Here is a 72,089-nt window from a genome sequence, read left to right on the forward strand (position 1 = left end):
CCCTCCCATCCATCTCAGTGATTCCTTTTCCCAATCCTTTGCCTCTCTAGTTTCAGTCAACTGTGATCCCAAAAGATATTTAGGAAGCATGAAAGCACATTCATGTAAGCTTTATTACAGGATGTTGTTGTTATCATCCTGCTTTGTCATGGTTTATTGTTAGTAATGCTGTGCTGGGCCTAATTTAGAAATTAAGTGTGTTGTTGTCACAGGTAAGTACGGAGACAATAAAACAATACATCCAGGGTTCATTATAACCCACAGTACCCAGCATCCACTAGGATAGCTTTAATCTTCTCAAAGCATACTTTTTAATGATGGTTCTTAAATGCTTTCACCTCTCTTCTAGCCAACTACCCACCAGAGTTAGTGGAAAAGAAAGGATACAGAGTAAGTGGGCCTGTTTAGAAATTGTTCTTTAGAACAAATCCCATCTGTGATGTCAGGAAATCAGCAATCCAGTCCACAGGTCAGCAGCAGAAGCTTGACCCACTCATAAATACTTCACAGATAGAACAGCAGTTCAGTTTGGTAGAGCTAGGATATCAAGCATGAATCAGCAGTGGTGGCACAACCTAGGAGAGACAGCCAGGCCTCAGCCATCTAGGCACAAGTCAGCAGGAGGGACCAGGGCCAACAGGGACACCAGGAGAAATTCTCAGCTGTTCCTCTCTCAGTGAATCAAAGATCAGCAAAGACACAAGACCAACAAGCATTGCACAGCTAGTTCCACCAGCAAGCCTTTCTCATAGTCCGTTGAGTCTTATTTATAATCCCTCCAAACATCATGTGTCCTCCGTGGGTCTTGCCTCAGCACATGAGTCTGACTTAGCAAAATTCCTCGTGAGTCTGTCTCAGCTGACATCACTCTGCCAATCAGCCTGAGTCCACGGAAGCAGCAAGAAGCTATAGCCAGTTTATTGATCTATTTCTCTCTGTGGAGACCTGACAAGTGCAGCTCAACTGTGCAATGTAGGGCAAACCAATACATACATGTTGTTAGCAAAGACTCTATCATGCATCCTTTCACGTGCTTGCTTTAGCAGAACACGCTTTCCCCCGTGTCTGCTTCAGTGAGATGTTTCTTCATGAGTCTGCCTTAGACTTTCACCTGTGTCCACTTCAGCAAAACGTTCCTTCATGTGTCTGCTTTAGCAAAACATCCTTTCACTTGTGTCTGCTTCAGGAAAATATTCCTTCATGTGTTTGCCCCAGCAAAACACTATTCAATAAATTGACTTTCCAAAAATCCCTTGAGTCCTTCATTACTTTCTCAATCATTTTTCAGAAGTAAACCCGAAATAATAAAAAGCAAATATATGATACTAGTTAAGTAACATTACTGTTATGTTTATTAACAAAAAATTTTACATTGATATGTTTAATAAAGTATTTTTTGAAGTATATAAGGATAGTATTTTAATTCTTTTTTTTTTTTTTTTTTTGAGACAGGTTGCTCTGAAACTATCTTTATAGACCAGGCTGGCCTTGAAATTACAGAGATCCACACCATCCTCATCTGTTAAAAATTTAAAAATTTTTTAATTGGTTAAGCTTGAGAGGGAAGAAGCAGGATACGTTTTGATATTTGTCTATGAGGCTTTATAAAGTCCCTGACTGTTGAAAAACCTGTAGAAATTTTGAACATGTTAGTTGCTCTTATACTTAACAGTCAACTCTGGTAAAGTGTTAGTGGGGGAGATGGGAAATAAATTATTTGCTGACATTGACTAATTTAATTACTTACTTAGTCTTTGTTGGGGAATTATGAGTATGACTGTAGTGGTAAACAAAAGAGATATGATCTGCACTATCACTGATCATAGAGATAAAGGTCCCTTCCATATATGTCCTTGAAGAGGATTGTGGGATACTAGGCTTTTGCTCTTTCTCTCTTCATGCCTTGGTGAATCAGTTCCTTGAGCCATGTGCTTCTGCCACAGGCCCAGAGCGATGTGGGCCATCCATAGAGAACTAACCCTCTAGAACAGTGTGTTCTCAACTTGTGGGTCGAGATCCCTTTGGGACTCAAACAACCCTTTCACAGGGGTCACCTAAGACCATCAGAAAACACAGATATTTACATTGGTATTCATAGCAGTATCAAAATTACAATTGTGAAGTAGCAGTGAAATAATTTGATGATTAGGGGTCACCACAACATGAGGAGCTGTATTAAATAAAGGGTCACAACATTAAGAAGGTTGAGAACCACAGCTCTAGAACTATGAGTCAACACAAATCCCTCATTGTTTTCAGTTGATTATCTCAGGTATTTTGTTACCTTAATGGAAAACTGACTAACATACCTTTCATGCCACATGTTTGATGGTGAAAGCACAACAGAGTGTGTAAATATTATGGCTCTTTGACAGGTTAGATGTCTGAGGACTTCATTTCAAACCTAGCTCAATGTGTCCAAAACAATTTACTTGGTGCACAGTCCTTAAATGGAGGGAGGAGCCTATTACTTGTCTATCAGCTCCAGTTCCTATTACTATCAATCACCCCTCACTGAAATAGTCATATAGAAATATAACACATCCTTAGTGGATATTCAGAGAAGTGACCACCCCTAAAAATTTACCTCTTAACAATCATGCAGTGGTCAAGTCTGTTTGTGCACATGGGATTCTCCCCAGTTATGGGAAAGTTACCTCTTTAAGGCTTTAGGATTGGAGAGAGGTGGGTTGACAGCTTGACTTTTCCCTACATACAGTAGCTATGTGATCTTGAGCATGCTAGTTAATTTCTCCAAGCTTGATTTGCATCTGTCCTAAAATGAAAAGAGTAGTGCTTTTATTTTAGGACTGTTGTAAGAGTTCAACGAGAAAATATATTCAAAGCTCCCAGGATAGGGCGTTATACACAGTGTTGAAGAAATCACATGAATATGTATGTATGTATGTATGTATGTAAATATGAAGATCTAGTCCACTTGGTAACAAATGTTTGTGTGTTCATTTTGTGGCTTCAACCTTTCCTTTGCAATGGCAGAGTTAGTAATGATCTGTTTCCTGGGACTGAGTCAGATCTGTTTCCTCACATCCCATGCAGTGTCCTCCACGATTAAACCCCCATGCACTCCACCCATACTCTGCCTCTTAATTGCCTCTCACCCATCCTTCCTGGACGTGACTTTCCCTTTCTCCCACTCCAAATGATTATGCAACAGTTAGGATGCTCTTTATTCTGGAGCCCTTATCAGAGCAACTTGAGGATAAATAATGATTTTAAGTAGAGAAGTGAGGGAACTTGTCTCTCACTTCATCCATGAGTAATGAAATTTATTGGTCATGAGTTTCGATACCATCTTCTTTACTGATCTAGAATTAATCTGATAAGTTATTCACTCTTGGTTTTAGATTTTCTTTTTTGATAAATGATTAGGAAAGAATCGGGTTGGCCTGCACATGCTGGCTGATGGGAACATAATGGTGACAGGTACTGGAAGGGTAGGAAGATCATTGTCAGAGCAATTCAGCAGTCTGGAATTTTAATGTCTCTACTAAGGTAATTTCAGGTTAGAGACTGTGACAAAAATTATGGAAAAAAAAAAAAAACGAGTCCTCAAACACTCTTCTTACTCAAGCCACTTGACCTTGGCAATGCTCCCTCTTTTTTTTTTTTTTTTTTTGTTTTTGTTTGTTTGTTTCTTTTAAGTAGGGTGGAAGGAATGAGAGGAAACAAAGACCTGGAAGATAGGGCATTATAATCTTGCAACTACTCCTAGAGACTCAAGGCTAAACCAAATAGCTTGTATGGATCTGAGCTGGGTCCTCTGAGTATATGGTATGGTTGTGTAGCTTAGTGTTTTTGTGGAGACTCCTAACAGTGGGAGTAGGGACTGTGTCTGACTCTTTTGCCTGTTCTTGGGATCCTTTTCCTCCTACTGGGTCGCTTCACTTAGCCTTGAGATGAGAGGGTCTGTCTCTAGTCTTTTTGCATTTTGTTAACTTATGTTTGGTTCATAACCCTGGGAGGTCTGCTCTGTTCTGAAAGAAAATGGAGGAAGAGTGGATCTGGAACAAAGGAGAGGAAGTGGTAGCGGGGTTGGGAGGAGAGGAAGGTGAGGAGACTGTGGTTGGGATGTCATATGAGAGAAGAAAACAAAACAAAACAAAACAAAACAAAACAAAACAACAACAATCAGGTTGGGGTTGAGACCATCAGAAGCAGCATCAGTTGTACCCAAGGACTGAGCTAACATGATGCCAAACAGACACTGCTTTCTTTTTTTCTGTTCCAGAAAGAACAATTTTTAAAACTTAGGAGTAAACTTTATATTTAATGATTCATTCCATCTATTGCACAATAGTTTTTTGATCTAAAACTTCTGGAATGTATTCATGTTTTAAGCCAAATATCAGATTTTTATGTGTGTGTGTGTTTATTTTTAAGTGAAAAAGGTTATACTTTCTTAGAAGTTACAAAGAAGAATGGAAGTCTCCAAGAAGGGTCTCTTTTCCCCATCCATCCTTCCTTCCCATGTACATTTACCTTAAATCAGTCACCACAATCACCTTTGGTATGAAAACTCTTACTACCTTTACGGTCAGTACAGGAAATGTGAACGTGTTGGAGTGATTGGAGAAGACAGCATGTTCCATAGAGTCATGCACCTTCTTGTTCTAGATTGTTCTGCAGACATCAAGCCACAGTGCCAGCATCCCAGATGTGCCGTCACCCCACTCCCAGACAAGCTCTTACCTGACACAATCCCTGTGATGGCTTAACTTCAGCTATGGAAACCAGAGACAGGGATTTATTACCATTGTTAAAAATAAAGGTGGTTTCTTCAGAACTTAGTGTTTTTTTTTTTTTTTTTTTCAAACGGTGCTGATGGAACAAGAGTGATGCTGTTGGCAGGGATGTGGGAGGGGTGGTAGAGAATGACAGGAAGGCAGAGATGCTACGTTCAATGTGCAGGGCATGCTTCTTTCCAGGGAAGTAATGCCTGAGGAGAAATGAGAAGACTCGTAATTACATCCTGAGCCATAATGATTAGTAACGGATGAGCAATTAATTAAATTCTAGCCATTCATATACATTCATCTGGTGTTCTGGCTACTGAGTTCTAGGGTCTAAAAGTCGCTACTGCTATGGTCTCAGCTTATTACGTCAGGATGAGAGTAGAATGCTATACCAGTAGCTAAAGAGAGGGCTGAGTCTGGAGGGAGGTAAGAGATTGGCCAGTCTAGTGTAGTAAGTTACAGTTAGACAGCAGTGAGAAATTGTGGTGTACTCTGAACAGTAAGCTGACTACAGATAATAATGCATATGTGTAGATATAAACATAGCCTGCTGGGTCTGTTTAGGGATCTTGATGTGTACATGTGTTTAGGGCTGATGGTTTGGGACTGTGTAACCTCTTGGGCGGGGCCTCTCCCTGAGAAAACTAATTCTCTCACTTAGCAGCCAGGAATTGCCTACAACTCTTTATCTAGGGGTCAGGCCTTGTGATATTTCATCCACCCACACTGGCATGTCAATCAGTATTGTGCTTTTGCAGGTCTTGTTTAGGCAACCATGTCGTTAAGATTCAGGGTTGTAGATTCTATCATATACAGAAGACACAACCTCACAGGAGATGTCTGGTTTCCTGGCTCTTGCTACTCCTTCTTCTATGATGTTCACTGAATCTTAAGTGTAGAGGCTGGGCTAGGCATACCATGGTCAATCCTTTTCTGTGGCCAGCTCTGGAGCTGTGATATTGCTACTCTTTCCAGTATTCGGGTTTGAATACGTCAACAGGTTGAGTAATATAGTCCAAATCAGGTCTACTGATCACAGCAGCAGACAATTTTAAGTGTACCATTTTCCTGATCTTAAGACTTTGGAGAAAGTGAATTTTTTTTCTTAAAACATCTTTGAGCAATTTGAACAACCAATTTTCTCTAATAGTAAAATTTAAACGGTGATAGGGGAAAGTCTTTCATACAAAGACAGACCTGGTCTAGATGAACATTCCTTTCCTTTCTTGTTTATAGCCTTTGCTGCCTTCTTCCTCTTCTTTTCTCTTCTTCCTCTTTTCTTTTTTCTCTTCCTCCTCTCCCTTACCTTCTTCTCTTTCTCTTTCTCCTTTTTACTCTTCCTCCTCTTTTTTTTTTTTTTTTTTTAGACAGAGTCTCATTCTACATATGTTCAGGAGGCTATGCCCTCCTTGGATAGCATGCCTCAGGTTAGATTGACCCTTTTAGTATGCTGAGCCATTGTTTGGAGAGAAAAACTTTCTCCATCCTGATATATTAGTGCATTAAGAAGTTGACTCCTAGATTCAATCAAGGTCTCAGGTTCAACCAAGAGAAAAGTCCCTACTGCATAAGCTAAGATAAAACTCTTCGTTAGTATCTAAGTACTGAGCGGGATCCGGTGGTTCACGTTTAGATTTCTAGGAAATTTCCACACTTACAACTAGGAGAAGCTACAGAGAACATGTATGCCCCCACACTTTCTCTCCTAACACCCCTTCACAGGCACAGTGATCAATATTCCCCAATATCAACATCCCTCATCAACATGGTACACTTGTTACAAATGATGAACCTACATAGAACAATGTAACTGCCCCAAGTCTATAGCTTACATTTGAGTTCACTTGCTGTTAAACATAGGCTTGGATAAATATATAACAACATTAATGTGCCAAATAGCATCAGACAGAGTTTTCATTGCAAATATACTCATCTGAGGTCTGTGTAATTATTTTTCTCTCCCTTAGTCCTTATAAAACCACCGACTTATTTATTTAATCCTATTAAATAATTTCGTCTTTTCCAGAATGACATCACATTGGAATCATATGGGACGCACCCTTTCATGTTGGTTTCTTTCACTTTATCACTATGCATTTAATGCATCCATGTTTTTTTTTTCCAGTGTTTTGTTTTTGTAGCCTTAGGAAGCGGAACCTAAGCCTTCGATATGCTAGGCAAGAACTCTCCCACTGAACTGCATTCTAAGCTTGGTATTGGCTCATTTTTTTTTTAAAACAACTGAGTAAATCCCCACTCTATGTATCAGAATTTATCTATTCACTGATGAGGGACTGCATCTAAGCTTTGTTCCACTGAGTGTGGAACATTCATACTCAGGTTCCTGCATGAACACACGTTTTCAACTCCATTTACTGAGCACCAAAGAGTGACTGGTGTATCATACAGTTTGTGTTTTGCACGAAGCTGCCAAACTGTCTTCTACCATGATGGTACTATTTTGTATTGTCCCAACAATAAATGAGTTCTTGTGGTCCACACTTTTGTAGCAATTTATAGTTGTCAGTGTGTTGGGGTTTGGCCATTCTCACTGTTGCTTCAATTTTCATTACATTGGCGTCAGTAAATACACGGCATGTGTGGAGATTAATATTTACAAATGCTGCAATGAGGAATGGAGAATCCAGTTAGCAGAGTGCTAGCCTTGGCAAGCATGAGAACTTGAGTTCAGCTTCCTGGCACCCACGTATAAAGCTGGGTAAATAGATTGTGACTGTGATCAGAGTGCCAGGAACCAGCGACTAGGATGGGAAGAGGAAGGGACCTGGAACTTTTGGGTTCCAAATCATGGAGCCCCAAGATTGGTGAGAGATCTTGTTTCAAAAGTATGGCGTAAAACAGAGGTTCTTGACCTATGGATTGCAACCCCCTTTAGAGTCTAATGACCCTTTCATGGGGGTCACATATCAGATACCCTGCATGTCACATATATACATTATGATTCATAAGAGTAGCAAAATTACAATGTCCATCTCTAGCCTCCGTGGGTATACACACACACACACACACACACACACACACACACACAAACACACACACACACACACACACACATACACACACACAAACTGCCATAGTCATTAGGCATTGAAATTGCATTGTTATTTCTATGTAGAAACAAAGACCTGAATATTCATAGAATGATAAGTATTATTGTAGCCCTAAATCATTCCGTTCTTCTTTAATCGAAAAGCAAAACAAACAAACAAAACCAAAGCAGAAATCCTTGAGATGAACTCAGTACTGAGATAGTAACATGTCAAAAAGAAGGGACTAATGAGATTAGTGAGGATTGTTTTAGTTGAGTAATTAATAAGAAGGAGTGGGGGAAAAAAGCCTATCTTCAGTCGTAGCACTCAGGGCTGGTTCTTTGATCCAGAAATGGATGGGAGTAAGTAAAAAGGGATGTTCCCTCGGTAGCTTGATGATTTTGGCAACAGTCCAACCAGTGTTGCAAGAAAGGAAGCGGCCTCAAGATGAAAATCTCTTACAGGCTGGCATCTGCCCAAAGCTGAGATGTTGACAGAGAAGTGCAGGCACACCCCAAAACATCCTGATTAACTCGCAGGTGTTGTGCAAAACCCAGTGGGAAGAGGAAGACCATACTGCACCCTAGGCTGACTCTGCTGGTGGCCCTACTGGTGTGAAGAGTGCTCGATAGGCTAGAAACCCTAGGATGGTTCGGTGTTTCTGTTGTAGACTGGAGCCTTTCTCAGAGACGCATAATCTTGTTGATCTAGAAAGGATTTCGCAGAACAACTTTCCCAGTGGAATTTAGTTGTCCAGAAATTCCCTTCAAAAAATATCTCATAACACTACGCTGTATTCGGGTAGAAGGTATGTTAGCAGTAGAAGTAACTTCATGAGTTCAGTTTCAACAAATTCACTCATCACAAAGCCGATAAACCGAACGAACCAATGCTGTAATCAGAAGACGTGAAATGAGACCCGCTGGGACATGATTTGTATGGAGTATTTATCATCTTATTTGTTTTTGTATTATTTTCGTCTCTTTATACATCATGAAACAAATTGTGATCAGCATGAGATGTATTTGCGAATGGGAGGTCTCAGCAATCACCTTGTTGTCTTGTGGGTACCCTGGCTGTAGGAGAAATCTTCCTCCTGAGATCAACTGAAACCTGAGTCAAGTTGGAAATGCCAAGTCAATGCACCCAGCACTAGCTAGCATAAAGCTCTGCTGAGGTTTTGTTTATTAAACATTATGATAGTATTGTGATAGCATGCTAGCGAAAAAGTATTATTTAAAAGGTTAAAATGGCAGCCTTGGCTACCACGTTGTGTTTAAACCTCAGCTTGTTTAAATCTCATCTGGAAAGCTCTCCCATGGAACCTTAGAGAACGCTGCAGGCCGTTGGAGGAGCTGTGGTCATTATTTCTCAAGAACTAGAGTGGGCAATCCGACAAAACAAACAAGCTCAGTGCTGTTAAAGAAAATGATTTACGTTCCTTTCAGGACATGTCACAATGAGGACTGCACTATGGACTTCTCGAGCGCTTTTCTGTTTGATTTTCACGCAGAACGAATGGAACACAATGTGTAATGTTCACTAATTGCCAGTTTTATTCTGTTAGCATCTTCCTTAGGATGTGCCTAGGGGCCCAGCGATCTATTTTATTCATATGTCTTTCACCAGTTAGGTTTAAAGTCCCTTCCTAAAGTGGCCAAGCTCCTGTGTTTTCCTATTGCTGTGAGCATTAAGTAGGGAATTAATTTGCACACAGTAGGGAACTGGTTACTTACTGATTCTGCATTTAAGCTGTCTGTGAACTTATTCTCAAGCAAGCATTTACTATTGTAATGTGTGTGGTGTGGGGTATTATGCTAATGAATATTGTCAGTACATAGACTGACTCATCTATAATTTTGTGTAAAATATCATAAAACCATTTTTTATGGACTATTAACTAAAGGAGCAGGTGTTGAGTATTCACTGTTGTTCGTGTTCAGCGCTGATTCTTTAGAAGGTTGGCCTTTTGGGCAGTTAGTATACAGAAATATAAGAAACAACCTTATCAGAGATAGCTATTGGTACTGTTCTTCATTAAAATAGGCTTTTGATGGTTACTATAATTCCTTTGTAAATTGACTGTTCCTTTGCCTAATTTATCAATGCCATTCTGGTCAATAAACCTAATAATGTAATTTTTACCATCAGTGTTGTAAATAAAAAAAAAAACAATGATAATTTGTGTTTGGTTGAAAGAATGAGTCAACAAGTCGTGTTTATATATTCATACCATAAGGACAGCATTCACAGACTGAATGGTATGCTCATTTTAGCTTTACATTTTTTTTGACATTTCTTAAGGTTCCTAATTTCTTCAATTTACATTGTCATCTTTTAAAAATGTTTTCAATTACAAAGTGTCAACTTTAATTTCTCTTTGCATCTCTTGGGTGCCTCTTTGCTCCATCTGGACTGGCTGTTCTTTTGAACACTTAGCAGTTTTCATTTCGAGACTGATAATTTTATTATCCTGAAGCCATTTCTTGGCTTGAAAAAATTTGTTTGGGGCGGTTGGTTTCCTGCCTCCTTTTCCCAGAAATGATTTGTGAAGTGTGTTCCCAACTGCATGGATGTATAGGAAGTCAACGTTGTGAGTCTTTTGATATCCTTATGTGAATAATTGCAGTCTCTTTAACATTTAAAATACAATTAGTCCTCTATGTAAATATTAACAGGGGCAGAAAGCTTCATTTATTGTCTAATTTCATCTGATCACGTAACCCCAAGCTTTTTGCCAAAATGATGAATCGTCTTCGGATGCATTCAGGAACATTGTGTAATCTCTGTAAGATTATCATGGATGCCTGTGAAAGGATCAGTGTGCTCCCTGCTGCCAAAGTGAATCCCATGCTTTTATGTCCTCAGAGTCTCTACCATGGCATCACGTTGGAGATGTCTTTGCAGGTTCCTGTTATTTTGTTCCTCTTTCTTGGTTTACTCTCTCCATTAGTTACAGAGGAAGGGACCGTGGGTGACACAACTTTTTTTGAGGTCTTCTGTGTTTGAAATCTTTTTCTTTTCTTTTTACTCTTAAAAAAAAAAAAAAACCAAAAACAAACAAACAAACAAAAAAACACCTGAGTGCCGGACCAGGGATCGTGCAACCAAGGAAGAAACAGCATTGTGGTGACACCCAGCGCGTACACCTGTGGCGCATCCGAGCCCAGCAGGGGATACTTCCTGGAGGAATCTCTGGAGGGTCCAGTTCACTGTGGCTGAACAAAGCCTGTTCCTGCGCCCAGTCCGCGGGGGACTCTTGAACAATAGAGACCCCAAGACCACCGAGCTGATGGCATCTTCCACTCCTTCGCCTGCAACCTCCTTGAACGCTGCGGGAGCAGATCCTAATACTACCAACCTGCTCCCTACAACATATGATACTTGGTGTGGATGCATCAGAAAACTGGGCCTGAAGATCTGTGGCTTCTTGCAAAGGACCAATAGCCTGGAAGAGAAGAATTGTCTTGTGAGCGCCTTCAGGGAGAGACAGTCCCCCAAGAACCTGCTTTCCTGTGAAAACGGTGACCCGGGTACCCGCTTCCAGCGCACAAAGACCAACTTCTCCAATTTGTTTGCTCAAGATCTGCTTCCAGCGAAGAACGGGGAGGAGCAAACTGTGCAATTCTTGCTGGAGGTGGTGGGCATTCTCCTTAACTATGTCCTCAAGACATTCGATCGCTCCACCAAGGTTTTGGATTTCCACCACCCACACCAGTTGCTGTAAGGCATGGAAGGCTTTAATTTGGAGCTGTCTGATCACCCCGAGTCTCTGGAGCAGATCCTGGTTGACTGTAGAGACACCCTGAAGTATGGGGTTCGTACAGGTCACCCTCGATTTTTCAACCAGCTCTCTACTGGTTTGGATATCATTGGTTTAGCTGGTGAATGGCTGACATCAACTGCTAATACCAATATGTTTACATATGAAATTGCACCCGTGTTTGTTCTCATGGAACAGATCACACTTAAGAAGATGAGAGAGATCATTGGATGGTCAAATAAAGATGGTGATGGGATATTTTCTCCCGGGGGAGCCATATCCAATATGTACAGCATCATGGCAGCTCGTTACAAGTACTTTCCGGAAGTCAAGACAAAAGGCATGGCGGGTGTGCCCAAACTGGTCCTCTTCACCTCAGAACACAGTCACTACTCCATAAAGAAAGCCGGGGCTGCTCTTGGCTTTGGAACAGACAATGTGATTTTGATAGAGTGCAATGAAAGGGGGAAGATAATTCCGGCTGATTTAGAGGCAAAAATTCTTGATGCCAAACAAAAGGGATACGTTCCCTTTTATGTCAATGCAACCGCAGGCACGACTGTTTACGGAGCTTTTGATCCAATACAGGAGATTGCGGACGTATGTGAGAAATACAACCTTTGGCTGCACGTGGATGCTGCCTGGGGTGGTGGGCTGCTCATGTCCCAGAAGCACCGCCACAAACTCAGTGGCATAGAAAGGGCCGATTCAGTCACCTGGAACCCTCACAAGATAATGGGCGTACCGCTCCAGTGCTCTGCCATTCTGGTCAAGGAAAAGGGTATGCTCCAAGGATGCAGCCAGATGTGTGCAGGCTACCTCTTCCAGCCAGATAAGCAGTATGACGTCTCCTACGATACCGGGGACAAGGCGATTCAGTGTGGCCGCCACGTGGACATCTTCAAGTTCTGGCTGATGTGGAAAGCAAAGGGCACTGTGGGATTTGAAAATCAGATTAACGAGTGCCTGGAGTTGGCTGAATACCTCTACGCCAAGATTAAAAACAGAGAGGAGTTTGAGATGGTTTTCGATGGTGAGCCTGAGCACACAAATGTCTGTTTCTGGTACATTCCACAAAGCCTTCGAGGGGTTCCAGATAGCCCTGAGCGACGAGAAAAACTACACAGGGTGGCTCCCAAGATCAAAGCCCTGATGATGGACTCAGGAACAACCATGGTGGGCTACCAGCCTCAAGGGGACAAGGTGAACTTCTTCCGGATGGTCATCTCCAACCCAGCCGCCACCCAGTCTGACATGGATTTCCTCATTGAGGAAATAGTGAGGTTGGGTCAGGATCTGTAATCCCACTTTGCAGAACCAGAATGGCCGGCCATGTTCTTGCCCCTCTGGCAAACCTAGAACACAGCTCTGTCAATAGTTGACACACCTAGGCCATTTCACTGAAGGAAATTATAATCTCTTAAAGAATATTTGTCACGTCTCATGTAAGCTTGTTTGTTAGAGTTAGTGGGAAATAACGTTCTTTTTTTTTTTTCAAAAAATTGCACATTACAAATGCAGTGTATATGTATAGTTATACATGCCCCTCTTTATGTACATGTATGTACAGTGAACGTGGCTTAATCCTAGCCACAGCATGTGGCTCTCCCCTGTCCCCCAGCAATTACTAAGAGGCTAACCATCTCGCAAGCAACTGCAGGGCAGATGGTACCCCCGCCCCCTGCAGAGTCCTAGGGACCCAGGGAAAGGCTGTTGGTGGGAGCCTACCTCCCTGTTAGAGCTGTTCCCACGTGAAAGGATGATGGATGACAGAAAGTACCAGTAGATGACAAATGTCACACCGTCCCTGTTAGTACCCTGCTAGGGGACATAGTAGCAGAGTCTTTGTCACAATTGTGCGATTGCTGTGTTTTAGAGATTAATCTGTGTAAACTGGATATGTTACCATTGTCAATTTTGGGCAGGGGAAAGTGCATATGATGATTTCATTGTACGTTGGTGAGATATTTGCTTATTTATATTCAAATATATGCCATGTTAAAGAGGCATCTTGTATTTTCTTCCCATTTGTAATGTGCTTATTTATATATTAATGGAGTAAGTTCTTGATACTGTTTATGGCATTTTCATGCATTTGTGAGCCAAAGAGAAAAGTTGAAAGTTAGTGAGGCTTGCATTTATATTAGAGTGCCCTTAACCTAATGATTTGACTGTACGTGTACTGTCTGTAAAAGAATTCTGATATGGAACATAGAGTCATGTTATGGAAATCTTGCTTCTGTAGCCTTTGCTCTTCTCTTCCCTCCCTCAGGCTGTATGCCAGGTGTTCTCAAAGCTTTTCTAGTAACTGTTGAATAATAATAACTAGGTCTCCTGTGATCTTGTAGTAGCGTAAGACCAATCTCTGTGACTCGCTTAGCTGAAACTAAGACGTTTCCGGAGATCTCTGATACACTGACCAGTCCCACAAGTGGTTTTGAAGACATGAAACCCACAATGTACATTTAGAGTATGCAAGAAGAATATAAGTAAAATAAAAAATATTCTCCATGGGAAAAAAATAGTACAGTTTATTGATTGACTCTGTGTTTGTGCAGGCACATGCATGTACCAGCTGTGGAGGTCAGATGCCAACTGTGTGAAGTAAGTTTCTCCTTCTACCTTGTTTGAAGCAGAGCCTCTCCTTTTCTCTTTTTTCTTTTATCTCTTCTCTCTCTCTCTCTCTTGATTGCTGTACTTCATACCCCACAGGCTGGCTGGTACTAAAACTGTTGAAAGGTTCCCATGCATGCCTCCTATCTTCCTGTAGCAATGGTGGGATTATTGACACACATAAGCACATCTGCCTTCATGAGCTTTGGGGATGGAACACAGGTATCAGACTTGCAGGGCAAGTGCCTTTACCCACTGAGCCATCTCTCTGGCTTTGTTCTAATTCTTGTAGACAACCTGGGTAGAGTTCAAAAATGACCATCAGCATTTCTTTGACTTTTAAAAGTATTCTGTAACCACTAGAATTGTCACTGAAAATCCAAGTATTATTATTTTTATTATTTTACTATTTGACTCTTGGTTTTACGTATGTGGTCTGTTTTTCTTTGTGATCTGGAAGGCTTAAAATCTTTTCACTCTTTTCCTTTGAGAAGTTCACGACCACTTTGGGTTTGCTGTGGATTTGGGTTACTCATTCTGTGGAGACGTTGGTGACTAGGTGCAAGCTCGGTTCTCAGAAATGTCAGCAGATTCTTTCGCTGTTTTCTCTTCTCATCTGATAGTTCTGTTGGTTTCACGTTAGCATCCTGATCTGTTTCTCTTGACTTTCAAACTTCATATGGGTTGTTTCATCCCTAGCCTTTACATTTCTGATATCTTTATAACTTCAAGAGTTCTCCATATTTGTATGTGTATGTATATATGATGCATGTGTATGTGTATGTGTATGTATGTGTGTGTGTGTGTGTGTGCGCCTACATATTGAAACAGCTTCTTTTTGTGTAGACTTGGCTGTCCTAGAACTCACTCTGTAGAGCAGGCTGGCCTTGAACACACAGAGAAACTCCTGCCTCTGCCTCCCAAGTGCTGAGATCAAAGGTGTGTGCCAGCACTACTGGGGTCTCCCTATATTCTTATTGATGTATTTAAAACAGTATTACTGTGGTTTTGAGCATAAAAACTTTCCCCCTAGGAGCTCCAGGAAGCTAGGCTTGACTACCTGTCCTGATATACTAAAGAGACAATTGAAAAGCAGAGACAGATTTATTCAGTGTGAACACAGAGAGTCATTCAGGGACTTCCCCAAGTCCATTATTTTGGATACTGTCATAGGGTTTAGGTTGAAATGGAGAACAAGAGGTGAACATGACTAAATAATTGTGGTCCAGGTGTGATCCTGCCCATCAGTGACCCTTTCCTGTCTTAGGTCTGGTTCTGTAAGGTGCTCTTCCTAAAAGATAATGTGGTAAGTTACTAAATCATCAACAGCCTAATTAATATGGATAGTTAACTTATGGTGGGTGGTATATCCCTCCTTGTGGTTTTATTCTTGAATTCAACAGGACTCGAGAGGGAAGGTTAAGGATAATTACTTATATTGGTGCCTTTAGTTGAAGAATACACATAAAAAGAGGCTTCAATGCCAGTCTAACATCCGTCCTTTAGTTTCTTTCCAGGTCTAAGCGAGGAGTCAATACTTTTTAGCAAAAGTGGCCTTTTCATCTTGTTTTCATGGTATATTGCCTTTTGTTCTATATTGGCGTTATTTTGGTCTTATTTCCCTGAGGGCATTAAGTTATTTAGGAATGAGTTTTTCTATCTCTATCATAACTCTTCATGCCTAGTCTCATTTACTGTCTGTTTTGGGTACTGATCTTCACGTTACAGCTTTCCCTCAGATCTCTCCTATTCTCCATGTATTCCTTACACTTAAGTTTTATATACTAAGAGGCCGAGAGGAAGCTCAGATGAGCTTTGTTCTGGCCAAACCAGAGTGGATGCTTCACTTGAGAACCTATTGAGGGAGAAAAGAAAAGAAAAAAAAGAGAGGAAAGGAAAGGCAAGGAAAAGAAAGAAAAGAAAACAAAAGAAAAGAAGAGCCTTTGCTGGGTGGTGGCGGCACATGCCCTTAGTCCATCACTCAGCAGGCAGAGATAGGTGGATCTGAGTTCGAGGTCAGTCTTGGGATGCTGAGTGAGTTCTAGGACAGTCAGGACTATACAGAAAATCGCTGTGTTGGGGATGGGGGCGAGGCTGGGGAGAAGGAACCTATGGGTAACTGTATCACTAAACCTATTTATTTTTCATGTTACTGGGGAACAAACTCAGGGCCTCCTGCATGCCAGGCAAGTGCACTGTCAGTAAGTTACATCTCGAGCCATTTTATTTTGTGATTTTTACTTTGGAGACAGGACTGGCCTTGAATTTATTGTTTTCTGTTCAGCCTCATGAGTAGCTGGTATTATAGTCTTGTACCACTAGGCCAGACTGTATACTTATTACTTTGTTTGTTTGTTTGTTTGTTTGTTTTTTGAGACAGGGCTTCTCTGTGTAGTCCTGGCTGTCCTGGAACTCACTCTGTAGACCAGGCTGGCCTCAAACTCAGAAATCTGCCTGCCTCTGCCTCCCAAGTGCTGGAATTAAAAGCATGTGCCACCACTGCCTGGCTTAAAAATGTATAGCCCAGGTTGGCCTCAAACTCGTGATCCTCCTGCCTCTGCCTCCTTCAGCAAATCCTACCAGCTATTTATTCTTATATACTAGTCATCCTAAGAATTTGTGTCTGTGTGTATGTGTGTGATGTATGCAAAGGAGGGGGCGGAGCTCAAAGAAGAGGGGAAAGAGGAAGAGAAGGAGGAAAGAGAGGTACTGCCCTCCATCAAACTGTGTGTCTTAGGGAGAAACTGTAAAGGATCGATAATTTTAATAACAGTAGTGTCAAATCTTCATTGATGGGTGATGTTAATCTTTGGCATGCAATATTTTTGGAAGCCTATATAGAAAGATGTTACAGGATCTATGAAAATGGCCTTCCTCTTGGATCTAATCATTTAACTAAGGATTATTCATTTAGGAAACTAGTTAAGAAAAACTACCAAGTGAAGATTATTTGATTTGAATATTATAAATAATAGCGTGAGACACTCATGTGATATCAACATACAGCCATGAAAAAAGAAATCTATGATATTACATTGTAAAGTAAACTTGAGTACTTGGGGCATGAGTAAGTCATCACAAAATACATAAACATTTGAAAAATACTTTATTAAATAGTTGCACTAAAGTAAAAGAATTTTGTTTGGTTTTTAAGAAAATCCTCCTGAATTTCAATGTCCTATTAAGCAAATGCTAAACTAAAACAAAAGGGAAAAGAGTCTGCTAAGCCTGAGAACATATGTTTCCATCTTTATTTCCTTCCCACACTCCACTAAGATGAAACTGGCGATATGAAAAAAGACAGAAATCGACAAGGAATCTGAGGACAGAGGATGAAATGACAGCATCCAATTCCTGGAGCCTGCAAAGTGAAAACATGGTACCGAGTTTACTAGCGAGGACAGTTAGACACACACTAGCTACGGAGTCCTCAGGGTGAGGACTGAGCTTGCTGACATCAAAAACACCGAATATGTCCTAAGTCAAAAGTTTGTTGTTGTTGTTTTAAACCTCTAAAGGAGGAGGCATGAGTTAGGCTAGAAGAAGCACCTCCTAGAAGTTAAGCAACCTCTAGGCCAAGAGTAAAGACTGGTCCCCAACTGGTCCATCCTAACCTGTTCCCTTTCAACCACTCCAAAACAGTGACTCTGGGAGATTAAAACAAAAGGATCATGTATTATGATCAATACGTGTACTATGAACAATGAGATGAGGCAGGACAGACTACACACACACACACACACACACACACACACACACACACACACTGCACGTTGATGGCCCTTTCTGAAGCTTGTCCATGGACTCCAACCTATAATTCTGACTTTGTAGAAAATCCATATTCTAGACCTATAAGAACTCAAATCTGTTCATTGTTGAGAAACTCTAACAAGTGAGTCCAAAGGCCCAGTCCCGAGGGTTCCATCCTGATCCTTCCCTTATCCCAATAATTATGGAGCTAAACCTTGGACCTCAGAAAGAAGGAGCCGGCTCTAACTTGGGTCTAACACCGACCTTTAGCTCTGCTTCTTTGCCTTAAATCTGAAATGTCATCAGGGTAGAGACATCAGGGCAGGTAAGTTTTTAAATTAAAAAATGGGAACAAACCAGGACATTTCAATAAGGATTGGGTATGAGAAACTTGCAGAAAGAAAATAGTAGCAAGAAAGCATGTGGCTCAAAGAGTGGCCTGTTGGGAGGGGGGAGGGGAAGGGAGGGGGGAACCCTGTGCAATCTTTCAAGATAAAAAACGCATAATGAGGAAATGAAATTAGAATTCTTGGTAACCATAGGAACCACACTGTTAGGGCTCAGTTGTTACAAAAAGAGTCAGCGTGGGGCTTCTTTGAAATGGAAATGATTGTTTAGATAAGGAAAGGTCTCCAGGGTGAGGACTGGGGATGGTCTAGCAGAACTGAAATTAACCAGCCATAATACGAAAGTCTTTCAAACCCGGAATTCCAGAGGTTTCTTTTTGAATCAAACATGATTATGTTTTATAGGAAAATTTGTCACTTGAAGTTTTACACCAGGATTTCTTTAAAATTTTATAGCCATAATAAGCCATAATATTCCTCTATGTCCACAAATTCCCATTTCTCTCCCATTAGCATTGGCTATATTTAGCTTTTTTTTTTTCTCAGTAGCTTGCTCCTGGAAACACATCATGCGAGGCTTCTGTTATTCTGGTCTCTAGATCCCAGAGTTAATTTTAGAAAGGAGAATTTAAACGTTAGATGCAGAACAATCTTAAAAGAGAAAATGTATGTAGATACAAGGAAGCACTGTGACATCATTGCTATGGAGTTTAATAAAAATGTATAATCAACATTAACCTAAAATGTAACAAGTACTAAGATTTATGCATCTCGCTTATAAGAGCAACACTACCAACTTGAAAAAAAAAATAACTCGTTGTGTTTATACAGTTATAAACTGGGGCTCAGAGAGATTTGAGGAGTTTCCTTGAGGTCCTAAAATCTGTAAATAACCACAGCGTGGTGACTGGGCGTCCACACTCCCCCTTTCTCCACCCCTGCCAGTCTCTTTGTCTTTTGTATTCAGGGCTTCTGCTCTCTCCTCTGCGTGGGCTGAAATCTGTGTTGGCTTCAGTCTGTTAAGATTGGGAGCAAGTCCATTAGTGATGCTCTGTTGAGTCTTTCTGTTGGTCTGATGACTTTGGTGACCATGGGTCATTAGAGCTCCCAGAGGCTTTGAAGCTCAGCTCAAGTGCACACGGGGGCTTTGAGAGTTTCCTGTATCTGACCGGGTAGTAGTCGATCCCTCTTGTCTTGGCCTTTCCAATTTGACAATTTAACATCGCCTGCACTTAAAACTTTCACCTCCATGGTGCTGAGGATGCTATGGTATGTGAGAGTCACATCCAGGTCCTTAACTGACATCGATGTTTGGCTGAGTGACTTTCGTTCTTAAATACCATGAATGATTCCTTTCCACTGAATGACCTAATGGTATTTTTCTCTCTATGTCTTCAAGTGACCAAATGAAACAGAAGATGAACATCTATAGAAATGTGGGGTAGTAATAAAAATATTGTTCAATGCTTCACCTCCTTTTAACTCCTTAAAAAGGTCTGTAGAATGGGTAAAGGCTTGCTTAAATGGAATACTGAACACAGTTTAAAAAGATCAAAAAGAAAAAAAAATCTCCCTTAATGTTCATAAAAAAAAAACAAACAAACAAACAAAAAAAAAAAACCAAAACCATTGGGTGTGCTCCTTCATATAACTTCATTAAGACAGCTATTCTGTAATAAAAGGAGACTCATTTCCAGGAACAATCAGACCCAGGAGAGGAGAACTCTATCAAAGTTTATGACATCCGTGGTAACCACACCAATATAACCTCCAAATGTCCCCTGAAGGAATTCCTAGCCATATTTATAGTCAGAAACGTTCTCTGTCTCCACAAGCTTGTTTTGTAGACAGTTTTACCTTACAAGAACCTCCTTTTTAAAATGTATTTAAACTGGGTGGTGGTGGTGCACACCACCTCTGCAGCGGTGGGCAGATCTCTGCAAGTTTGCGGCCAGCTTGGTCTATAGAGTAAGTTCCAGGACAGCCTGCCGGGGCTACACAGAGAGACCCTGTCTCAAAAAAAAATTAAGATAAGACAGTTAAATATAACATGTATTTGTTTTCTTGACTCAGTTATCAAACATATGATTATTAAAGATATTTTCTAGAAATTCTAGTAATAAAATAGCTGGGCATGGTTGTTCTCTTCTGTTATCCCAGAACTTGGGAGGTAGAGGCAGGATTCTGGATGCTCCAAGTCATTTGTTTCAAACAAGAAAATAAATATTATAGCAAACGAAGGCTTGAAATGATAACAATGATAATTACCATAACAAGGTTTAAATTTATTTAAGATTCATGCTAATATGAAAAGGAACAAGAACAATTAACACACTTACCGCCCCAACCAAAAAAAAAAAAACCACTCCAATGAAACAACACTGACACAAAATATTGAAGCAATATCTGTCCATTAATATAAATAATATACTGTTAAATCATGTATAGTGCACTACTTAAAGTTAGTTCCTGTTAGCTTGGTGGGTCTCTTCCTTACAACTTGACTGATGCTATAAACAGCTAGGAAGAGTGCCATATTTAATCACAGATCATGCTTGTTAGATTCTAACTGATGCAACCCAGGGCTTCAGGGAATTTTAAGACTTACACTCAAGTGTCTTCTCTATCTCTTAATGATTAAAGGAGGTTTATATCTTTCTGGCTGGAATTCTACATGAAAAATGTTTTGGGTTATGCATGCCTTTAAGAACCCTTAGGCTTTTCATGGGTGATCTCATTATGTCAAATTGACAGAGTCGATGCGCTATTTCTGGAGGTGTGTATGTGCTTGTGTGCATGCGTGAGTGTGTGTGTGTGTGTGTGTGTGTGTGTGTGGTACATGGATATGACTGTGTGGGTGTGTGTAGGCATAATATTGCTGTGCATTGTGTAAAGTTTACCCTTGTGTTATTCAAATGTTGATTTCTCAGCATTTCCCTCATATTTTGTTTCAACTGGGACATAGCATTTGTAAGGCTTAAGTCAAGAATCTCCTGCCTCAAGTTTATGTAAATGGTGCTTACCATTTATTCTCTGCCTTGTCAATAAAAACCCATCACCCAATGGCTGGGCAGAAGAGAGAAGAGGGTGGGACTTCTGCCATCCAGGGGAGGAATGGAGAGAGGGAGGAAGGGAGAGAAAGAGAGAGGGAGAGGGAAGGAGAGAGAAGTGGGGGAGGAGGGGAAGAGGAAGAAAGATTGAGCCACCAGGAGGGAGAAGGAGAAACATCATAAGAGTTCAGCTGGAGCATGGAAGGCCCTAAATGCAAGTATTATGGGGACTTTGGCTAGGAAGTAGTCAGATTAGTTTAGAGGATTAAAGTACAAAGCAATGACTGCCCAGGTATTGTGGTAAATGTCTGTTAGATAAATCATCTTCTTTGTCATTATTGGGGAATTAGCTAGGATAAAGAAAAACAGCCACTATATTAATTTGTTGCCTACATTTATATTAAAATTAACATTTACAGGAATGTGTGGGTGTGTGCATATGGGCCAGATCTCTCTCTCTCTCTCTGCCTCTCTCTCTCTCTCTCTCTGCCTATTACCTTGAGTGATCTCTCATGAAACTAGAACCTGCCATTTGGCTAAGCTGCTCTGCCAGTAAGCTCCTGGGGCCAGTTTTTCATGTTCTTCAATACTGGGGCTACAGGCACGTACAACCATGGTTGACTTTTGCTAGGGGTGCTGAAAATTCAAACTCGAGTCCTCAGAGGACACAGCATGTGTTCCTATTCACTGAACCAAACTTGCCAGAAGCATCAACCCAATGTTCGTGGAAAGAATTAGCTACTCATGTTACTATGTTGTTTGGGGAAGGTTTATAAATTATGTAATATACAAAGTATCAATTATCCTTAAATGCTGGGATCCCAGACTTGCTTATCCTGAGATTTGAGATTTGCAAGAGAAAAAACAGTTCCAGAATTTTGAACCAAATTTGAAGCAAGCTTTTATCAAATACCGACCCGGATGGGCACTGGTCAGGTCCATTCTGGGATTCCCAGGAAATGGCCATGATTCACATTTTGCACGGGCTTAAAAAGGCAAAACCTCACAGTTCATTGCATTTCCTATAAGGTTCAGTCAGGGGCTAGCACACATCCTGACACATATTATGCCTACAAGCATATCTGGTGTTGTTGGTTCAAACAAACTTGTGTCGGGTGAAAATATGTGGCTTGTTTTTTCCCAAGAACTACAGCTCCCAGCATCAGGAAGTTACCATGCCCTTGGCCAAGAGGGGCTTCCGGGTTAACTTTGGCTCTTCCAACACTACAAATTGAACCGAATGCAGCCTCTTCTCTTTTCACAAAGTACTTATTGCAGAGTACTCTCTTCTTTTCCCTTACAATGGCATCCATGCCTAGAGCCTATGAATACGTTACCCTCCATGGTTGGTACTCTCAGTCGAGTTACATTGATCCTCAAAAGGGGAGAGTGCGCGCATGCTGTACTCCCAGAGAACGGGATGCGCCAGTGAAACATGACCAGGAAGATGAAGATGAGAGATGAGCCGTGCGCTAATGGATCCAAGCCTTTCTAGAAGCTAGAAAGCACCGCTGCCATTCTTAGCCCAGGGAGAGCCACACCTACTTTCTGACCTGAAGAACTGTGAGCTTATAAATTCATGTTGTTCTAAGTTTCTGTTTGTAGTGATTTGTTTATGCTGTAATAGAAAAAGAAAGAAAGAAAAAAAAGAAGCCAATTTGCGATTTCTTCTGCTCCTTTCTCCCTCTGACTTTGGGGGAAAACAGTGTGAAGTTACCAGATACAAGCTCTTCCGTTGTCTCTCTTTCAAACAGCTTAGGGTGAAGGCATTCCATCACTATTGGGGAAGCAGTAGTGTTCCTGATTGCTTCTGTCCTTCCAAAGATGGGGTATAGGCAACCGGGTGGAGGGAGACCCACCTGTCTCCCTGGAAAAGTGTACTTATTTGATAATTACAAAACTGCTTCCATTTATATCTGTTCGGTGGCCTCTGTTAGATATGCTAGTGCTGTAGCTGGTCCTACCTGACTTTTGAGAGTGTCTTTGCTGGTATTGATTTGAAGTAATGAAACCCAAGAAGCAGAAGAGAGAGAGATGTACCTGTTTAATCTGTCACTTGCCACCTTTGACCCTGGTCATTGAGGTCCAGTTGTTAATCACCCTTGGCGTCTGCTGGTCATGTGTCCTCCTTAGTGTTTCTGCAATGGCCGGAGACCACATGGGAGCTTTAGTGTCTTTGGCATGCTATGTGTAAGTCACGAGTGGTTAAAAGCCTTGTTGTAATTTTTTTCGAACAAATGTGCTGTTGCATGATTATGTTTTAAATGTCTCCCAGTTTCTACCAATACAGCTAAACAGTTGAGCTACTGGTTATGAAGCCCTTAAATTCCTGCCCCCCAACAGTTGTGTTAATGTCCCATCCCATCACTATGTAAAGTGGGTGTCCATGGTGTGTCGGTTCAGGCAGCTGACATGCTCACACTGCCTGTCTTTCTTCTCTTAAGCCAATTCAGATTCAAACTGTCTTGATCACAGTCCTTTCTCAGCACTGCGAAGGAGTCTTCTATTTTTTGTGCTGTCAAGTTCAGTTTTTCATCTTTATTCAAGTTGAGCAGTGGGAGGAGTATCCTTTGCCCTAGAAAAGATAATCTATAAACTGAAGTGGCCATATTCCACTCTCCAAAAGACAGCTCTAGGACAAGACACTAGAACTTATAAAGAGTGAAAATATATAGTGGCTTCCAGCAAGTGTTGGCATATCACAGCTCGCAAGCCGGCTGACTGTTTTCATAAATAAAGTTTTATAGGAACATAGCCATGTCCACTCATTTGCATATTATCTTTGGTTTGCTTCTGAGCTACAATGGCGGAGCTCAAGAGTGATCCAGACTCCATCTGGCTGGAAAATCCCAAAATATTTTCTATGTGGCCCTTTACGAACATGCTTGCCAGCCCTTAGTTATGTCTTGTTATAGAGCAAATAACCCCCAAGATCTGGCAGCTTAAGGCAGTACTTATTATTTCATGGCTCCTGTGGGTCAGGGATAACGATTCTGGCACAGGATCCCTGAAAGGGTATCAGATCCTTTCTGATCCAGTCATTTCAAAGTTCGACTGGCTGGCACTAAAGAATTGACTTCTAGCTCCTACACATGGCAGATCTCAGTATCTCACTGGCTGTTGACTGGAGTCTTCATTTCTAGAGCATCTGAACTTCACCATGGGACTAATTGTTGCATGTCACATTTTTTCCCCCTCAAAGTAAGTGATGGGGAGGTAGTCAGAGAAAACCAGTACCCTTCTTTCGGAAGTCAGAACAGTGTTTAGCATCTCCCTGTGAACACAAAGAACTTGATCTCTCTACTGAAAGTTCTGGAATGTTGGCAGGCAAGTGGATGCTAATGCATTTAGCTGCTTCTTTTATATTTAAATCTGGGATATACGGTAACTTTTACTGTATGGAGTTTGTTAGATGTACTGAGTTTGTTAGATGTAAGCTCTAAGTCCAACCCTCATTTGAGAAGAAGTTATTGGATGGGCTCAAGGGATGGATCCCAGGGAGGAACATACCAGAAGCTGGCTATGACTTTTAGGACCTGTCTGCTCAAATTTAGCCATTCGTATAGCCACACTGTGCAGTATCTTCTATCTATTCTGGAATTTACCACCATAAAAAGCCAAGGAAAGCCAAGTAGGGTAATGTTGAAGTCAATGAGCAGCCTCATCCCAGAGAGGTTGCTAGTCTCATTGAGGCCTTCGGGCCAAATCCAGGTTAAAACCTGGAAGGTCAGAAACCTCCTGGGACACAAGTGCTCTGAGACCTTTGATCAAGGTAAGGCTGGTTGGGGGCAGTTAAGAGAGCACTTTGCCAACAATGAAAACTTCAATTCACTCACTGTGCAACAAATATTCATTGAATTCCTGGTAAGTCCAGGCAGGATTGAAGGCTTTGTGGATATAGCAATCAACTTGGAGGGGGGAAGATGGTCTCGGGCAGGAAGCAGCTGACAGCAGGTGCTTCCTCTGACGCTGAGAGCTAGTAAGTGACTTCCTAGGCTATGACCCCTTTCCAGTATTTGTGGGAAGGAGAAGATATTTCAATAAAATGATAGCAGACAGACCGGAGATTCTAGACACTTTTTAAACACATTCTTAGTACATTTGGATTCCTTGCTAGTTCAAGTGATGCTTTTTAAATGCTTGTTGCCCTGAAGTTTGTGAGTCTATGCAAAGGCATTTAGTGGCAGAGCCTTAAAAGCTGGAGACCTTTCTAATGCGGTTCCTAATGCTGCAAGCCTTTAAATATAGTTCCTTGGGTTATGGTGACCCTGCAACCATAAGATTATGTTGTTGCTACTTTATAACTTTGCTACAGTTACGAATTATAATGTAAATATATGATATTCAATGGTCCTAGTTGACCCCTGAGAAACAGATTGAAAAAACTTGCTGAAGATTGTGGAAAGTATCAACTGGCTACTTTGTTGTTGTTTTACAATGCTTTGTTTAGTCATTTTGTGAATAGGCATACATTTTCACCGGACTAAAACTCACACTGTATTTACTTAATCATCTGTCTGTACTCTGCTCTAGGAGCCTCTGCCAACCCCCAAACCTCAGCGTTTCATACCGAAATGGATGTAGAGAGGAGAGATGGAGAGAGGAGGAGACTTTCCCTGGTTTAGCTTGAACTGTAAAGGACCGTTGTCTGTGGTTCAGGGGTGTTGGAGCAGAGGGGGCAGAGGGAAGGAGCAATATAGACAGCTTTGCTTTTAGGACTCTATACAAGCTTTTGATCTTCACATAAAGTGAATTTCTCTCTGGGTGATTGAAAGCCAGTTCTAGAACCCAGTTAGGCTTAAGGACTCCATCTCTTATATTCGCAGCGATGTAGATTTTTTTTTTCAGGCTGACACTGAACTCTGTACATCTCCTAAAAATGTCTATTTCAGTCATTCACATTTCTGAATGGGGAGAGTCAGAGGCTAGGGAGCCAGTAAAGTGCCTGTCATGCAAGCCATGAGGACCTGAGTTCAGAGCCTCAGGACCTCGTAGACACTGAATGGCATATTTGTTTTCCTGGACCTGGGGGGGGGGGGAGCGGGAGCGGGAGAACCCACAGGCAAATCCCTGGAGACCATTGGCCATCCAGGCTGGCAATCTGATGAGGTCAGTGAACAAGCCCATCTCACAAGAAATGGAAGCAGTCACCTGATGCTGATCTCTGGCTTCCACGTGCCCATGCATCCGTGTGTGCACGCACCACCAAGCACACGTGCACACGCTTACATGAAAAAGTTCATGCATCACACATACAGAAATACATACAACATACTATATACAACACACACATATACACACACATAGAGTGAGTGAGAGAGAAAGAGAGAGAGGGAGAGAAAGGTGACCTCAGAAAAGCATTGCTTTCACTGCGAGAAAATTGCAAATGTCATTTTTGAATGAACCCTTGGCAAAGTGAAGTGCTCACGGAGTAGAGAAAGCCCTATCTGACTTTGAGTCGTCATTTTAACCTGGAGATTGTAATATTTGATACCAGATGTGCAAATGTTTCACACTTTCTGCAATTGGTGGTAAGGTTGTGAAACTGTAAGCCCGCCTGAGCAGAAGAGGCAAAGGGCAGAGTAGGAGAGTTTCAGGAGGTAAAGTCAGAAGCCGACGGGACTGCGGGTTGACTTTGACTGAAGGCAGCAGGATTGCTCAAGAGCAGAATCCGACAAACACCAAGAGAAAAAGGAAACGTTTCAGCAGAGTCAGCCACCCCCAGCATCTTTCTTCAAAACCCAACAAAGAAATCCCCTCTGCTGGGTGAGTTATTTCCTCTTTCTGCCCTCCAAGTACAGTGGGAAAATAAGCCCTCAGGCTGAAATAGTGAAGTTAGGAAAGAGTTGAGTAAGAAGACAGTAACGAACTAGACAAAGGAGCCTCCAGTCGTATGTCACCCACCTACCTTGGCTTTAGTAAGGTGCATTCCCTCCTCCAGATGTCATGTGACTGTTTCCCTAGGCTGTCCTGGTCCCTTGTTTACAACCGTCTTCTCTACCTGCCCTTTTTAGTGCCCCCTACAGGACTAGAAAGAAACAGCACTTTGCCTTTATCCTCATTTGCTGTAGTGTGGTTTGCGTGTTTGTTTGTTTCTTTGGAAAGATTCTCTTCAAAGCCCAAATTTGAACCCACATCTTTTGCTTCAAGAAGTATTTCTTAGCTCCTCAATTTAGGACTCCCTCCACCCCTTAGTCTAATTAATTAGTTCTTTGTTACATCGGTCATAGTGGCTCGTGTTATTTATACTTCTGTCTTCTTTACTGAACTAAAATCTCTTGAGGACTTGCCAGGAAGAAGTTTACATTCCCTATATCATTACTCTTTTGTTTCTTTAAATGGAGGCTATAAGATGCCAATGGTTGTTGATCTGAAAGGTAAACTGTTCAATAATTTTAATAGGGTTTAACAAGATCTTAGACAAAACTATCCTAATAAAATGAATTAATTTTATTTTGATTTGCTTTTTTTTCCTCTCTCTCTTTTTGCATTGTGGTGAAAGCAAAAAGAGATTCCTTCTTTTCAGATTTCTTGTTTTTAACCATTGGCCCTCGTGCCAAGGCTAGCCATTCCTGCGCCATCCTCGGGACCCACAAAGTAAAAAAAGAGAACTCACTTCCTTTGGCTTCACACCCACCCCGCCCCAATCCTGGGAAAGCCATTGTATTGTTTTCTTGCAGAACTGTTTGCTTTCAAAAGCGAAAAAGGAACTGAGGCTGCTATCTCGGAGTTCTTTACATCGAGGAAGTCACATGGGTGCATGGCTGAACAATGTTTGCTGGGGGGTTGTTGAAGATGTAAATTCTTTGCCCCTCGGAAGAGTCCTCTGTGATCCGAACAGTCTTGAAGGAACCTCGCCCGACCTTGCGGCTTTTCATCTTCAACCTCTCTCGTGCATAGTTTAAGACCCTAAGCCACATTGGCTACTGCTTCTTTTTTTAGAGACTCTCAGCAACCAGTGACTTTGATCTGCATCACACTTGAGACGATTTTCTGAAAGGTCAAAGGCGACTAGACTACCCCTTTGTCACTGTCTCTGAAGCACTCTTATCACCTTAGTGACTCCCCAGAGCCTCTCGCCTTTGACCTTGTTCTTTAGCGCTTTTTTCCTTGGGGGAGGGGAGAGTGAATTCGTTAATCCCAGGCAGGCTGGAGCTTTCTCTGTCCTTGTATTTGAAATTTAAGGCAGCTCTCCCAAGCCAGCGGCGAGTTGGGCTTAGCTTTGTTTTTGTTTTGCTTTGCTTCCTTGGCTAATTGTTTGGTAGAGATGGGTCCCGGAGCAGCTTGGTGGCTTGCAAGTTCCGCGAGAGAGTGGAATCCCAGCTTTCCAGCTCTTCTCTAGCTAGGGTCCACGTGGTCTGACACAGAAAAATAAAAATAAAATATTCAGGCTTCATAAGTACTTGAAGATTGATTGTAGGTGGAAGTGCTCACTCAGACCTTGAAAGTCGACCCGCTGCAGTTAATCGCTGGCACCATCTCATTTCCCCTTACCCCCCAACCCACCCCCTTATCCGCTTTCAGTTCCTCTTTTCCCAGCAGGTGTCCGCTTGGCGGACACTTGCTTCCCCTTGTCTCTGGCTGAGGAAAAGTGGTGGGAACTGAGGTCTGAGCATGTCTGCAGTGAGGTTTGCACACTGTTGGACCTTCTTGGGAGTGTTGCTTCACGTACTGTCTCTTGGCAATTGATTGAGGTTGCTTTTAACACTTTCATTCCTCTGTCTGTGTGTCTGTCTGTCTGTCTGTGTTCTTCCTTCCTTCCTTCCTTCCTTCCTTCCTTCCTTCCTTCCTTCCTTCCTTCCTTCCTCCCTCCCTCCCTCCCTCCCTCCCTCTCTTTCTTTCTTTCTTTCTCTCTCTCTTCCTCCTCTTCTCTTTCCTTCCTTCTTTCCTTTCTTCCTTTCTTTTTGTCTTTCCTCCTCTTTCTCCATCTGTTTTTCATTCCTTCTCTTCCTTCCTTTCTTTCCTTCTTTCTTTTGGACTGTTTATTTTATTAAAACATTTTACTGTAAATTATTTTTCTTATATTTTGATCATGTTTTTCCCCTTCCTCAGCTCCCCCCACATCTTCCAAACCTCCCTACCCACCCAACTTCACATTCTCAATCTCTTTTCCCTCCCAAACAAACAAAACCACTAAGACACACCCTCAAAAATGCCCAAACAAAACAAAGGGAAACAAAAAAAGCCCACGGTAGAATAAGACAAAACAGGTTCATTTCGTGTTGGCCAGCTCTTCCTGGCCATAGCGCCTGCCTTGGAGTGTGGTTGTTTTGCACTGTGATGTCCCATTGGGGAAAACTGCTTGTGCCTTTGCTCACAGGTATGGAATTGCAAATAATGTGTTGGTTAGGGGTGGGATCTCACCGACCTTTCCTCTTCTACATTGATCAATGGGGAAGCTTTGGAAGAAACTTTTCTAAATCACACAGCTTGCAAATACAAAGGTAGAATTTGAAGCGTGCCCTGGGTAGCTCCAGCTTCTATGGTGTAAAGTTAGGGATGAATACAATCATTTCCTACTGAGGATCGCTTGATTTACGGTAGAGAGAACAGGGCCAGCAAATCTGTCATGTGGGCAGCTGGGCTACTTAGGGTGTGGTAGGCAGGGTCTTCTCTGTCAGTAAGGAGCCTGACTCCAGCTGGTAGGGACAGGAGCCTCATAGCTCTGCAATAATCACTTAACTGAGTGTCAGTAGTCACTTGAGATTGATGGCCAAGCTCGGTCACCGCTCCTCTCTCTATCCCGCCTTTCGTGGTTTTTCTTTCATTCATCAGGGAAAATGAATTTAGTGGCTAAGCTCTTCCCTTTCATCAAAGAGAACTCCTACCTTAAAGGAAGGAGCAATTTCCTCTGTTGCAGCACAAAGTTATGAAAGCTAGGTGGGTAGGTGTGGGCAGGATGCTGGGGTCTGCTCTGCACAAATGCATGTCATACATAGTCTTGCCTATGACTTGCTTGGACGGTGGTGAGTCTCAGGACTGTATGGAGTTCTTTGGGGGACAGGATCAATAGCTAAAACAATGAATGGTTTCTCATTATCCAAGGAGATTTTGTATACACACCTTCGTCTGAATTTTAAAAGCTCTTGAAAATGAATCCATAAATATTACATAAAAACAATCAAGTGAACTGTGATTGGATCTGTATCTTCAAACAAGCCTCATATTGATACTTTGTTTATTCTTACATTTAAATATAGGCGAATGTCTTACAATTTAGCACTTTAATCAAATGCTGATCATTATAACCTGGGGACAGGGAGGAACTTAATTTTCCCGGTAAAATCATGCAATAACATTAGTTAAATTTAAATGAAACTTTGATAGGTTTTTGGTAACAAGAGTTATTTTTTGCACAGGCAGCTTTTTAAAAAAAATTTGTTTATTATATGTAAGTACACTGTAGTTGTCTTCAGACACCCCAGAAGAGGGGGTCAGATCTCACTACAGATGGTTGTGAGCCACCATGTGGTTGCTGGGATTTGAACTCAGGACCTCTAGAAGAGCAGTCAGTGCTCTTAACCGCTGTGCCATCTCACCAGCCCCAGCACAGGCAATTCTTAAAGTTCTTAAGCCTTTTCAAAAATTTTAAAAAATATGATTTTTTAAAACTTTATTACATCAAGTCCCTTATGATTTAAATTTTTGTTGGCATTTCCTCTAGGTTCCACCCCACAGTTACCTGGCAACAGTCAGGTGTGCCTGACTCATTATAAAAGGGGCTGCTTGTCCCCTCCTCTCTCTCTTGCTCTCTTCTCTTCTCCTCTTGCTCCTGCTTCCTTTACCCTCTTTCCCCTCTTCCCAGTCCCCTCCCTCCTCTCTCTCCATGTGCTCATGGCGGATCTCTACTCCTCTATTCTCTCTCTCTCTCTCTCTCTCTCTCTCTCTCTCTCTCTCTCTCTGTGTGTGTGTGTGTGTGTGTGTGTGTCTGTCTCTACTTCCGTAACACTCTTCCCCATGACCTAAATATGCTCTATTCTATACCATACCATCCATGTGGCTGGTACCTCTGGGGTAAGGGATGCCTCAGAGCATGGGCCAACAGAGGTACCACCTTCCCCCACACCATACCAAGCCTCTACCAAACATACCCCTGGCTTCTCTTTCTTATATTAAATACAATAATTTTGACTTATTATTATTCCATCTCTGTTAATTCTAGTTGTTTGTGTGTGTACTTGAGAGTATGAATGTGTGTGTGTGTGTGGGGGGGGAGCTGTAAGCTTTTTTTTTTTTTTTTTTTTTTTTTGGTTTTTTGAGACAAGGTTTCTCTGTATAGCCCTGGCTGTCCTGGAACTCACTTTGTAGACCAGGCTGGCCTCAAACTCAGAAATCCACCTGCCTCTGCCTCCCAAGTGCTGCGACTAAAGGTGTGAGACACCATGCCCGGCTGCTTGTAAGCTTTTTGATACCACCTTCTTTAAACGTCTAACATTCTAGTCTTTCTCTATTTGCCATTTCCTTGCCTATCTGTGGTATTGCATTTGCATTTCTTGCTCTAGTGTCAATGATTTTTGTACTGTTGATCAAAACTATCATACTGGGATGGGAGGAGGTACAAGGTCACATCAAGTGCTATGGGAGAAGTGGAGACTGGTGTTGCAAGAGATCACTGGGTTCTGTTGTAAAGAGTTTTGTATGTTGCTTTTGGCTTTCCCATGCCAACATGTAATTGTCAGATATGTCCTCTGGGTTGGATTTTGAGCATCTCCAAAAGCATAGACTATAGCATACAGGTGGTGGAACCTGAGGGAAATGGGACAGACTATGAAGAAGTCAGGTTGTGGATGTGGGCTCTCTTGAGGGGTATGTTTAGACTTCCTTCTCCCTCCCCTCTCCACTCTCTCCCTTCCTCTCTTCTTCTTCTCCTCCCTATATCTTGTAGAGAGAATCTTTATGTACAGTGTGGAAGTATCACCTTTCAATAAAAAGCCTATGACCATCTGGCAGAGAGAGAGAGACAGAGACAGAGAGACAAAGAGACAAAGAGACAGAGAGACAGAGAGGATGTGACCGATTTGCCTCATACACTGCAAGAGATTAAGAATAGGTAACCAACCACATGGCAGGACTTAGACTAAAATAAACAGGTAGTTAAGTTATGAGGTGGGTGGGGAACTTATGGCCTAGGCAGGCATTTCTTCACGTCAAAGAAGTTTCAGAGTGGTTATGTTAGGGAACAAAGGTGGAAAAGCCCACAGCTACACCCTCTCTTCCTCCTTCTCCCCTCTTCTTCTCAGCCTCTGAGTGATAGACTGGCCATTTCTACCACGGGCTCTCTCCCACCCTGGTTGGCCACACCAACACAGGCTCAGAGTTGCTAAGCAGCGTGGACACGCTCCTCTAAACCTGAGCTGAAATAAACCTTTCTTCTTTTAAGATTGTTATTTCAGGAATTGTATCACAGTGATGCAAGCTGAAGTTCCCATATAATACCTTCCTGGTCTTAACTATCACTGAAGCGTGTGTGAACTGACATTTCTCATTTCTGCTTGGCCAATAATTGTGGCCAGTTTTAGGATCTTGCAGGTTTGGGGAGGTAAATAGATCAGCTGAATTTGCTTCCATTTTGGTTATGTGTGAATAGAAGTGAAATAATTCAAGTACCGTTGGAATGTAAAACCCCAAATCCAGAGGTCTTCGTGACAGTATGTCATCATCTCTACGTGGTACAGTCAGGTGCTCTCAAAGGGAGCAGAATTTAGGAGAGCGAAGCAGGTGGTAAAAGCCAATGACAACCTAGGTTTCAAGCTTAGCCTGTTATTAGTATGCTTTGTCATTTTGGTTTTTGATGAGCCGGGGTTCATTTAGCTCCAACTGACCTTACTGCTGTTAAACCCCATCCCACCCCCATTTGTAGTCATATTCTATATAAACATAGCCTAATAAATTAGCAATTTATTTATAAACTAAAGAGGCAATTTTCTTTCTAAGTACATAGGTATGATAGTCTACCAGGGAAGGACAGGTGTCTCACCAAGCCCTCTGAGGTCTTTATTGACATAGAGAATCATTTATTTGAATAGCATTATTTTCAGCATAGAAAGGCATCTCAAAGCAGAGAGCCCTTGCAAGAACAGGTGTTGCTTCTTCCCAATTGCTTTCCTAACATGCTGTTAAAAGGGAGGAACTTCTTCTTCTTCCTCCTCCTCCTCCTCCTCCTCCTCCTCCTCCTCCTCCTCCTCCTCCTCCTCCTCCTCCTCCTCCTCCTCCTCCTCCTCCTCCTCTTCTTCTTCTTCTTCTTCTTCTTCTTCTTCTTCTTCTTCTTCTTTCTTCTTCCTTTTATTAGCTCTGGGGATTTTGGATAAATTCGTGGTTCTCTTCTCATCTGCCCCAAGCTTCTTGGGATTAAAATTCTCATCTCGTTTTGTCTCCTGTCCTCAGGATCTGACATGGGACTCCATCACTCCACTGATGTCTGTTGTATTTTCCTTTACTTGAGGCAGGGATGAAGGTCATGGCTGGAGGGAAGTCAATCTTTAATGATTGGGTTGGAAGTGAAGGGGGTTGTACTGAATTTGTATAGACAGGAAATAAAACAGGTCTACCTGGTAGGAGTCAGACCCAGAAGTTTCTCTATGGTGTGCTACTGAAGAGGCAGAGGCCAAAGTCCAAGGACTAGCCCACTGGGAAAACAAATAAGAGAGCCAGACTGTGCCTGCACTAGCTTATGCATATTTGGGGGCTGGGAACAGTTGGGTGATTTCTGTTAGTGATGGGCGCTAGAGCCACCTGTGTAGTCACTAGTAATACTGTGCACCTCAGAACTTCTGATGATGCTTTCTGAGTGCCCTCTCTCTCTCTCTCTCCTTTTTTTCTTCAGAGTTCCATATACCCCAGGCTCATTCCTCAAAAAAGCATCTTGAGGAACCATACATTTAGCGACTCACTGTTTGGGAGATCATCCTGTCTTCCATTTTCTTCTCCCCGTAATTAGAGTCATGGAGGTGATGGTACAGTTTTGGGTCAGGGTCTCTCGCTCTTTCCTACTGCAGAAGATGTGTTTAGCTGAGATCTGGGGTGCCTGAGGTCCCTCTTTGCCTTCCTTCTTCTCCTTGGTTAAGTCATAACCACCTTGCCCAGCAAATGCTAAGTCATCTCCCTTGGCTTTCACTGGCTCAGGAAATAGAAACTTAATTCTGATCTCAGCGAATCCTAACTTGATTAGGAAATGAGAGAGGAGGTACGAAGGAGATGGAAGTGTGAAGTTCCTGCCAGACCAAACACAGTCTAATATTCTACCAGTTGCCTCCCGTTTGGTTTATTTCTGTAGCGAATGCCTGGCTCATCAGGATGCTAAAAGTAAAAGCACCGACTCCCAGGACCAGCAAGCTGACGTCTCTGCTGCGAGGATGTGGACTTGGCTTCCATCTCTCAGTGTTTCTGCTTCACTGGAACAAGGAAACAGAGGGCTTTGACTTTGTTTTCTGGTGTCCATTTGCCTCGCCCCTTTTTCTTCCTTCCTTTCTTACACAATACAAGTGACCAAAGCCTTTCCCCTTTCACCACTGTACGGATGTAGTGTCAAGATAAAGAAAAACTATTTTCTCCCCAGCTTTGAGAGTAGGGAGGGATATTAGTTGTTGAGCTTCATAGAAAGTTACTGATTCGGGATTCTTTGGATTTTACAACACAATGGACCAGGGAAGAAGAGAGGCTCTTCATGTTGATTTGAATTGCTCTTTCAATAGGCAACTACCGGACCAACTAAGAAGTAGCAGTTTTGACTTATTTAGGGTTGTGTAAACAAGATTATAAGTGTGCTCTTTTAGGTCAGATTCACGGAGGATTTATAAATGCAGAATGCTGGAAGTGAGACCTGGAGAGCTACAGCAAGCAGTACAGAGATAGGAAACAGGACATTCTTAGGGTCGACCAGACAGACTCAGTATGATCTGCCACATTTACCAGAGTTCTAAAAAGCCCTGCTCTCCAGTATACAACCAGACTTGACCTCCAAATCTGAGTCCATGAGAGTGTGTTTGTAACATTCTGGGGAATTGGAGAAGTTCAGGCCTACCCACATCATCTTAGCTACAATGTAATATTTATGAAGTTTGCCATATTAGATTTCATGAAGAGGTGAAGTTATTATAAGAATTCTAAATGATCTCAATTAATTTATAATTAGAGCCTGAAGAGGAGCCAGAAAGCGTATGAACTCAAGTTTTAGAAGAACTGAACTTTAATATACTTCTCTGTTCTACCTTCTCCTCCACCTTATATAACATTGTGTGATTGACTCATTCACCCCGTCTCCCTCCTACTTCCACCAAGTTATCAAGGTAAATTCTCAGTAGTGGCTCAGACATTTCTAGACAGGTCATAGCTGTCTAGATAGGTTTTGTTTACATCTACAATGTTTAAAACTTTTCCAATTTATTTTTACATTATCATAAAAAAACCAAAACAACAAACAACAACAACAACAACACCCTATGTTTTTTGACCTCTGTTGTAAAAGGAAGAACTGTTCAGCTAGACCTGTAAATTTCATGGAGTAACCCTCCATCTCATTCCCAAGAGCTGTGAACTACATATAGACTTTGTCACAGCTCCTACTATCCTCTAGTGTCTCCTTGACACTGGTGCTGGGTTGACTTTTATGATCAAACTGGACTATTGTGCCAAATTGTAGGATAAAACCTGGACTTTTTCCAAGTAATGAAAAACAGATGGGGATGTATGTATCTTATTCCATGAAAGGGAGAAGTTGAATCTACTACTTATAAATACAAACTCAATTCTCAAAGATTTAAGCTGTGACCAGAATTTCTCTCGTGCCCTTCCCCCAAACTTGAGTTGGCTAAACAAATCTCCATCTAAGACTGACAACCAGGGACCTGGGGCCTGGCCTACATTTGCATCTTCCTGACTGAGCCTTGAGTAGCTGACTGCCTACTGAGCTTACTTTGCAACTCAATGCAGTCGAAACAAAGGGATGGGGTTTTGGGTTTTGCCTATATAAACTCAGGGCTGAAAATTAAACTTTGTGCTTTGATCAGAGAACCTTTGTCTTGGCTCCTTATTTCCCCTCCTCCACCATCCTAATCCATCCACAGCTCTCCTTCCAGGTGTACCCGGTACTCCAGGGCTGCTGGACAGCTACAGTCTCTGGCTCACCTCATCAATGTTCCTTGTTTGGAGCAATTGGAAAATAATGTAACTGAGAAGTATTGCTTTCAGGAACCTACTTCATGTCACCATGTTCTCAGAGATAACAATGATGCAGGAGGAAGTGAACTTTGTCATTTCACCATTTTTTTTTCCACTAGAGGAACCCTCTACATTCAAGGGTCTATATATATATATATATATATATATATATATATATATATATATATATATATATATATCCAATGTTACCCATCCACTTCCCCACACAAAGAAATCCTTGCTTCTGGGACCCAAACTCTGGTCTCATGTTTGGTCTCCAGTAAGCATATATGTGTAAGTATCCTGTGCGACCTGGATGGGGAGCAGACACAGTGGGTGGTCCTGATGGAGGGTGGGGGAGATGGGCCACTGATTTGAGTTCACAACTAACTGTGGAAGATATAAAATGAACAGAGCCATGGGTATTTTATCAAATGCCCGTGACCACATCGAATTGACAGTCTCCTTTGTGCTGCTTGTTCTTGTGTCATAGTACTCTAAGATGCTCGGTTTACCAAGGATCTCTCAAGCAGTGCTAAACTTCCTGGTTAAGGTTAGGGTTGTCGTAGCGAGGCTACATACAGAGCTCATCTACTATGTAGGAGGCCCTGGGTTTGATACTCAGATCCACAAAGCAAAGCAAAGCTAAACAACTGAAACAGTCCAGGAAGTTCTTTTCTTTACACATGGATCCAAACTTTGATGTAGACTTTTAGTATTATTATTATTATTTATATTAAGGAAGAATGGATTAAGAAATCTTATCAGAGCCAGGTGATGTGGTGCACCCCTTTAATCCCAGCACTCGGGAGGCAGAGGCAGGCAGATTTCTAAGTCTGTGGCCAACCTGGTCTACAGAGTGAGTTCCAGGACAACCAGAGCTATACAGAGAAACCCTGTCTTGGAAAAAAAAAATCTTATCAGGACACAAATGGGAAAGGCTTGTGGGTGGAGATGGTGACAGATCTGGGAGGGAGATGAGAGAGTATGTGTAAGAGTAGTCAGAATGTATTATATACACATATAAAATTGTCAAAGGACAAATTTAATAGATGTTTTACACACACACACACACACACACACACCCTCATACAAATAGTCCAGGCTCTCTAAGATCAAAGTGAGACATTGGGCAAATATGACTCAAACCCTCTCAACTTTTGCATATGAACTTTCAGACACAGATAGCTATCAACCATAATGTGAATGCCTATAGCACCCACAAATTCAGATTATATGGGCATATGTCTTTGCTGGCTTCTGTGCACAGTGGGAGAACACAGGACCCACTACCAAGTTCTGAGATCACAATTAGATGGTGTCTTAGGGTTTTACTGCTGTGAACAGACATGACCAAGGCGATATATATATCTCCAACATTTGATGGGGGCTGGCTTACAGGTTCAGAGGTTCAGTCCATTATCTTCAAGGCAGGAACATATCATTGTCCAGGCAAGCATGGTGCAGGAGGAGCTGAGAGTTCTATATCTTCATCTGAAGGCTGCTAGCAGAATACTGACTTCTAGGCAGGTAGAATGAGGGTCTTAAAGCCCACACCCACAGTGACATACCTACTCCAACAAGGCCACATCTACTCCACAGGGCCACACCTTCTAAAAGTGCCACTCCCTGGGCTAAGCACATACAAACCATCACAGATGGTTTGTATAGACATATAAGACATATAGACATAGATAGACATATAAGAATAAAATAATTTAATAAAGTTTAAAACTTCACCGTATTGGGTACCCACGCTACCTGAGAGTCTATGGCAGAGAAGGACATAACTTATTGTCACATTAGGGGAAATGAGAACATTTCTTCCAAGTCAAGTAAACTTGAATAAATTAACATCTTCCCTGGGGGACTCATCAGACTTGATGATCTGGTCACCAGTGTGAGGATAGCAGAGTATACATTACACTAACACTGTTAATACAGGGCCACAGCAATTACTGGAAAACCAGAAAAACAAACATCTTATTTTATACTTCATTCAAACCGTTTCTTGCCTACAAAGCTTTAGCCTACAGCCCTAGAAGTTTTTTATGGCTTTTCTTTTTTAAAAACCACAGGTATGTACTCCCATTCAAATTAAATCTTCAAAATGGGATAAAATTTAGGCTACTGAGTTTATGTATTCACTCAACAAATATTCACTTTAGGCTAGGAGTATAATGTTTCACTAGCTATCCTGTAAAATATGAGACAGATATAAAGGCAAAGAGAACACAGTAATTCACTATGGTGCACAACTGAAAATGTTTTGTCAGCCTGGTGGTAGACGCATATGCTTTTAATCCCAGGATTTTGGAGGCGGAGGCAGGCAGATTTCTGAGTTTGAGGCCAGCCTGGGGGGTTCAGGGACAGCCAGATCCACACAAAGAAAACTGGTCTCCAAAGCCAAACAAAAACAAACACAAACCAAAAAGGAAAAAAAAAAGACAATGTTTTTGTTGTCACAGATGTTTGTTAGGGATATAGATGCAGCTATCCATTAGGAAATCGTCCCCATACAGACACCTCTGAGAGTGTACATGTGTCAATGCACTCCAGACAATTAAACCTCCCTAAAGTGCTTCTTGAAGACCCTAGGCTGTCTCCCTGCAGCACTGTTCTGACTAAATGCATCATCCCGTTCAGCTAAACAGTTGGCTTTATTTTTCCCTCAGTAACAATTGCTGTTTTTATATCATACCTCACAGGACTTCTTTCATTTATACACTTTGTGCTTCCCTGGTATTCATTTTGACAATAACAGCAGCTGTGGTAGCAAGAAGAGAATTAAAACGGAAATCCCTGGGAAGGTCTGGCTTTTGAACAATTCCTTTCCAATATTGCCTTTGGCTGCTCTCATCTTTGTATGACCTTTGTAGTTCTGCGCTTAAAGAAGGATGCTTGGAATTGGAAAATGTGCTTCAATCATTGAGTACCTGACACACAGTCATCAAACCTGATGATGTAAGTTCGTATTCCTAGCACCCACGTAAAAGCTATGGGGTGGCGATGGTCTGTAGCCCCGACTTTTCCAAGATCCTTTCTCAAAGAGAAAAAAAAAAGTATTTGCAGGACTTAACCACCTCTCTCCTTCCCTCCTCCCGCCTTGTATATATGTGCATAATTGGCATGATTGTTCATATGCATCTGCACATGTGCATTTGGCAATGTGTGCAAGTCAAGGGCAAAGGGCAACTGTCTTCCTCCGTCATTCTCTCCTTTTTTGAGACAGTCTTTCACAGAATCAGGAACTCACTGATTGTCTAGACTGGCTGGCTGCCAGGTTACTTTCAGAATTCTACCTGTGGATTTAAGAAAGAAATAAATGCACATTTTTATTTGTTTATATCTGAAAAATGTAAGTAGTCTATTGACCTTTCTATAACAGTATTTCTACGTATTTGATTTTCCTTTTGCTTTGTAATGGAAAGACAATGAAAACAGACAGATTACAGCCACAAGCCAAAGGACCCAAAAGGCTTAAAAGATCAGCGCCCAGAGAAGGGAGGGAGATTCTCTGCTGGGCACACCCAGGACTTCTCAGAACAGGCCGCATTCCTGCAGGTCAGAGATTCTATGAGAAAAGGCTTTTTCTCAGTGACAGTGTAGCTTGCCCTTGACCTTGGGGCATGTTGGGTAAATAGTTGAAGAATGCCTCTGAAAGAAACATAGTAACATCTTGCATCTTTCTCCCTCTGTAATTTTAGGGCTCTTTCAGTTAGGGGACGAGAGAATCCTAGTGTTAGCTGCAATATCAAAGTCTGCAACTACATTCAGAAAATAGAAAGCAATTCAATATGTTAAGAGATCATAATGCCTGCATTGATGGAGCCTAGGCCTTGAATTTCTGAGCTAAACTGTTTCTATTTTGTGGCAGGAAGAGCTCAAGTTTCATCTTTTATTCTGGTGTAAATTCATCATTAATGCGTTTAAGGAGTAGATACAGGCCTGGATTGTAAAAATCTCTCTTTATAACATTAAGCAGTAGATTTAATAAAAAAGGCATCCCAGCCTTTGCGGGCTGTGTAAGTGACTGATAAGAACGGAAGCAGAACTGATAGGGTTTGATCATCACCACAGTGAAGTAAGTCCAAATGGACCAGGAAATGCACACGGGAGCAGGATGTCCAAAACACCAGCCAGGGAGATACTGACTAGGAAATGATACAGACCAGAAGATACAAGAAGATATGGGATACCTCAATTAAAAATTGGAGGAAAATTTGTAACTATAAGCATGAAATGACTAGATTCTCTAGTTTTTGGATATATGATCATACCAAAGGAAACACACACACACACACACACACACACACACACACACACACACACACACACACACAAACAGAGCTCCATCACTTCCAGGATAAAAACATCACAAGTCATGTTTGTACAATGCACTCCATCTGTGTGTACTGGAAAGACTTTAGAATATTGATCAGTAATGTAAGTAAATGCATGACAATCACAGGCAACATCGCTGAGTGTCCTTACAGTTAGACAGAGAAGTCATACTCTACAATCTGCCTGCACCGCGTTTCTGTTCTGAGGAAATGGAAATGAGTAAGAGGAAACGATTGTGCCGGAATGTGTGTATAACTATACCATTACCACTGATGAAGAAGATGGAGAACGTGGCCAGCTCAAATAGCGATGGGAAAGGAGACTTCGGGGCTAGTGTGCTCTACTTCTTGGCTTGGGATGCACCGTTTACTTAGTTACTTAAATTTTTATACGTATTTGTGTGTATGCGTGTGTGTGCAGCTTATATGGTGTAATAAAAACACAAACACAAACGCTGAGACCAACATCCAGATGAGATCACACCTTATCCAATAGGCTGAACTGGGCTTAGCTGTTTGGAAGGCAGTTTGAGTTGGCACCTCGGAGCAAAGCGTGTTCAACATTCAACATCTCTTTTTCATGTGACGTAACTGACTGTGGTCCAGGATTCACTTGTTATTATTGAAAATCCCATTCAGTGGGCTGGGGAAGTGGCTCAGCGGTTAAGAGCACTGGCTGCTTGCGCTTTCAGAGGTCCTGAGTTCAATTCCCAGCAACCACATGGTGGCTCACAACCATCTGTAACGGGATCTGATGCCCTCTTCTGGTGTGTCTGAAGACAGCTACAGTGTACTCATATAAATGACATAAATAAATCTTTTTAAAAAAATCCATTTGATTAAACTAGTGTCATTCCTTCCTGCGTCTACACTTGACCCACTCTATCGAGGGTCAGCTAGCGATGGAGCAGCGAGCCATTACTATTTTAAGCCAGAGCTGCCTGGCAACGTCTGCATTGCTGAGGACTCTAATTTTCATCCCAGTCTGCTTTTGTTAGACTCCTACCTCAAGTGGCACAGGCTGTGTTCCATAGATAGCAGCCGGAGAAATACGTTCAGTTTCTTTTCTTTTTTCTTTCTTTTTTTTTGTTAAAATCATCTCTAAACACATGAGCAGAAAGATATCTGAAAGGTGCTTTCGCCTGACTAATTAGGTTAGAAATCTCAGGGGAACAGTCCTATTTGCTACAGTTTAATGGAAATCCTTTAGCTTCTGGTTGCCCAGTCTTCTAAGAACAGATTTTTCTTTGGCACTTCCTGTTGAACTTGGAGGCGGGAGCGGGGCATAGAATAACCCTGTTTTGCTTCGTGATTTGAGAGACTTAAATTGGGGTTTCAGGCAATGGAAAGGCTGTGACTTCTCAATTCCTTAGTTCATACTGTTTAGTATGGAACTCTGCACTTCAGGAAAAGGAACATTTATTGGTGATTATTGACGGGTGACTTTTTCCTTCCGGAATTATATTATTGCGGCACAGTATTCGCCAAGGTCTGCTTTTAGTGTAGGCAAGTCACATGATGTGCAGCCTGGCTACGTCTTCCTTACGTGAAGCATCTCCCCCCCCCCCATCCCCCGCTTGCTAGCCTGCCCCGACCGCCCCCCCCCCCCGACCCCCACTTGCCAGCCTGTGGATGTGCATGGTTGGAACTGGATTATTCCACTCACGCTCTCGGTTGGTGGGGACTTCTCTGAGAAGCGATTTTATTTTGTCTTCTTCATGGGATTCAAACAGAATGTGGCGGGTTATCCATGTCACCTCAGAATTTGGCAAACTGCACGAAGCAGCAGGACCATGATTTCCATCCATGTTGGCTCCGTAGCAAGACCTTGTCTCAAATGCATACATAAATAAACAAGTGTAAAAAAAATCCAACATATTTTCAAAGATACCTTTTGTGTTTATTAAATGTTTACCACACCTTTGATTCTATCTCTTTAATAAAAGAGATGTTTTAAAAATATACCTTAAGGGAGGGTTGGAGAGATGACTCAGTCGTTAATAGTACTGGATGCTCATCCACAGGTCCTCAGTCCAATTTCCAGCACCTGCATGATGGTTCACAACCATCGATAGCTGTAGTCTCAGGGGACCCAATGCCCTCTTCTGGTATGCCAATATACACACACAATCCATATACATAAATAAGTAACAAACAAATAAATAAATACATCTAAAAAATAAATCGTAAAGAAAAATGTATATTTAAAAACTGTATCTTGGCTCATTGTGATCAGAACGAGTTACTATAAATTATCGGGATGTCTTGAGTTTTTGGACTCATTTTGCAACAGATTGTAATTATCACTGATAATTAAGATTATTATTAAAAATAGGGCATCTCGCTGATTTTGAAATGCAATAGTAATGGGATGATATTTTGTGTGGTGACTAGGAGAGAAAAACATTATGTGTGATGTCAAGTGGAAAACAAACAGAGCAGGGAGAATTCAAGGAGATGAATCCTTGGAGATAATTCCTATCTGAGGCGGACCAGGGAGACAGGGACAGTTATGGAGCGGTGAGAGGGAAGGGCCCCCCACCCCCACCCGGGAATCATGCCGATGCCTTGTACCAGCGGAGAAGCAGGGATTCTGGCCCAATTAACAACTGCTTGACGTCTTTCTCCCATCTCAGCTATAAACACCCAGCTTTCTGGGAATCTTACCAGAAACTAAATTTATAGGGAAAAGACATGCTCTGAACCCAGCAATATAACATACATCACTAATGCTAGGACAATCAGTTGTGGTTCTCCTTTGAGGAGCCCTTATCTATTCTTGGGTTTATCTTACTGAATCTCTTTCAAAGAGAGCATCCATCGGTGCTTTCCTATTGGGTCTGTGAAGAAACATATACTGCTAAGTTTTCTGAAGTTTTCTTTGGGATTCATGGTTCTTTTGTCCCACAAAGGGTCCCCCCACCCATAGGAAACACCTATAGGCAAGTGTGTATTCTGTGTCCTATAATCAAATATGTGGCCCTGACAAACAATAGAGGTTTGAGAAAAGACCCTTTTTATAAAGACCTAGCTGGCATTTAGTACGAAGATAATTCTCATGGTTGTGTTGAGGAATGTGCAGGGGATCCCTAGCTAGAATTTAAGTACCAACGCTGGAAATACCAAAGACTATTAATACTACCAACATTTTTATACTCCTGACTTGGCATGGGTGCGAGGTGGGACTGGAAACATTTGCAGTGACTATACCGTGAAGGTTGGCAGTGACGCTTTCGTCTTTTGAGATTGGTCCAAATAACACATTGGTATTTTTGTTCTCTGGAGCTCTAGTCTCTTCTAGTGAAAAAAAAAAAACTGATTAGCATGTAATAGATACCACAACATTCACCTTTGAAAAATATGCAATTTGGTGTTTTTGGTTTAGGCGTGGAACTGTATGGTCCGTTTGGTTGTTCAATTTACAAACTTATTTCGGGGACTCTTTCCTCTTATTTTTTCTTCTAATATAGTAAAATAATCTTATGTTTTGTTTATTTTAAAAATATGCACCGTTACCCTGAAATTGGCTCTCAGTAAAATTGCCTGAAAACCTGTGTCATGGAAGGTCTTAGAAACAGGTTCTCATTTCATCCGGTTTAGTACCAGAGCAAGTCTTTGTGATTCAGCGTTTACAGAAAGCATGATAGCTTGACTTTGCTTTTCTGCATTTTGCATGTGTGTGTGTTTGACATATTTATATATGTTCACGTGTGTGTGCTTGTGTGCATAAAAATGTGGGGGTTGGGAACTGAAGTCAGCTATATTTTTTAAATCATTCTCCACCTGAAGTTTTGAGATAGGGTCTCCCCTAAATGCAGGGCTAACTCGTCAGGAAGCTCTAGGGATGTGGCTATCTCTACCTCCCCTCAGCACTGGGCTTATAGATGCTTGGCACTTTAACCAGTGAGCTACCCATCTCCCCAGGCCCATAACCAGTGTTTTTCAAATGGAGATGACGTCCTCTAGAGAAAATATCAAGTTGATGCATTTGAATGTGCCACACTTCCTTGTCAGTTCAAAGCACTGGATTTATTTTAATTTCATAAGATTCATTACTATAAAAATGCATGAAATTTTCATGTGCAAGCCACTGGCATTACAAAACTTGAAAGATGTTATGATACAGGCTCATGAACATAACGTCCCCCACTCTTTCAAGAAACACGCAGTTAAAATACTGAATTTTTTTATGATTATATAACAACTTTATATAACAACAATAACAATATTCTCACTCCCAGCCTATATTCATTTATTCTGCCCCCAGTATTTGCTAAGTGCCTACTGCCTGCCAAGGCTGTGGATGCGATAAGGCATAACGGCTCAATCTTCAGGAACACCTTTGTGCTTCTAGCTAGCCTTCTTTAGTAATTCATTACATAGTGCTTGATGTTGAATTACATTTCCATTTCTGAGTAAACATTTGGCTCAATGAACACTCAGTCCCTGATGCTTGATAGCTTAGCTGACTCCTCCTTCACCGTGTTTACAAACTCCATTTATATACATGACTATTTCCTCCCCACCCCCCAACTCACTGATGGGACACAATCTCCTGCCAACGTACCCAGTACTGCCATCTTTCCATGTCATGAGGGAACATAATTTGCTGTATTCTTCCAACTACAATAACTACCTGCTTCATTTTTTTTTTTTTTTTTTTTTGGGGAATACAAGTGAGTCTTGATTTATTTTTAAAAATTTTTGTTTAGATTTATTCATTTTATTTTGTGTGTGTGTTTGTCTGCATGTATGTTTATGTGCCATGTGCATACGTGGTGGTGCCTTTGAATGTCAGAAGAAGGATTAAGATCCCTTGGAACTAGAGTTACAGAGGGCTATGAACTACCATGTTAGGAACTAAACTCACATCCTCTGTAAAGTCAACAAGTGCTCTTGACCACCAAGCCACCCTTCTAGTCCTGAATGTTCTTTCTTAAATATCATAAACTGATGACAACTCTGAATTGACCATTATGTCTACAGAATCCTGCAAAATTCAAATCTAGTCCTTACCATTTGTGCTGGTTTGAGTGAGAATGGTCCCATAGACTTACACATAACTGCTTGGTCCACATTGGTGGGATTGTTTGGGAAGGATTAGGAGGTGTGGCCTTGTTGGAGGAGATGTGTCATTAGGGGTGGGCTTTGAGGTTTCAAAAGTCCACACCATTCTCAGTTGTTTCTCTCTCTGTGCCTTGTGGGTATATTTCTTTCTTTCCCTTTTTATTTTTAAAGATTTATTTATTTATTATATGTAAGTACACTGTAGCTGTCTCCAGACATCCCAGAAGAGGGCATCAGATCTCATTACGGATGGTTGTAAGCCATCATGTGGTTGCTGGGATTTGAACTCACGACCTTCAGAAGAGCAATCTGTGCTCTTAACTACTGAGCCATCTCTTCAGCCCCTTGTGGTTGTATTTCAACCTTTCAGCCACTGCTCCAGGGCCATGCCCGTCTTCTTGCTGTCATACTCCCTGCCATGATGAACATGAACTCACCCTCTGAAACTACAAGCACATCCAACTAAATGCTCTCTTTTATAGTTGCCTTGGTCATGGTGTCTCTTCACAGCAATAGAAACATAACTAAGCCACATGCATGAGCAAAATCATTAATAACTCTGTAGACATGAAAGTAACTTGTACATATTTCCATAACATTGATAATTGCTAATATGTGTTACTCTGGATCTTTCTCATAGTCAGTGGATTTTGCTAAACTTATGTTGAACTCCTGTTGTAAGTCGTTGGAGTGCAGAGCTACAATATCTATTGAAAAATTTCCTCTAGGCGCAGCTCCCACATACGGAAAAGGGTTGCTGGGAAACGTCAGTCTCATGCTTGTACTGGCAAGGGAAGGCAGAATCAATATGATACAAATCACATACCATGGTGTATATTTTTTTCAGAATGAGTAGAAAACAATCTAGGTGTGTTTGAATAAACTTTATGCCATTTATTCACTTTTAAGTGATAAAACCAATGTACAGAAAAGTTAATCAACTTGTTTAAAAAGTTGCTTGGTGCTAAGTTAGAATGTCAAGGTTCAAGGCCAGTGATTAGGGACAACATAATGCTTTTTTTGCTGAAGCCGCTTTTCATTGTGTGTGTGTGAACTGGGTTCCATTTATAGCTTTTCTATTTCTAAATCAGGCTATTTTTAAAAATCAAAGACCCCGTTCTTCAACAATCTCTTCTCTTTTTCCAAACCTGCTGTGATGGTTTTGAAACTCCATTCAACTGCCTTAACTAGGGCCACTTGACCTGAGTGGTCCTCAAACGTAAACACGCATCAGAGTCAGTTGGAGGCCTGGCTAAAGTGCAGGTTCTTTGGCCTTATCCTTTAAATTTCTTACCTGGTGGCTCTCCATGATGTGTGTATAAGATTCTGTATCTCCAGAGCTGGGGTGAACTGCTTGCTGTCCAAGCATGGGTATCTGAATTTAATCCCCATAATCCACGTAAAAAGTTAGGCATGGTGGTAGATGCTTGTCTTCTCAGCACTGTGACAGTGGAGACAGGCCGATCTCTCTGGGCTTCCTCATTGGCTATTCTAGCTTCATAGCCTACCTTCAGACTCCTGTAAGAGACCCTGTCTCAAAGGGCAAGGTGGACAGTTCCTGGAGAATATTTGATGGTGACTTCTGGATATACCCCACAGGCATCTCCCACCCAAAATACACATACATGCACACCTGTATTCTTTATTTCTAAGACGTTTCCAGAAGTCACTGTTTGTTGGGGGGTATTTTGGAACTCTAAGTCTACGTGAAACTGGCTTGACAACACCTTGATGAACAGGCTGTCTAATGGCTCTTGTTTCTTTGTTCTCAATGCTTTAGCCAGTGAAATGTAGTAAGTTAGCAGATATTCACCCATCTAAAAACTCGGTTGTCCTGTACAGTCATCCGTCACTGGCTGCCACATGGATATCAATGTGAGAATGACTACATATCTGCACAGATGGCTTGTGAGTCAGCCTGGAACAAGAGAGGAGCAACTTAGCATGTCTGATTAGTATTCGTGGCTCCTCAGGCCCAGCCTGCCTTCTTCTTCTTTCAACAAAATAACGCTAGGAATGCCAATGAAAATAAGACAGCCATAAAATGATATGCCATGAGGTTTTGCATGTCTCCAATATTTAAAGAAGCAGGACTACCATATCTCACTAGTAGTCAGAATGCTTATGTGCAACATGGATTCCAAGTTAGAGAATATAAGTATAGCATACATGAATATAAGGTCTTGAGGAGCCTTCAGATTTTTAGAGGACTTGTAAGTACCCAGAGCCCATGCAGAATCCCCTGGAAGGAATGTGAGTTAGCTCTGCAGCCTGTATTCTAAAGGACAGCATTGTAGAAGGAGATTACATTGATTGTTGAATGGTCAGTCTGCTGTGGATATCTGCTATGACTATCTTGACCAAATCGTGGTTTATTCTTTAGTTTCTAAACTGAAAGCTTGTAAAATATCAGTTCTTGGCTTTACATATTCATATAAGGATATTGACATATTAATCTGAAAAGTTGGGGAAATACAATTCACTAGGATGCTGTTGGAGCCTAACTTTGCATTCTTGAGATCTGAGAATTCATTAAGATTTTCAACTTGAATATTATAAAGATAATCTGGTAAAAATTACAACCAATACTGATTCCTTTGGTACTAATGATGACCTCAGTGCTTTAACTTAAAGCAATATATTTCTAAGGTATGGGGCAATTTAGTGGAATTTTGAGAATGTTTGATTCTATGCATGATTAATTCTGAGAATTCACTGTACTATTAGTTATTTTATAGCATATATTGAGTTTAAAAGACATGGCTTTAGTAGTCGGCAAATCTGATGAATTGAAAGAATGAGGCATCTCAGCTTACTTAAATCTATGCATTTTTCAAATAGCCCCAGACCAGTGCAGGCTAAGAGATGCTGAATAGAATCTGAGGCAGGAGCATCCTGTGTGGGTTCCTCCAGTTTCTTCCAAGCAGTGCTCTCTCACTGGTAGCTGTGCCACTGTGGGAAACATGAAAATGTTAAAACATGGGCTCAACACTTATGCTCAGAGAAAGTGAGAGACTCTTTCTCGCTAAGGTGCTGGACAAAAACAATCAAAATGAGCATGGGGTGTTCACTCAGTCCTATTTAACCATTTTCCCATCTGAGTCCTGTGTCCAGGTGGTTATAGCATCTCTTCCCTGGGCCATGAAAAGGAAGTAAGAGGAAGGCCCACTCCTGGTTCTGGATAATATCTAGAGGTCAAGCACAGCCCTTCTGGCTCACAGGTATAGGAAGTACCAGCATCTGTTGTGATCGAAGCCAAGGGTGACTCTCTACATGTTGGATGTCTCCAGTCTTTCGGAGGATTATGTAGAAGCTTGGCTCATTGGAGGCTGGGAAGTTGGGAGGCACTATTTTTATGTCACAGTTGTTTTGTGGGTGGACCCTACCATGTTCATCTCTTGCTAAAAGTGAAGCTCCTGGAAAGTTGCTGAGGTCTGTTCAATTTATTTACTGATTGATGATTGATTGATCTGAGGAGAGAATGACAGGGTCTTGGTTCCAAATGGCACGCCAGCTGTTATCTAGTCCAACTCATATCTAGAATGTCAGTCTTTTATACCAGCCTAATTTTACTTCTGAAAACCAAATGAAATGCATAGCCATGGGATTATTTGCGAGAATTGAAGATAGAATCCATGAAGCCTGGTAAATTTTGTTTTCTTTATATCACTCCTGAGTAAACCATTCAAGGCTTGGTGTTGATCATGCTCTGATCAGAGAAGAGACACTGGTGTTTATACAAAATGATAGCATCCAATGAATTCTTAAAGCGCTATTGCACTCTGTATAATAACAGAATGAGTCTATTGATTTATAGAGATACCTTCTGCTTATCCCTCATTAGGAAGCAGGAGAGTTTTGTTAGGACTAGCTCATGTTACACATAATTGGATGATCATCCAAGTTAATGAAAAGTGTATAGAATACAGATGGCTTCAGCTAATCTTGGTTCGCTACCCTCTATATGATTCTTAGAAAAACCATTTGACTTCTTTGGAACTGGAGTTATTTTTGAAATAAGAAACTGATCTAGATAGTCAACTTCTCAACTATTGGTATAAATAGTGCAGGTTCCAACCAATCAAAACCAACACCATTCTTGAAAAATTTAACCAAAGGAACTAAAATATCCTAGAAGAATGTCCCTATAAAACCTCTCTTATGTGAGGTGCGCACAGTAACAACCCACAGCATTAACCTGCATGGCTTGGATACACCCTCACTAGTCTCTCCTCACATGAAGCTTCCGGCTGATGATGCTGGGGTATTTCTGGAAACTGCATTGCAAATAAATATCAGAAGAAATAATCATTCTCTGTAAAAACAGTCTTGGAACAAAGAACAGGAGTTGTCAGTTTAGGATACGTGTATCTCCCCAGGTTTGTCTGTAAAACAGATCGTAAAATAACGTAGAGAGTGGATGGATGCTAAAACGGCAAGCAATCTGTATGGCCACGAAAGAGGCCATTTCTGGAGCCGTATTCAAAAGCTTGTCACGTTTCATTATATTTCTAAACGCCTCCACATTGAAGAGAGGACAATTGTGTGCCTGTAGGTGAGTCCGAATGCTATCCTTAGTGAGGTCTAGAGATAAGAGCCGCAAGGAGACCAGAATCCATTTAGGATGAATTGGGCAGAATAATTCTAAATTATGGCATTGAAATTCCCACTTCATGTAGAGGAAGGAGATAAGGTAAAACACTCCAGTTAATGGAACATGAGCTACTAATTTCCTGAGGAAGACAAAGGGAGGGGAGTCTACTGCTCTCACATCCAATGAATAAATTTTTTTTCAGTCTCTGGGTTGACAAGGGGAGACTGTACCATGGGAGAAAATGATAGGAGAGGCAGCCTAGGATCAAAACAGGTAACAATGGGAGACAAACAATGACTCTTATCTCTCCCACAGGTGAGTTCAGCTTCCTGGCTTTCCACAATCTTACTGACCAATGAACGAGGTGGGCTCCTTGACCACAGATGCATCTAATTTCTCTCTCTCTCCCACCATGCATTTTAATCATTTGTGAGTAGTTCTCTCTCTCTCTCTCTCTCTCTCTCTCTCTCTCTCTCTCTCTCTCTCTCTCTCTCTCTGACATTCTTTAATATTTACCGGAAAAGTGGTGTCTTTGTCAAATGAATGAACATGGACCCTTCGCCACGCTGATTCCCTGAGGATGTGAACAGGGGCACTGAGTACTGTGGACCTGTCCAGTCCTTTAAGATGTAAAAGGCACTATGGTTCAAATGGTCTATCTCCCTGGCAGTCTCCTCTCTGTTCCCCTTCTGAGGTCTCACCAGACTTACGGCTCTTTACCATGGAGAGGTGGACCCCTTTCTGTTAGAGGAAGGAGATGGAGTGAGGTGGCATCGTGACCTCTGAAGACGCTTCTTATGTCTCTTCTAAGGAGAGTTCTTTTCCTTAGAGGCCAGACTCCACCCCCTACACCTGAAGATTTGTTTCTCTGGACTGGATAAAAGACACAGGAGAAGGAACCATAGGATTTTATGTTTGAAAGGCTAGCTAGCCTTGTCCACACCCTCTTGCTGAACCTATTACTTCTGTTTTCAACATCCTTGAATAATCTGACTCTCCCCCCTCCCATCTTCTCCTTTCCCCTTCCCTCTTCTCCTCTCCCCTCCTCTCCTCTCTCCTCCCCCCCTCTTTCCTCCCCTCCTGTCTTCCTTCCACTTTCTCTAAGATTCCTTTTTTCTTGCACATGCTACCAGGAAAAATTTCTTGATTATATTGTTGAATTGCAGTTAGGTTTCAGGGAAGTTGTGGAGAGATGGATTTGCAGTAAGTAACTTTGAGACCTAACTAAGCTGTCTGTGAGGCCTTCCTTCTTCCAGGTATATTTATAACTCAGGTTGTAGAGTGGGGAGATAGTTTAGTTCACCAGTTCTCAACCTGTGCACACAACCCCTCTGGGGTCAAATGACTCTTTCACAGGGGTCACATATCAGATATCCTGCATATCAGATATTTATATTATACCAAATAACTAACAAAATTATGGTTATAAAGTAGCAACAAAGATAATTTTTATGGTTAGGGGTCACCACCATATGAGGAACTGTCTTAAAAGGATCACAACTTTAGGCAGGTTGAGAAGCACTGACTTAGTTGGTAAAGTGCTTGCCTTGTTTTTTTGATACTCAAAACCAATGTTAAACAAACAAAAACCAGCTGGACATGGGAGCATATGATCCTCTTGATCAGTGGGATCCTGGGATTTGAGTACTTTTTAGTGCTCTGGACATTTGAGCTGTGATGCTTTACAAACCATTGTGACACCAACCATTCTTTGTAGATTCTGGAGCTGGGAAAACAGAGATAGGTAGGTCTCTACAAGTCAGCCAGCTTAGCCTACTTGGCAAATGATGTGATCATTAGCTACATCCTCATCTCCACACTCACAGGCCCTGATGTGAATACCCCTCCCCCCTACATGAACACACACACACACACACACACACACACACTGCCTCCTATCTCTGATCCTTCTTCCTTGTCATTCTGATGTAACATGGCTCTAAGTAGTACAAATTCTTTTTTTCCTTTGAGACAGGGTTTCTCTGTGTAGCCTTGCTTTACTGGGACTCACTCTGTAGACTAGGCTGGCCTCAAACTCAAAGATCTGCCTTTCTGCCTCCCTATTGCTGGAATTAAAGGAGTGTGTCACCCTGGCCGGGCAGTAGTTCTTTATGATAGAAATGAACCTGGCCTTTAGGAAGTAGGATTATGATTCACAGTGTAACTAGGAAAGACTCTTTAGACCATGTACAAAACATAGTAGACTAGGTAAAGGAGCCTTTTGTGGTAGTTCCTTCCTGCCTTGGCTAAAATTCAAGTTTGTTACTAGGAGAGAGAGTGTTTTCAATGGTTACTACAGTACACCACCCTTTTGGGTTCCAGTTCTTGTATTTCTGAGAACCTCAGGGAAGTAGGACTAGTGATAAGATTGCCAGGAAGTGATAAGATTGCACAGTAGGATCCCATTTCTAGGAGTGTGTGTGTGTGTGTGTGTGTGTGTGTGTGTGTGTGTGTGGTGGAGAGTCTCACACACTTCATCTTCTTGTTTATAAGAGGACTTCTAAGTTTTGGAGGTTTCTTTTTTACTAATTGCATATGACAGGATGATTTTGGGGGAAGCTATTATTCCAAGAATATTGTCTAACTCAATTTTCTTTATAATCATAGGAGCTAGACTATTCTATTGTTTCAATTTCTTATTTAAAAAATGGCGATTGCAGTGGCATTAAGAAAATCACTTGCAGCCGGGTATGGTGGTGCACGCCTTTAATCCTAGCACTCGGGAGGCAGAGGCAGGTGGATTTCTGAGTTCGAGGCCAGCCTGGTCTACAAAGTGAGTTCCAGGACAACCAGAGCTACACAGAGAAACCCTGTCTTGACCCTCCCCTCCCCCCCCCCCAAAAAAAAAGAAAAAAGAAAATCACTTGCGGTGCAATAGTGGTTACCAATAGTGGCAGAACGTGTCCTCCTTGCAGTTGGGCTCCAGAATGGTTACAGTGAACTGCCATGCATACTGGCTCTCTATAGTATGTCTGGGGCAAGCATTTCCTTGGATATCCAAAATGGTCAGCCCTGTCTTTCACATCGTCTTAGGAATCAGAGTAACTCCAGTGTGCTCAGGGCAAAGAGGAAGCTGTTCCATCCAGAGCTGCTGTTGAACTGAGCAAGGTCTCTTCACTTACAGCATCTTGTGCTGCTGCTCTCACACTCCCTGTCTGCTGGTCCTAGAATGGCCCGTTGCATGTTGAAGGTACAATTTTTGATGCAGCTGAAGAATGCCCCAAACCAGGTCAAAGCTGAAGGATGTCCTAAACCAGTACCTGCATGTGGGGCAATGGGCTATATATTGTTGAATATATCTTGTAAAGGACAACATTTAATTAGGGATGCCTTGCAAGTTTTGAGGTTCAGTCCATTCTCATCATGGTGGGAAGCATGGCGGTGTTTGGGCAGGCATGGTGCTGGAGGAGCTGAGAGTTCTACATCTTGTTCCAAAGGCAGACTGGAGAAGACTGTCTAGGAAGCAGCTGGGAGGAGGATCTCAAAGCCCACCCCCACTGTGACACACTTCCTCTAACAAGGCCTCCCCTCCCAGTGGTGCCACTCTGTGGGCCAAGGATATTCAAACCACCACATATGTATATCTGAAAAATCGATGTATTTATTAAGGACTGTGAATTACTTGTGCTAACAGCTATTTAAGAAAACCTGCAAGACTTTCTTAATACCTACAGGGGACAACTGCTTTTCTCAGTTTTCTCTAGGGCGATGCATGAGTCACTGAGCCCCTTTTCATCCTGATAGTTGCTAGTATCTGATTCCTGAACCATAACCAGCATGGATGATGGTCTGCTGGCGGCAACTGAATGAGGATCTTGAAGTCAGTCAGATGATATCCAAACTGAATAGTCAGCTCCTTAACATGTTGCCATGATGCAAACTGTTCCACTCTGTCAATGCCAGTACCTAGCACTCACCAGGGACTGCTAACTCTGAAACCAGGAGCCAAAATATTTCTTTCCTCCTCTCTGTTAGGTGGCCATGATGATAAAAGTAACTTATGCCAGAATTTTTGTTAGAAGAAGGGGAATGTGAACATGATGTGTCTAACATTGCACTGCAGACATGTACATGTGGTGTGTATTATAAGTGTTTTGTAGGTACATACGTGTATCTTGTATATGTGCATATTTATACTATGTGGCATGTGAATTTATCTTTGAATGGTGATTATATGTTCACAGAGGTATATTTATGTTGTTTTTATGTTAATTAGTTGAATTTATAAGTGTCAATGTATGCTTATAATAGATTTTTATGTGGTGTTTAATGCTTGTGGACATGGTATGAATGTGGAATATATACTTCTAAGAGATGTAATCCATTTACCTTGTTGTATATTGTTGTATCTATATTTTGGGTAATGTGTAAATACTATGTATGTATCCATATTTGCATCAGGGTATATATTTTGGGTGATATGAATATGTATGTATAGCAATTTTATGTGTGGTGTGTATATGTGTGTGTTATTTGGCTTGTGTTTGTAAATGCTATTTATCTGTGTATGCTGTGTTTGGTATACATACATGGTGAATGGTACATATTTTATGTATATAACATATATTTGCACATATTAATACATGATAGATGAATATATTGCACATACGTATGTAGTTTCTTATTGGTATACCCTGATTTGAGTGTGTGTGTGTGTGTGTGTGTGTCTGTGCTGTGAATGTTGTTTATTTGTTGCCTATGAGATGGACTGTGCCCTTTACAGCTCTGTAAGTGCATGGCTGTGATTCAGACAGAATGGGGTTGTATGGCATAGTTTCAAAAAGCATTTAATCATTAGATTTACTGAGGGGCTATTCGAAACTGTTATTTTAATTAGTGTTGCCTTAGAAATAAGCTAAATACAATAGTATCCAGAAATAGCTGCGCTCTTCTGTTCTGTTCTTCCAGGTCGTGATGAATTGCAGACAGACATTCCCAGCCAATTCTAATCCTACAAGGCCCTCTTGGCTCCCCTTATCCTCCAGGGACCTGGAAGTAAAGGATGAGAAGAGTTAGAATAATTTAAAAGGCAGAATTATCCACGGACTTGTGCACACATATCTTTGAGACTTACAGTCATCGCTACGTTTGCACAGATTGGCTGCAGCACTACTTCATGGTGGACTAATGTTTTAGGTTGATTTATTGGAACAGATTGGTTCTTCAGTACCAATTATGGTCTAATTCTCAATTTGAGAATAATCCTGCCACCCGTAACTGGCAATGTAGAAACTCTCATTGGCTCCCTGGCTGCTTCCTCTTAGGATCTGCAAGTGAAAAGAATCAAATTTTCTGACGGCCAGAATTTCCACTTTATGTTTCTTAATATCATTTTTTTTCCCGTTAGACTTCTATAAAAGAAGTCTGACACAGCCTGGGGCTTGGAGACACAATGCGCATACAAATATCACTTCTAACCATTCCTGCCATTTGTCCCTACATGCACTCTGTTCAAAGAGTCGGCCTCAAGTGCAGTTCTGAGACTGGAACAACAAGCCTTTTCTCAGAATCCGTTGGCAGAGAAGCTGAGGTAGCGCCAGGAAGAAGTGCGCCAAACCCAATTACTCCTCCAAGAGTCGAGCATCCTGGACAGAACGCTACAATGTCCCATCTCCTTCTTGGTGAGATGGGGGCTGCTTTTATTTTATTTTATTTTATTTTATTTTATTTTATTTTATTTTATTTTATTTTTGTGCCTCTTGTTTCCTGCCATTTCTAGATGCTGTGATTTGTCACACACTAAACAGAAGAGGAGACAGTAAGCGTTTACCACTCCCCTGGGCAAAGTTCTGTAGATAACCAGCAGATGCAATTTGCTTTCATAGCTTTCTTAAGTGTGGCCTTGAAAAGCCTCTGGCAGTATTACAGCCAGGGACCCCCAGCACTGGGCACTCAGAAGGATCTTAGGGAGTGCAGGACACAATTGGTGTGTTAGGGTTACACACTCAACCCTAGTTCCAGAAAAAGCAAAGAAAAGAATGACAACTGATCACCATGCTTCTGATTCAACCCTTTCTTTTGAAAGAATGGCAAGTATGGGATGGAAAGACTAAGCTTCAGATTATTTTCTTCTTATCTTCTCCGTTCACCATCCAAATACAGAGATGACTGTAATGGATGATTAGGGTTTGTGAAAACAGTGGCTAATGAAACCCCTTGAAATAAAGAACAGAAAGCCACTTAGTTTTCATCCCAATGTTACTTTACGTATTCAACACGCATTTTTGTGCCAAGTAGATGCTTGAGATTATTCTAGGTACGGGAAAGGTGATCTAAGTCACCAAGTAACTGGGAGACAGCCCTAACTGGACATCTTTTGTCACCAAATGAAGCTTTTAGTACTGGGAATGGATTCCAAGCAATTGAGTTCCTGGCAAAAGGATCCCCAAGATGCAAGCATTCTAATCAATGCTCTAACCCCCAAACAACCCAGGCTATTGATAAGGCTAATAGCTGCTCTTCACAAATTGATGGTAAGGCCTGATTGCGGAAGACAACACCCACACAAGCCACTGAACACAGAGAAATCAAGCTGATGCCTACCTTGAGCATTCATCCCTACCAAATGGTCTTCATGGAGCTGGAAGGTACACTGCATATTACCAAAGGAGAACTATAAACACCAACCTAGCTACAAACTCTTTGATCTACAGTAGTGTCCTGTCTGCAAGATATGCATATGCAATAGTGGCACAAAGCTTATGGGAGTAACCAACCAATACCTGTTTGGAATTAAGGCCCTCTCCATGAGATGGATACCATACTTGACGGTAACACTATTCCCTCTGTCTCTTAAACTCTTTGTCTATATAGGTTCCATCTCATGGAGTGGCCTTAAGTCAAATGCTTGGTTAGCCAAAAACCTGAAACTAGATAGTCTAAGGATATAGGAAACCAAACCAAAACAAATACTACTGTTCTGCTAAAAATGTAAAATAAATGAGTCCTAACAGTATCCTGCTGTACTCAAAGATCAGTGTTTTGCTCAGCCATCATGAGAGAAACTTCCATTTGCAGTTGAATGGACAAATAAAGAGATAGACCTACCACTAGAAAGCATGCAAAGAGTAAGAAACCGTGGAACCCTCAGACCTAAAGGTGCTTTTTCCATCAAATTCCTCCCCTCAGGGCTCAGGGACACGGAAAGAGTTTACGAGACAGAAGGATAGTGTTGCACTAAATATTATTTGGGGGTTTCTACCCAACCTTTGATCATTTAGCTCCCAAATAAAAGATGCAAAGTCTCTATATTTATAAGAAGCCTTAGAATTTTAGAGCTGGGCAGATACCAATCCTCTATGCTAGTTTGTCTACATCCCTGTCAGTAACCCCGAGATCTCACTTGCCATGTTCTGACTGGGTCTCTCCTACTCCAACAGGCCAGCCTTCATGGCCATGAACTCATGACCTACCCACCTGATGGCACCTTCTTCCTTCTCCTTCCTTTCCTCCTGGTCTCTACCTCAGACCCCAAGCCGAGGAACTCACGCTCCACCTACCTCTTTCCTGCCCAGCTACAGGCTGTAGGCATCTTTATTTAACCAGTAGTTGTTTTTGTTTTTGTTTTTTCGGGTTTTTTTTTGTTTGTTTGTTTAAAAAAGAGTGTTTAATTTTGCCTCATGATTACATTTATTTTATTTGTTTTAAGATTGTTGTGTAGTTCTGGCTGTCCTGGACCCTGATTTGTGTATCAGTGTAGCCTTGAACTCATGAAGATCTGCTTGTCTCTGCCTCCCACGTGCTGGGATTAGAAGCATGCCACTATGCAGTGTACTCCTCTGGAGTTTATTTGGGGAATATGAGCCAGTTGTCCATCACATTTAAGGTGAAAAACAAACAGGATTTCTTCCAGCCCTGGAACCCCTGGTCTGTGTTTTAGTTCCTTTTCTTTTTAAAAATTGAATATTTTCTTTATTTACGTTTCAAATGCTATCCCCTTTCCCGGTCCCCCCTCCCCTCCTCCCCCTGATTCTATAAGTGTGTTCAGTCACCCACCCACCCACCTACTCCAGCCTCCCTGCCCTGACATTCCCCTACACTGGGGCATTGAGCCTTCACAGGACCAAGGACCTCTCCTCCCATTGATGCCCTACAGGACCATCCTCTGCTACATATGCGGTTTGGGTCATGGGTCCCTCCATGTGAACTCTTTGGTTGGTGGTTTAGTCCCTGGGAGCTCTGGAGGTTCTGGTTGGTTGATATTGTTGTTCTTTCTATGAGGTTGCAAACTCCTTCAGCTCCTTCAGTCCTTTCTCTAACTCCTCCATTGGGGACCCCGTGCTCAGTCCAATGGTTGGCTGTGAGCGTCTGCCTCTATACTTGTCAAGCTCTGGCAGAACTTCTCAGGAGACAGCTACATCAGGTTCCTGTCAGCAAGCGCTTCTTGGCATCTGCAATAGTGACTGGGTTTGATGACTGTGTGTGGGATGGATCTCTAAATGGAACAGTCTCTGGATGGCCTTCCCTTCAGTCTTTACTCCACACTTTGTCTCCGTATTTCCTCCCGTGAGTATTTTGTGAAGCATCCACACTTTGGTCTTCCTTCTTCTTGAGCTTCATGTGGTCTGTGAATTGTGTTTTGGTTTCTGAGCTTTTGGGCTAATATCCACTGATCAGTGAGTGCATACCATGTGTGTTCTTTTGTAACTGGGTTACCTCACTCAGGATATTTTCTAGTTACATCCATTTGCCTAAGAATTTCATGAGTTCATTGTTTTTAATAGCTGAGTAGTACTCCATTGTGTAAATGTACAACATTTTCTGTATCCATTCTTCTGTTAAAGGACATCTGGGTTCTTTCCAGCTTCTGGCTATTATAAATATGGCTGCTATGGACATAGTGGAGCATGTGTCCTTATTACATGTTGGAGGGTTCTCAGGTAGTGCTATGTCCAATTTTCTGAGGAACTGCCAGACTGATTCCCAGAGTGGCTGTACCAACTTGCAATCCCACCAACAATGGAAAAGTGTTCCTCTTTTTCCACATCCTGGCCAGCATCAGCTGTCACTTGAATTTTTTAACTTAGCCATTCTGACTGGTATGAGGAGGAATCTCAGGGTTGTTTTGATTTGCATTTCCCTGATGACTAAGGATACTGAACATTAACTAATAGTTTTAAATTAAGGCAAGGTTTGCACAACAAGAGCTGGTATATGTGAGAACTCACATGTCTTGAGGCAACTAGACCTTAGGATACAGAATTTACAGTCACAATACATATCAACAGACCAAACCTCAACAGGTGGAGGAAATTGAGGGAAGAAGGCTCTTTAAGCACAACACAACTAATGCACATTACATACACATTCGAACTTAGACTGTGGCAACATGGGCAGGGCCTAAATGGATCTGCACCAGATTGGGTCCTAGTACTGAGAGGAGACGTGGGTACAAGTCTCCATCCCTAACGCAGAGTCTATCTCCAATTGATAGCCACTAGCAAATGAAAAATTATTTTCCTTCAGTGGAGTCTATCTGGGTATATAATCAACTCTTAAGGGCAGGCCCCAGGCCTTTTTGGAGGTTCTTTGTCTCATAATTTCAGGGTATTTATTTATTTATTTATTTATTTATTTATTACCGTACATGTCATTTGCATATATATTAGGGCTTCCAGTTTTGTGTTTTATGGGATTCATGTATGTATCTCATAAACATATGAGTCTGTGTGTGTGTGCATGCATACATTGTGTTTCTCTGGGTCTTTTTGTTCTGTTTGTTTGTTTTATCCTATTATGTATTTTTTGTTTTGTTGTATTATTATCCTTGAGATACATGTTTGTGGATGTGGAAGGGAAAGGAGGTGGGGAGGCACTCGGAGGAGTTACAAGAGGGGAAACCATAATCAGAATGTGTTGTCTGAAACCATCTATTTGGAATAAAAGAAAAATAGAAAGAAAAATAAAACAAAATGAAAAAGCAGAAAAGAAGAAGAAAGAGATGAAGGCTTATAAGATAGATAAGATATATCTGTATGTTGCTTAGAAGCCTTTATCAATGGATCTATATTTTCCTTCAATTATATTATCTCCCTATAATCAATTCTTGTTCCAATGTAATAGTTTTATTTTCTCCTGATACAATAATCTAAACTAGTCTGACTTTAGCTGTGCATTTGGTTTAGAGAGAATTCGTAGGTAGCTGAGGAGGAATGTAGTCCATACTTTCAGCTATGCGGTTACAGGAACATACTTTTTTAAACTTGTAAGTAAGTGCCTTTCAAATGACCTTGAAGTATTCACCAATTTTCCTTTGGAAAGTGACTACAATTCCAGTGCAGAATCTTTATATTATTATCTATTCTCTCTATGTTTGCCCAAATATTCTTCATTTTTATCATTCATTCTGTAACAGCCAAAATATTTGGTCCTTTAGTTTTAATATCATACATTTATGTTTTTTTCTATGTGTTTGGAGGTGGAACTTAGTGGGTTTTGTTTGTTTGTTTATTTTTTAAAAAAATTAATTATTTTATTTATTTACATTCAAACATTGCCCTTCCACCACCCCCAGAGCTCTTTACCTCATCCATCCTCCCCTTTGCCTCTGAGAGGGTGCTCCTCCCCACCCCACACACCTCCCAAGGCATCCCCTTTCTCTGGGGCATCAAGTCTCTACAGGATTTGGGGCATTCTCTCTCACGGAGGCCAGACAAGGCAGTACTCTGCTACATATGCACTGGGGGCCATGGACCAGCCCATGCATGCTCTTTGGTTGGTGGCTCAGTCTCTGGGAGCTCCTAGGGGTCTGGTTAGTTGGCACTGTTGGTCTTCCTATGCGTTGCCATTCCCTTCAGCTCCTTCGATCCTTCCCCTAACTCTTCCATAGGGGGTATGGGCTCAGTCCAATGCTTGGATGTAAGTGTCTGCATCTGTCTCAGTCAGGTGCTGGTAGAGCCTCTCAGAGGACATATTTATGTTCTATATTTATGTTTTCATTACCATGCGTCTTTTGCTTGCCTTTCATTATCTTCCTCTCCTTTGGCCTTTGCTCTTTTGCCTGTAAGACTTCTCTAATTTTACCAAGAAAACTACTTACATTAAAATGATACAGAAAAATGACACATAGTTTTACATGCTACCTCAAATTCATGCCAGAGCAGACTCAACCTGGACAGTTCTTGAGATGCCAACTTTTGTCTTTATTGTGTCAAGGGACCTCATGGTCTCCAGCATCAGTGGGTACTAAAGAGGATGAGGGCTACTACTGAAGTCATAGGATTTTGGCTAGCAATAAAGCCTCTCCTTTTTCTTCTTCTTCTTCTTCTTCTTCTTCTTCTTCTTCTTCTTCTTCTCCTTCTTTTTCTCCTCCTCCTCCTCCTCCTCTTCCTCCTCCTTCTCCTCCTCCTCCTCCTCCTCTTCTTCTTCTTCTTCTTCTTCTTCTTCTTCTTCTTCTTCTTCTTCTTCTTCTTCCTTCTCCTTCTCCTCCTTCTCCTCCTTCTCCTCCTCCTCCTCCTCCTTCTCCTCCTTCTTCTTCCCTTTCTGAAAGACTTCATTTCCTCTAGCTCAGTGGTTCTCACCCTTCCTAATCTGGTGACCCTTTAAAACAATTCTTCATGTTGTGGTGATCCCCAGCCATTAATTTATTTTCCTTGCTACTTTACAGTTCTAACTTTGCTGTTGTGAATTATAATGTACTTATCTGTGTTTTCCAATGGTCTTAGGTGACTCATGAGAAAAGATTGTCTGACACCCCCGTAAGGGTTGTGACCCACAGGTTGAGAACCATTGCTAGCTTAACCTTTTAGCCTGTGATCTAAAGTGTCTCACTCAGCAGTCTGTTTGGTAAACAAATTTCCTTTTGGCATCCTTCTTTGCCTGGTTCAGAGACATGTGTTCTGATAATTGCTGTGACATTGTTCATGGAGAGGGCAATCTAACGAAGAGAAATGTACAGATGAACTCCTTTGGCTTGTCAGCATAACATTTTACTCTCATGTTATTAGGACAAATCTCTTTGAGAAACAATGAGTTTCAGTATTTGCATGGCTCATCCCCAAGCCCCTTTCTTTTAGTTACACCACTCACTGGGTTGATCTTTGAGCAGCGTCAGATGCCACTTGTAAACACCAAAGAATTTCAGAAGGTCTCATTTGTTACAGTCCAACAGTTTTCCTTCTGACTGGAGTCTATGATCTCTGAATCCTGCAATCAAATTCTTTGGCTCTGTTGATCCACAGGCTTTGATTTTTATTTGTGCCTCTAGTTCCTCTTTTGCCATGACTCTTTCATAGTTTCCTTAAGTAACTGGAAGACACTGGAAGGCTCTGTTGATCCACAGGCTTTGTTCTGTTGCAAGAGAAAGGACAGGTGCCTACTCCCATCGCTGTGCATGTTACACGAGGCAATACAACCTCCGAACCAGAAAAGCTCAAAGGGGTGCATTGTTACAGTCCTGTAGTCAAAGCCTCCCTATATTTCTTTCATTAACATTTGTCTTTTTTAAATTACACATCTCTGGACTTGTAAATTTCCATATATTTAATGGAAAACATGGTTTTTCAAGGGAAAAGACTCACGTTTAGAGAGTTGCTCCTCATAATTCGCTTGGAAACCCCTTGAGAGGCTGACCCCTGATGTGTCAAGGTATCGTCTTCATGTACGGAAGCTTGTCGCAGACGGTGGTGATTTATGGGTAGTTTGACAACCTCTCTTCCAAGAAAAAAAAATGGACTCTGTCGCTTGTGGGAATGGGAGCTGAGCAGCTCATTTAAAAGAAATCTTACAATCTGTGACATCACACTGAGAAAAGAGTACTCATTCTAAAGGCAGAATTTGGCAGGTAACCAGAGGAATTTCTTTTTCTTTTTCCTTTTTTCCTTTTCTTTTTCTTTTCCTCTTTCTCTTCCTATTTCTCTTTCTTTCTCTCTCTCCTCCTTCTTTCCTTCCTTCCTTCCTTCCTTCCTTCCTTCCTTTCTTTCTTCTTTCTTCCTTTCTTCCTTTCTTCCTTCCTTCCTTCCTTCCTTCCTTCCTTCCTTCCTTCCTTCCTTTCTTTCTTTCTTTCTTTCTTTCTTTCTTTCTTTCTTTCTTTCTTTCTTTCTTTCTTTCTTTCTTTCTTCTTTTCAAAAGTAAGAATGAGGAAGGAGGGAGAGAAGAATAGCAAGGGAGGAACAAAGGGGAACATGGAGAAGATTCAGAAATGCAAAGGACAATGAGAGAAAAGTGTAGAAAATATGAGTATGTGGTGGTTTGTATATTTGCTTGGCTTATGCAAAGTGGTACTAGTAGGAGGTATGGCCTTATTGGAATAGATTTGGCCTTGTTGGAGGAATTGTTTTATTGTGTAGGTAGGTTTTGAGGTCTCCTAGGCCCAAATTCCATCCAGTGAAGAAGAGACCTTCCTCTTGGTTGCCTTAGGAAAACACAGTAGACTCCTCCTGGTTGCCATTAGATCAAGATGTAGAACTCTTAGCTCTCCAGCCCCAAGTTGGCCTGCATGATGCCATGCTTCCTGCTATGATGATAATGGACTGAACCTCTGAAACTGCAAGCCAGTTCTAATTAACTGTTGTCCTTTATAAGAGTTGCCTTGGTCATGGTGTCTGTTCACAGCAGTAAAACTCTAACTAAGACAGAATATAAAGCCAACCTTTTGTGATGTGTTGACTTGGTTCCTTTTATGGGTGCTGAAATGAGAAGCACATAGATGTGTGATTGTCTGCTGCTCTCATGGGTTGTGTGGCCAGGCCTTCCATCTGGGATCTCTAGGATACTAAACTTTCACTCTTTGGGGCATCATTTCTTCCATTCAGCATTATGAAGGTAGTTGGGGATGCTGTCCACCCCTTTCTCATCCTCTTGTTAACATTTCAAGTAGAGCACTGAAAGTGGCTACCCTGAAACCTGGGCACATTTTATACAATGAAAATGAAGTGGTCTTATCTGAAATTCCGTTATTTAAAGAATGTGAAATCTCATGTATATTTCTAGAAGCTTCATTCTGAGCCAGAATTGTCAAATTCTACAATCCTCACTGGCAAACGGACTGGATGTTTTCCGAGAGAATCCTCATAGGCAAGTGATTGACCCTGGCTCTTTCAGAATCCTTGCCCACTGCTTCTCTTTGTGGATTTGGGTAGGTAGAGAGAACACTACATTCCCGGGACTTACTTTTCTGGGCAGTTCTTAGGTAGATGCTTCCTTTTGTTGGTTGGAATCCTATGGTAATGCTTTAAGTTATCGGCATTTTTCTTCTGCCTGTTAATCATCCATCCCTCCATTCATCCATTTGTCCTTTCTTCTTTTGTATTTATTTCCTTTGACAAAAGCCTGTGTTTCTCATATTTTACACTGTCTTAGATCTACCCTTTCTTTGTTTTTAGCTACTGATACAACAAGGATGTTTGCCTCTTCTCTTCCAGCGTAAAACATTACATTCCGGTTTGAATGTTCTTGAGAAAGCAGGGGTTCTTAGTAACAAAGGAAATGCAACCCACACAAGAGAATTATTCTGTTTTCCTGGGATCTACAAGATAAAACAATATATTTATGGGAAGCAGGCAGATCTTGGAGTCTGAGACCAGCCTGGTCTTCAAAGTCAGTTCCAGGACAGCCAGGTCTATACAGCAAAACCCTGTCTCAATAAGCACCCCCCCCCCCCACACACACACACTCATTATTGGTGATGTCTGTGATTGATGCTCATCAGTCTTGTGAAGGACACTTGCTCTTTGGCAGTTAGGAACTTTGTCAAATGACACTCCAGATCAAGTATTAGGAGTCAGTCTCACATCTACTGATTTTAAAGCCCATGGCTACTCTGTCTCTTGCGTCGAATGCTCCGTCTTTATGTCTATTCTTCACAGATATCAGATTTTATTCAAATATTCACCCTGAAGGAGACATGAAGATAATTCCCTTTTAATAGGTGAGAAATTGATTGGAAATTTGAGTGTGGTTTTTAGTAAAGGGAGCCTGTGTCATCTCTGAGTGTGAAACACACAGAGAACATGTGTGAGAAATATATTAGCAAGAGTATTGTTTTAGAAATGTCTGAAAACATTAACATTAAATATAATGAGGAAGTGACTACAGTAATCAATTGTTTTTTTCTTAATCTGAGCATTATCCTCTGTAGTTGACAATGGAGAGAACCAAGCTAAGTATCACCTAAGCCAATTGTCATCTCTATTATTCACTGAGATGGCAACAGTAAAGACAGCAATATAAGCAATATAAGTAATATAAATAATTTGAATATGGATAGAGAAAAGTCTTGTGCAAATATATAGTTTATGAAGATTTAAAAGATACTAATTCTAATTACTTTATTACCCCATTTATTTGCTATGTTTGTTCTACATAGTGCTTAGTCACAAACATGGGCAAGGTGGTAGTTTTTGTACCCAAGGAATCTGTGTGTTTTATAACAAAGTGGTATGACAAGCACTGGTTCTAAAACAAAGTGCTAAGGACTGGTTTTGAAATACATGAAGTTGTAGAATGCATAAAAACAACTTAAATGGCCAAAGAGCACCAGTTTTACAGACATGGCACTGAAGATGAGGTGTGAAAGAGAAAGCATTTTTGCTGGTGGTTCTAATACTTTTCTGGGATTCCGGGCCCATACTTAAAGATTCAGAGGCAAGCAGACCATGGTATGTTTAGAGAGCAGTGAGCAGAGTGTGTCTAGAACACAGGATGAGATGCAGATAAAAAATTAGCAGTGACTTTTCATGGCCTCCTGAAAGTTTTCATCATTACCTTGTAGGAAGTGAGGAAAAAGAGTATTTTCTGCAAACAATGCTCTCATTACATATGTGTTTCAGAAAGATAATATTTGAGAGTGTAGAATAAGAATTAACAGGTAGAGAGGCAAAGCAATCAGTTCATTGTGTGTCTTATTACTTCTTATTGCCGTGTCCTTTCGTGCATCTGGAAACCATTGGATGTCAACCCCCGATGATTTTCATAGGCCTTGAAAAGCTCCCAAGACCAAGGCATAGAGCTTGTGGTGCCTGAGCAGCAGATGCCTTGCTCTCCAGTTATTTGCCTCATGTTTTTTTGCAGCCTAGAATAATCCCTTTCCCTAGGAAGATTTGTTCCCCTTCCTATTCTTCTTTATTAAAGGTAATCAGTCACATCTCTGTCATTCTTTTTCTTCTCTCACACTTGTATGGAAGTGTTAGGGGTTGAGCTGTTCCCTTCCATATTGATATGCTGAAATCCTAGCTACTGGTACCTCAGAAAGTGACTGGATTTTGAGACAGGCTTTAAATAGAGGTAATTAATGTGGAACAAGGCTGTTATGTTGCCCACCCTCCAATATGACCGATGTCCGTCTGAGAAGAATGAAAAAGGACAAGCACACAGAAAGACATTGAGAAGGCACAGCAATAGGATGGTTATCTTCTAGATGAGGATGGAGGTGCCCAGAAGAATATAGCTAGCTCGATGTTTTGGTCTTAAGCCTCAGCCTTGAGAAATTGAAGAAACACATTACCATTGTTGAGGGCACCCACTCTGAGGTACGGGCAAGAGGACCACAGCAAAATGATAGGGATGAGTAGGAAAGAAAAACAAACAAACAAACAAACAAACAAACAAACCCAAGAGCATGTAAGCACTAATGATTCTGATACATTTGGGATATACAAGTATTGGTGAGAGCTGGCTGAGTGTGTGCTCTTAAACTTGAGGAAGAGATCCACTTGTACCATGTGATGAGATGGTGTGTCTGGGGGAGCCATGCATGAGAACAAAGAGTGGGGAGAACTGAAACGAGGGAAAGGAGCTCTTGAGTATTCTTGGGATAAAGAGAAAGGAGGAGAATTACCCTGACCATCACTTTAAATCAGACCTGTCTTCATCTTTGCATGAGTCTGTCTGGCTAGGTCGTAAGGACTAGGTTGAAAAGTGTGTTGAATACTTTCAGACTTTTATAATGAACAGAAACCAAAGATTCTTGTTTTTTTTATTTAGTATGCAATAATATGTAGAACGAAGGGGACAGAAAATGGCAGCAGATGAAGGCATATTTGATAACACATCTGAAACCTTTTCCCTGTTTTTGTCATCAGATGTCCATGAGAATTCTTCACAATACTACCTTTCTTTAGTGAGTGAACAAGAGAAATGAAGTGAGATAGACACATACTACATTGCCTTTGCCTGTGTTCTAGCTTCCTTTCTGTTGCAGTGATAAAACACTCCTTCCCCTAGGCCTGCATGTCCTTGTGCACATGTCCCTGCACCCCCACCCTTGTCCTTCCCCAAACAGGAGGTCACATAGCCCATAGCTGTCATAAAGCTATAAAGTACCTTATAATGTTATGTTGGGCAGCACCTGGAATTCTTCCTTATGCAAATGAGGTATCCTGGTCTGGGCCAATGATGTATACTCACCCCCAAATCCTCTACTCACCCTCCTCCAGTGGTTTAAGTAGCCTTTGTTCCCATCATTAAATGGGCTGTCTCACTGAAGCTGTTCTTGGGCAGCCCCTCTCAGGATCTGCTGGTTGTGATCAAGGGTCTGTCATACCAATACAATTCATGGAAGCTGAGCCTGGATTTCTGGGTCATAGTTCATCATTGAGGGAAGTTATAGCAGGAATTCAAGCAAGAACTTGAAGCAGAAGTCCCAGAGGAATACTGCTTGCTGTCTTGCTCACAGATCCAAGCTTAGCAACTTTCTTAGACAACAAAAAGACTACCTAGACCAGGCAGTAGTTGCATATGCCTTTAATCCTAGCATTTAGGAGACAGAGGCAAGTGAATCTCTGTGAGTTTGAGGATAGCCTTGGAACAGAGTGAGTTCCAGGATAGACAGAACTGCATACAGAGAAACCCTGTCTCGAAAACCAAAACCAAAACCAAAAAGGAATACCTGCTAAGGAATGGTGCCACCCACAGTGGGCTGTACTGTCCTACATCAATTAGCAATCAAGACAATCTTCCACAGATATGCCTATGGCACAGTGTGATCTAGGCAATCCCTCAATTGTGAGTCCCTTCTCAGATGACCAGCCTGTGTCAAGTTGACAATGAATGCTAAGTAGGATAAGCTGATTTCAATGACCTCAACAGTTTCAGAATCTTTCTTAGTTGTAGTTCTAAGTTTCTTCCGTGTCCAATTTGATTGCAAAGTGACATGTCTTTTCTTTCTGGGTGAAGGATTTGGAAGATTCAAGTCAAATGGTTTTGACTAAAAGGGCAGGACTGAGATCAATCTAGGAAGAAAACACTTAAGTCTAGACTCTCTAAGTGCATTGTGACCTTGAATTTGAGCTGAGTGACTACCCTCTATCTTGCTATGTGCTCAGGGCATAAGCTAGATGAATTCACTTCCCCGGATAAGTCAATGAAAGCCAATAAAAGGGAAGACTATTAGCACTCCACAAAAAGGATGACCTTTGGGTATCTGTGCAATTTCCAGTCACAGCTGATGCTTTGATCCCATCCTTGATTTGGAGCAAGTAGAAAGTATGGACTCTTATTTTAAAATATGAATGGTGGAAGAGGTTTCACTGACTAACGCATGTTATCTTGCCAGCCTTGTGCTAAATGGAATCTACAGGTGACTCACTTTTTTCCCCCTGCCTCTGCATTCAGTAGTGCATATTGGCTGAGAGTTGAGTCCCTCCTTTTGTCTTAGGTTAGCAAGTGTGTTGATGGGGGGACAAGTAAGAACCATTTGAAGATGTATATGATAATTAGCTGAGCAGGGTACCTGACATCTGTAATCCCAGCACAGTTGTGAGACCAAGGCAAGAGGATCATCATGAGTTACAGTCCAACATGGGCTACACAGTGAGTTCCAGTGTAACCTGGACTACAGAACAAGAGCCTGTCTGGAACAAGTCCACAACAAAACCCAAACCATGGATCCAGAAACCTTTTCATTTTTCATACACCCTTACTTTGATCTGAGGAGAACATTTTCACTGGCAGAGAGCTCTCTGTGCCCTTTCTTATTGTTCTCATTTCTTTCCTGTTCCATCTTGATATTTTTGTTTTTCACTCAAGATGCCAAATATTGCAAAGTACATTTAGCCTAATATCTGGAGTCATTGCTGCTCATCTGGTTACTATAGATTAATCAAAGTGTGCGTTCATTTTCTTTGCAGGCCATTTCCAATCACACAGCTTATTGCACCATATGTTCTGACTGAGCCACTGCAGTAGGAGGAACATGGGACTCCCTCTTCATTTGCATTGGCCTCAGAAAAAGAGCTTGCGTTTCATGGGTTTGGTTTGCTTTCGAGTCATTCATGAGGCCTGTGCTCATTTCTGTCCTGGAAACTAGTTACTTTACAAGAACAACAAACTTGTGGGAGTGAGTGGAACTGTTGGTAAGTGACTGTGAGGGAGCATTTTGGAAAGGGTTAGTAAACATTGGCTGGAAGGTAGCTTCATATAGGGGTAAATTCCCTGACTCTTTCGATCCAGAGGTATGTATAGGCAAATAGACATTGTGTTTGCTCATCATTATTATTGGAAGACAATTACTTATTTTTTCCCAAGGAAGCTGAGCTGGTGGTGTTCTCTTCATCTGACAGTTCAGTCTTTCGTACATATGGGCTGAGCTGCCTGTCGTATCTGCACTGGATACTGAAGGCAGGCCAAGGATTCCTCATGATTTATTTCTGAGTTCGGAAACCTGGATGGAGTTTGTTGTAGAACATTGCTGGATGGGGGATGACAAGCAAACATTGTTGAACCTGAGCTTTCACAGGTCAGGCTCTGAGCAAGTGGCTTCTTTTCTCCTGCGTGGGTTACCTAACCTTATAACAATGAGCTGTTTTTAGGTTGAGCTATATATTGTGTTTTATGTAGGCCAAACTGGTGATATCATATGGCACACTTAATGTTATCTTCATTTTTGATGATGAAAACGTAGCAGTGCCCACTAGACGTTGTTCTTATCATTATCTCTTTCCCTTAGCATGACTCCATTTAAGCATTTGGCTTCAGCACATAAGAAAGAGGGTCTCAGATGTTTAGGAGGGCTCATAATGAAATTGATCAGTGTATCCCCAACCTTAGAGTTTCTGAAGATCCAGGAAATACTTACCGACTGTGTAATTGAAGGCATTTTGCCTTTGGAGCCATTAGGATTCAGGGGTAATGTCTCCAAAGAAGAAACATTTAGGAATATCTTTCTTTTCTCTTCAGAGTTTAAAAAAACCCCCCAAACAGCCAGATTTCCTGTAAAAATATTTGTCAAATCTGATATTACATTAATTTATGCTTGATTTATCTGAAATAAGTTAGAAAGTTATCACTTTAATTTTTAATGACCTCAAAAAAAAATCTGTCTACTTAAACCAGTCTTACTCTAGACCAAGCATTTCATAGGAGGCATTGTCGTGATAACCTAACGTTTAAAGTGGTGAAATTGAGGGAGGGACGGAGGAGCAGGTAGAGCATAGCAGAGAGACCACAGATTACACAATGGAGATTTGCACATCCAGCTTGAGGTCTTCATATATAAGTCTCTGTGAGATTCTAGGGGTTAAGAACATGCAGAGAAAAACGATCCTTGACCCATCAGTTCTCCTTTATAGATAAGGAACTGATGATACTCAGCTAGGTTTTATTTATGACATTTTGGGATATCTTCTTGGAATGGTACTGCCCACAGTGGCCTGAATTCTCCTATACAGGACAATCCCCCACAGATATGCCCACAGGTCAATCTGACTTCAGAGTTGATTGAGTCCTCAGTTGAGGCTCTCCTTTCAGATGACCCTAGGCTGTGTCAAGTAGACAGCTAAGGAAACCCAGGACAACTAGGTACACATGAGTCTAGTATTCATATTTTGGTGTATGCTTGCCGTCCAAGACATCTCATTTATTCCTGGGAAAAAATGGTTTGCCCTTGGCTGAGCTGCTGTTCTACTGTTGGATTCTACTGTTGGGAGAGGAGGGGACCTAAGGCTATGAAGAGTTGACAGACTATATATTTCAGTTTAGGACAGTTGGGGACATGTTCCTTTTAATTTTGCTCTTTCACCCACAGGACTACTAAGAAGGCATTTGAAGCAAGTATAAAACGTATGTTTGATTAAACAATTATAAATTCTTTGCATGAACCATCCATCCACAGTCAGAACAATAACCAGCAGCCCTGATTGTTGGTGATTGTACACTTGAGACAATATGGTTTTTATTCACAGACTAAGCAAGTTTTCCCGTTTGGAATCGACACCTGTAGGACTTTGGGGTGTCTGCTGCTTTTCCGTACTTTCCCATGCCCTTGCATTTATCTCTTCTCTTTCCTGTATTATCTCTTCTGTTTCTTTTGTTCCTGTACTTGTCTCTTTCCACTTCTTTTTGACCTAATTTACTTTAATCTACCCAATTCCTTTCTCCGTGTGTTTTTATCAATGTATGTGAAATATGTGTTTACTTATTGGGACTTTCCCGGAAGTTTTTACTGGGCTTTGCCTTGAACGGGAGTGATAGCAACTATTTTTTTTGCTAAACCAAAAGAACTCCCAGGAAATACCAAAGCAATGTCTCTACTTGGTAGAATGGACAAAGAACAAAAGAGCCAGGGAGATTTCTTAGTAGGCAATTATGCTTAAGGAAAAAAAATTAGAGTGATTATGATGGCCATTCTTCATTTCTAAGAAGAGTCAACTTTTAAGTAATTGGAGAGG

The 72,089-nt window shown here is 41.5% G+C and overlaps 2 long non-coding RNA genes and 1 pseudogene across 2 annotated transcripts; 2 read left to right on the forward strand and 1 right to left on the reverse strand.

Moving 5' to 3' along the window:
• Gad1-ps (glutamate decarboxylase 1, pseudogene) lies at nt 10,889-14,080 on the forward strand (annotated as a pseudogene).
• On the reverse strand, nt 17,270-27,725 carry Gm35035. Its single transcript, XR_872000.2, has 3 exons — nt 27,236-27,725; nt 23,368-23,465; nt 17,270-20,286 (listed from the first exon to the last, which is right to left on the reverse strand). It is a non-coding gene; the product is annotated as a predicted gene, 35035 (long non-coding RNA).
• Gm34983 lies at nt 26,806-57,645 on the forward strand. Its single transcript, XR_380739.3, has 3 exons — nt 26,806-27,093; nt 55,396-56,108; nt 56,207-57,645. It is a non-coding gene; the product is annotated as a predicted gene, 34983 (long non-coding RNA).
• The last annotated feature ends 14,444 nt before the right edge of the window (nt 57,646-72,089 follow it).

This window comes from Mus musculus, chromosome 10 (genome assembly GCF_000001635.26).
Source record: "Mus musculus strain C57BL/6J chromosome 10, GRCm38.p6 C57BL/6J".
In the NCBI taxonomy this organism is placed as follows: domain Eukaryota; kingdom Metazoa; phylum Chordata; class Mammalia; order Rodentia; family Muridae; genus Mus; species Mus musculus.